Genomic DNA, 72,089 nt, shown 5'->3' with positions numbered 1-72,089 from the left:
CTTAAAACCATAACCGGCTATAACCACTTTGATCAAAACCATAATGCAGATAACCATAACCATAAACAAAATTAACAATAACCATAAGCATAACCAGAAAGAGAAACAATAACTGTCTATACAATGACAATGACAATAATCATAACCATATGGGAAACAATAACTCTCTGAACACTAACTGTTTGTACAAAAAAGAGACACAGAAGTGTGTGTGTGTCTCACGAAGCATATATATGAAATCTGGTCCACTAATGACTAGGCGTCGCAACCTGCACATAGGACAACTCACAAAATTAGTATTGATATTACTTCACATATATTGACTTAATTAAATCAACTTACACATATTAACGTCTCACCTCAAGCGATCAGCGAGGCTGTAAGGTCTCCCAGTCTACAGGCTCTCCTGAAGCTTCAAGATCATTCAGTACTTCATAGATACCTCTGTGATATCCATCTGACTCCTCCTCGCGTGTCGGAGCTCGATGCATCACAAGATTCTGCGTTTATACAAAAATCAAAGTAATAAGAATACATGACTCATCACATTTTAAAAAACGCCATAGTTAAGATTGGATTAGAAACTCACAAACTCATAGCGAAAGGTGTCGAAGCCTCCGCTGCCATGATGAGATGTCCCCCTAGTCATCTGTCGTACCTACGCGGCCTCACGTTGCTGTCTGAACCGCGCCGCTGTTCGCTCATCCTCCCTGACCTGCAGCCACGTCTCATGTGGGATGCCCGAAGGCTTCGGCGAGCCGGTCCTGAAAGCCTTCCGAGCTGCATCTCGTCGATGTTTCAAGGTGTCCTGTGCAACACCCTTTGTTAAGGCGGTTACGTCGCTAGCGGAAGCTAAATAGCGAGAACTCAACCAACAACAGAATTTGTCAGACGAGGACGGAGCTTGACCCGCAGGTGCATGGAAACAACTAGGTGGGTGTCAAATCACCTACTCGACCTTCTAATGACAATCACTACTAAGGAAATCAAATCTAAGTTCTAGAATACGCAAGTGATTGAAATCCATACTACGAACGAATGCTATACGAAACAGGATCTAGAATCATTGAATCGATCTCAAACTCAAGGGGAAGTCTAGACACTAGGTAAGAACAACACCCTAAAGACTTGAACTGCAAAATCAACCTATAACCACTCCGTGCGGCAAACGCGTATGAAGACAGGCCGAAAAATACAGGTGACCGAAACTTGACCCCGATGGTACTAATGTGTAGCTCTACTCGTTGTGGTTCTATAGATATGCTGAACGCTCTATTCCGACACACGAGTTGGAAGAAAACTCACACCGAAGCTCGTAGGAACTTACCACACGTAGAAGCCGATAGTGCGCACTCTTGGTATCTGTGCGTAGCTCTCACCGTTGCTAACACAATGGTGGTGTCGCTTCTCCAATGGCGGCCCCGTAGCTCGCGTAGCAAGAAGATAAGACTCTCTCTCTCTCTCTCTCTCTCTCTCTCTCTCTCTCTCTCTCTCTCTCTCTCTCTCTCTCTCTCTCTCTCAGACACAGTCACGGCGCTCAAAACTCACTTTGATTAATAATTGAATCTCCCTTAGGTTACAAAACTTTGGCTTATATACCTCAGCCTTGGAGGTGAGAACATCTCTAATTATTTACATCAACAGGTGAAATTACTTCGGGATTACAAGCTGGAAACTCAATTGAGTCCCGTTACTTAATGAATGGCTCAAATCAAAATTAATGTCGGAAAGACATTTATTACAATCAATGGTTACAAAATGATGGGTGTGAGCAAAAATGCGGGTGTGATCCCCTGCTGGCTCAACACTCCCCCCCCTCCGCGTTCATGTCGTCCCTGACATGACTTTTAGGTTTGATCAATAGAGTCCTGTCGTCTTGAGCATCTGCAAATGTGATTCGTAGCGTAGGTTGCCCATGGTCAAGGTTGGGCCGAATATTTTTCTTTCGTGAGTGAAAAAGCCGGTGTAGAAAGCTTCTTCGAATGTTTGCATGTGGAAGCTAGGCAAAAACATAATTCTTTGGTGCAAGAGATGTAACACCTTTGGTGATGGCTGCAATGAAAGATCATACATCATATCCGTCACTGTGTCGGCCGTCGATAGTAGACTCGAGGTAGTGGCTTTATCTGGCGCGAACACTTCAATGCATGCTAAGAGAGTCCTGCAGATTTTCTTTAGCATCTGACACGAAAGGTCAGGAGAGCCAGTAAAGAGTTTGATGGTGCCCGTTAGGGTTTTCACCATGTAGGCTTTACCTATTCTCTCTCCTTCCTTTGGTCCTGGCATCCTGGGATAATTAAGCCAATTTGGCTTCTTTTCTGCAATCCTGCCATGCTCTTTCCAGTTGCTGACTCTTGGCGCCGGGCAGAAGGTTGCATCCTCCCGAATCTCCTTTGGAGCCTCTACCAAGTAGATGAGGTAGGCTGGGTATTTGTTCAACCAACCTTTCCTCCATCTAGGTTGAGAATCTACAATCTTCTTTGATTGTTCATCCTTTGTGATGTCGCCTTCGTAAAGAGCGACATACTGCTCCTCCTCTATTCTCGTTTTCGTCTTTATTACTTCAAATTTCATCAGAGGGAAAGGCAGGCTGGGTTGCATCCACTCTTCATGGAGCACTTTTGTGTCTAAACCTTGAAGTCTAATGGAGATGAGGAGTCTCCTTTCCCATTCCATTTCCGCCTTGGCACTTTCCTCTGTTGACTTTTCTATTTGGTCCTGGAGCCTCTGTTCTTCTTCTTCAGAGATTCCTGAAGTCGAGGCCACTTCTTGAACTGGGGCTGGATCTTCAATTGTGGTTGCCTCTCCAGTTTCTGGTAGCTCTATGGCTGCTCCCCCTGCTTCTTCTTGTGGTGGCTCTGTTTCTCTTCTTTGTTGCTCTTGGAGGTCTTGGAGCTGTTTGCGGAGGGTCTCATTTTCTATCCTTAGTGTTTGGTTTTCTGATGTGAGCCTCTCCTCTGCAGCCAATGATCCCTCCGCCATGTGCAATCTTTGCACTTGCTCTAACCTTAGCTCTCTTTGCAAACTTTTGACCTGATCTTCCAGAGCTGGTACGAGGGCTCCCTCTTGTTCTGTTCCTGCTCTGCTAGCTCTAGGGGTGGTCCTGAGTCTCGTGATTGTCCTTTCTTGAAGTTCGACTCTTTCCCTTAGCTCAATGAGCTCATCCTTGGCTGCCTCCAACTCATCTTCTATTCGCTCCTTTGCTTCCTGTGAACTTGCTACCTCTCTTGAAGCTTCGGCTAGTTGGAGTATCAAGCTGTCTCTCTCGTTTTCTGCGTCGTAGAGTGATGCTTTATGACTTTCAGATTCAGTCATAGCATTCTCTAACTTCATCTGCAACTCTGCTTCCTTTTGTTTTGCTGTCTCAATTGCTACTTCCTTTGCTCTGGATCTTTCTTTAATCTTGCTGAGCAGTTCATGCACCATGTGCATGTCTTTTTCATCTTCATCTGTCAACTTGACAGCTCTTTCTGCCACCACCTCCGATGGCTTCGGCTCTTCTAGTATGTTCTGTTCGTCCATTTTCTCTTCACTCTCCATTGTACCTTTTGTCTTTTCCTTCGTCCCTTTCCGATCATCTTGTTTTCGTAGGGATATCCCATAAACTACCTCCAAGGCCTCTTCTTCACTGTATCCGATCGCTACCAGATCCTCATAATCATCTTTCTTTTGCTGAACTGGATCTATCTCCTTTACCTTGGTCCCGGCCTCCGGCTTTTCCATAACTTCTGTTTCTATTTCTATTGTGGTCTCCCCCACAATACTTTCCATCTTCTTCGGGCTTGGTACATCAGTAAAAGAGGGCTGATTGTCCTCAGACATCTTGGCTTTCCCTTTGTTTGCTTGCCCGTCTTTCTCTCGAAGTTCAGTAGACTCATCTACTTCCTTCTTCTCCTTGTCTTCCTTTTTCAGCTCAGCTTTTAAAAGCTGTACTTCCTCTTCAGTATAAGGCTCGACAGGTTGCTGCTCCAGTATGGCCTCCGACTCCTCATAAGCTCTAATATATTGATCATATTGATCAACATGTGGCCTGGCAGAGCTGGTTCCGACTTTAGTGGGGTCTGGCACCCACATTTCTTCAAAGTCCCCCTTTAGAGCTCTTTCCGCTCTAAACTGCTCCACCAGCCTTTCCATTCTTGCGGCTTTTTGACTTTTGGTTTGCTTGGGATCAGCCTTCTTCTTCGCTTTCTTCTTTAGCGGCTCGTCCACAGCCTCGTCAGGTTTTGAAACTATTTCTAGTTTTCGGCGTGCTCTTGTGGACGCCCTCTTGGATACTTCTTGCTGTTCTTTCTCTTCATCGGCTTCTCTAAGCCACTCATTCTGGGAACCCGTGGCCCTTGATCCCTAGCTCCAATAGCTTCATAAGCTATTCTTGTTAGGATTTCTCCTCCTCCTATGTACTTTGGCTTCTGGTTGTGCATGGCGATTACTTGCTTGTGGATGTATTGAGCATAATTCACCTCTTTTGGCACGTTGCTCTTCAGTGCCCATGTGATGGTTGTCGCAATGGCATGGGGTGGTGTAGTATACTTCTGCGGTCTTTTACTGCACACATGGAAAAACTGGTTGTATAATCGGCAAAGGGTTGCCGCTCGTTGATCTTCCATATCTCCGTGGGTTGTATTTTGTTTCTTTGATCCATAGACCTCTATGGCCTCTCTTCTTTCTCTGACAGAACTCCCTTTGTTGTGCAGCTTTAATGCATCTGCAATGAGCTGTGGAGTGATCTGTACTTCAACTGTTTCTCCATCCATGGCTGTCAACTTGGCTTTCCCATCCTTCTGAATGGATGTTGCCAACTCATACACTCTTCTTGTGTCTACACCTGATGGTCTCGAGGTGAAGAACCTGTGTAAGTCAGCCTTTTCCAGGTATCTGCTGATGTTCTCTGATATGCTATAATCCACTAATTCTCGTGGGATCATAGGTACATCGACCGATTGCCCTTGAGGATCTCTGAAAGTCCCCTGGTAGATCTTTATTCCCTCTTTTTCTAGTACTGCTTCCTCCACCCAAGTCTTGGTTGGCTTGAGGGTTTCTGTTGGAATATCAAAAGGTTCTGTTTCTGCAAGAACATCCTTGATGGTTGGTCTTTTTCTCTTAGTTGCCGATGACTTAGCGGAATCCATGGATCCTGTAACTCCAATTTCAGAAGTTAGCGTCTTTTTAGTACTGAAAGCCGAAATGAAGCTTTTAACTATTCAAATGACTTGAAAATTGAAACATGAGCTATTCAGGGCCTAAGGATGCAATGTAGGTGAAAAAATATGCAAACTGGACTCAAAAACATGCTTGAGACATCATACGCGTATGATGTCTTTTGTGTCAGAATGACTTCATATTGGTTGTGCTTGTAACTGATAGTGTATACATGAGTATCATATGCTTGGATTTGAGTTTGGATCCCATTTGGTCAAGTTTTGGTCAGTTTAGTCCGGTTCAGGCTCTTGGCAAAATTTTGAAAGGGAATTGGATTTTATGATCCAAATTGGGTAAAACTTGGTGGATTACTTTCAAGTGGCATGTAGAACACTTCTATTTGGTGGTTGAAGCCCTGAGGTGCCAAAATCACATAGTGAGACATCATACGCGTATGATGTCTTTTAGTGCATTTTTGGACCAATTTTCTCTATAAGCTTGGTTTTGGCTTTAGATAGGCTTATTCAGTGGATTTATCAAGTTTGGATAGAATTTGGACTAAAAATGGCTCTAGAGACATCATACGCATATGATGTCTTTTTCATCAATTTTTCATGGGATTGGTTCTGTGGACTCTCCATGTGCTAGTGAAGGACTGTTTATACTCAAATCTTGGTTTGGACTTGAATATGTTGGATTTGGGACAAAAATAGGCTTTGTATGAAGGATTTTCTCTTAATTGGGCTAATGGGGTGATCCACTTGACCAAATGGTTCCAAACTTCATATGTAGCATGTATTAGATATATATAATGGATGTATGATGACAAATGAGCATTTTTGGCTCTGTAAGTGCAAATAGACATCATACGCGTATGATGTCTTTTGTGTCAAAATGGTGCTTTTTGGTTCCAGATAGCTTGTAGATGTGTTAATCAACAATCCTACAAAGTTTCAATGAGTTTGGAGTTATTTTGACAAACTTAGGACCAAAAATCAATTTTTTGGCCTACTTGCGTCTTTTTGGTTTTCCTTGGGTTTTCTAACTCCAATTCTCATGATACTTGGTTCATAGGATGTGATTAACATGTGGAATGAGGCTATGCACTCAAATGTTGAAATGGATGTGAAAATCATGCTGTGAGACATCATACGCGTATGATGTCTTTTCTTGAAATGTTGGTCTTTTTGTGCAAAGAATGCTTTGTGCTAGTGCCCTAAGCCCTGCTAACTAGTTTTCAACTTAAAAAGTCATCAGTTTAGCTAAAAAGCCCCCTTATAGGCATTTTAGTCTCCGAAGTCGTCTTTTTGCCTTGGAGTTGAATTTCTTCAACTTTTCTTCTCGAGAGTTGCATTTCCAGCTCATTGGATATGTTGTGAAGCCACCTATTTGGTTGAACTTGACTTTGGCTCCCCGTTCTCCATCTTTCTCGATTTGGTTGCCCGAAAGCGTCTTTTTCACCATCGGTAAGTGAATCAGCTTTCTTTTGGGTTTTGCTTGCAAATATAAGTCATCCATGTATAGTGGAAACTGCTCGTGAAGTTTCATCTCATTCGGTCGTCAATTTCAGCCGTTATGCCAAAATGACGCTTTGTGTGTCCGCAGCCGAATCGGTTGTTCCGACCTACTTTTGGTGATCCAAACCCGGAGATACTCCAAGGTTGCATTGCCCTCGATGTTGTTAAGCTTCCTGAGAAGTTTTGTGTCGTTCCGACAATTTTTTTCTGTTTGCCTCTTGCAGGCCCTGTTGACCTAGGGTTTTTCCAGTCGTTCTTTCTCGAGCTTTCTCGAGCTTTGAGTGCTAGAAACTCATCTCCTATACTAGGGTAACCCACCTCTAAGTTCTTGCAAGGTTTGGTTAGGCGGTTGTGCCCCTACCTAGCGTTCTTCCCCATTCCCTGTCTGCTCTTGTTTCTTGGTTTTGGTGAGTTTTCGCGACAAAAGTTAACGATAAGCATCAAAAGCTTATGGCAACGAGTCTACCTCTCATGTCTGGTGTCCTCTGAGCTCTCGTAGCAGTCGTAGAAGGCGGTAGAAGGTCGGATGCTCCTGTGTGCTCTTTGCTCTCTCCAAGAAGGTAATAGTGGAAATGAGCTTGATAGTGAAGTGAAAAATACTTAACTTCGGGCTTCCCGGATCACTTGTTACCAAATTTGACATGTGCTCCTATATCGTCGTGAAATGCACTTTAGGATTTGAAATTTCTCAATTTGGACTCCGTTTGACCTGTTTCTGAGAAATTTGTCCACTTTGCCAAAATTCTGTCATTTCGGGCTTTCCGCAACTGTTTCAGAATTGTACCCCATATTTACCATGGGTTTCCCTTGTCATTAGGATCATCACCGTCTATTCTTTTCTTTTTTTCAATCTCATTTCACCTGATTTTTTATTTTTCTTTTATTCTTATTAAGAAAATCATAAAAATAAAGGAAAAATAGCAAATTGAAGCCAAAAAATTCCAAACATACACGATAAATAGCTGGTAACCCTGTGTATATGAATATACACTTCTTTGTGATTTCTGGACTTGGATTACCACTTTTTTCCACTTTTTAGCTCCAAAAACACGGGGATCACTCCGTTGTCTGGTATTGAAGACTCTGTTTGTGTTTTCTGGCATCACCTTTTTTGGTCTCCATACCAACGTTGACTCCATTTTATCCCAAGGTTGAGCTGTTATATTATTGCTTGTCTTCCTTATCCACTGTTGAGAATTCCTCGTCGAAGAGTAATCCGGTTGTATAGAAACTTTTGGTTGCCATTGCTTCTTCTTTTTCTCTGGTTGTTGTTTATCTTTGTCTTTGGATTCGTCCTTTGGAGTTGGCTCTTCTCCTTTGGTGAACTTAACTGATTGAATTTCACCTTCGTATTTGATAAGCACTGAATTAGAACTCCAGTCAATCATTGCATTATATTGCTTCTGCCATGGTTGTCCTAGCAATAATGGATGTTGTGTAGCTTGGTCTTCAACCACGTAAAACATATGAGGATACACATATTGGTTAATCTGTATATGTAAAACTGTGCATCCGACAGTTTTGATTGAATTCTCAGAGTAACTCTTTAACTCTTGCTTGGCAGTTTGTAGTTTAGTGTCATTTGTCAATTGTCTATACAAACTGAGTGAAAGTAGGTTAGCTTGAGCTCTTGAATCCAATAGTGCTCTGGCTTTGATTTGGTTGGTTCCTACTTTGCATTCAACGATGGGTTCTTCTTTGTCATTATCCATTTCTGTTATACTGATTGCGTTTATTCGTATTGCTCCTTCATTGCGCTATTTCTGACGCAGTAGTCTTCTTTTCTCCATTCTTTCCTTCGCCTCGGCTTGCGCTTCCTCCTCAATCTTTTTCTTTTTCTGGACACGCAGCTTTTCTTGATGTATTTTGAGAAGCATGTCTTGTGTTAGCGGCAACAGATACTTTTTCACTCTGCATCCACTAATCCAATTGGGAATTTCATCTCCGTCTAATGTAGCAAGCTTGACGGCTCCACTTGGTGATAGATCTTTAATCACCAGAGGTCCCATCCCTCGCTTTTTAAGCTTCTTAGCATGCTGTTTCAGAGTGTAAACTAGGACATAGTCCCCAACTTTAAACTCTTTAGTCCGCACATGCTTATCAAAAAATTCCTTTTGTCGCCTTTTTTGAGCGTAGATGGAAGCTACTGCTTTTAGGCGAAGCTCATCTAGCTTTTCCAGGTCATCTATTCTATCAGAGAGCTCGTGCCCTGTCCACTCTAGATCCTTAGCCACCCTTAAGGTTGAAATCAAGAATTCTATTGGTAAGATAGCATTTAGCCCAAAAACCATGTTATATGGGGTTGTTCCTATTGATGTTTTATATGCTACCCTATATGCCCATAATGTTGAATGCAACTTCTGGTCCCAGTCAGTTCTCGACTCAGATACAATCTTCGTAAGGACCATGCATATGGTTTTGTTTGTTGCTTCAGCTTGTCCGTTTGCTTGTGGATGATACGGGGCTGATTTCCTATGGATTACCATGAATTCATCTAGAAGGATCTTTATCACTTCATTTATAAAATGTGTGCCTCGATCGCTCACAATTTCTATTGGCAATCCATATCGTACAAAGACGTATTCATATAGAAATTGTGCCGTGGTCCTGGCATTTGCTTTTTGAGTTGCCTTTGCTTCGATCCACTTTGTTAGATAGTCTGTAACCACAATGATGTATTGTGCATGAGTCTTATATGCAGGAGGTGAAATGGGTCCGACATAATCAATCCCCCATTTTGCAAAAGCTCTTGCCCCCATCATTGGTCTAAGCGGCATATCATCTCTTTTAAGTGGTACTTTGGTCCGTTGACAGTCATCACACCGTTTAACGTATTCCTCAGCGTCCATATGTAATGTTGGCCACCATATTCCTGCGGCTAAGACAAGTTTTGTTGTCTTATCACCTGAGAAATGGCCTCCACCTACTCCTCCATGAGCTTGCTCCAGGATTATCACATACTCAGACTCTGATGCGCAAATCGTAAGCTGGTTGTCTTTACCTCTCTTATAGAGGTGATCTCCTATTAAAGCGTACTCTCGAGCTTCTGTCTCTACAGATTTCTGACAAGCTTTTGACGTTCCTTCTGGGAAAGTTCTATTTGTGAGATATTCAACAATATACTGACTCCATTCTGGAGCGATCATTATCTGATATAATGTCGAATACTCGGCTGGCGGTTTTGATGAACATACAATACATACAATGACATATTCATGTACGCTTTCTTTCATTCCTGGCCAATAGACTCCCAATTGTAACAAATTCCTATATGTGTTCCTTCTTGAACAATGAAATGCACATTCCTGAACATGTGCTTCGCGCAGATATATACTATATTCCTCAGGATTGATGCATAGTCGTAAAACATGATCATTTCCCAATTGATACAACCTTCCTGCAACCAATTGAAGATTCTTGGATTGCTGAATAGCAATATGTTTCAGGTTGTATTCTCTTCTATCGAACTCTCCTCCATAGGTTAATAGGTTAACGACATTTTGAGACCACCTCGGTATCATTTCTATGTTGAACAAGTACGCGTCTGGCATGTCGTCATCTACTCCTATAGGGTCTTCTCCATTCGTCAATCGCGAAAGATGATCAGCTCTAAGATGTGTTTTTCCTTTCTTTACTACTACTGTGAAGTCGAATTCCAGTAAGATAATGAACCATCTCACTATTCTCCCGGTATTACATGGTTTATTCACTAGGTAGAGCAAGGCTTGGTGATCCGTAAAAAACACAAACTTGTTGGCTAGAAGATAATGCCGAAATTTCTTCACAGCATAGATCATTCCTAATCCTTCTCGCTCTGTTGTGGTGTAATTCTTCTCTGCATTGTTGAGCTGTCGACTGGCGTAACAGATAGGAAAATCCATGTTTCCTTCTTCTGGCTGAGCTAGAATACATTCTATTGCATATGCCGAAGCATCTATATGCACATGGAATATCTTCTCCCAATTTGGTGATTTCAAGACTGGAGCAGTAATGAGTGCCTCTTTCAATTTCTTGAACGATTCCTCACACTCCTCTGTCTATTCAAAGTTCACTATTAGCCTGTAAAGTGGTTGGCCTATTATAGCGTACATGTAAATGAATCGTCTATAATATCCGCAGTGTCCCATAAAGCTCTGTACTTGTTTCGCATTGGTTGGTCTAGGCATATCTACTATAACCTTTATCTTCTCTAAATCCATGGATATTCCGTTTTGTGAGACAATATGTCCCAGAATTCTGCCCTGTCGGACCATAAACACACATTTCTCAGGATTGAGACAAATGCGATATGTCCTACATTTCTCAAATACTTTTCTTAGGTGTTCTAGATGCTCATCTCTCAGTAGAGAATGTACACATAAGTCATCCATGTAGATTTCTAGAAACAACCTTAAGTATTCTTTGAAAGCATGCGTCATCAGCCTCTGGAAGGTTGCGGGAGCATTGGTTAGACCAAAAGGCATAACCCGATAAGCATAAATTCCCCACTCCGTTGCAAAAGCTGTTTTATGTTGATCTTCTGGTGCTATGGCTAGCTGGTTATATCCTGAAAAACCATCAAGAAAGGAGTATGCTGTTTTCCCTTATACACGCTCTAGAACATGATCAGTTATCGGCAGGGGATAATTGTCCCTGATTGTTGCAGCATTCACTTTCTTTAAGTTGACACACACTCGGAGTTTTCCGTTCTTCTTAGGTACTACCACAATCGAAGATACCCAATCGGTGTGTTCAATCTCGTATATGAATTCAGCTTCCATTAGCTTATCTATCTCTTCCTTGATTCGCTTAGCAAAAGTATCATTATATGTATATGGTCTTTGTCTGCTAGGCTTTGCGTCTTGTTTCAGTGGGATTGAGTGTTGGCATATCGATGGGTCAACTCCCTTTAAGTCCTTATAAGACCATGCAAACACATCCCTATACTCTCTGAGAAGACTCAAAAGTCTCTCTTCCTCGCCTGGAGACAAATCTGTGGCTATGTAGACCGGTCTAGGTGGCTCACCTAGAGCTGCTAAATCAACTTTTTTTGCATCCTCCGGTCCGTCATAAGATTCATTCTCCTTCCTCTCTCGAATAGGTGGGGTTAATATCACCTTCCTATCCTCTATTGTGAATTTCCTATAGTGAGAGGGAACATCCATGTTTTCCTTGATTTTGACGTTTTCGTCCTCTCCACTCTCAATTTCTGTCGTCCAGACTTCCTTCAGAGTTTTCTTGAGCTCTCTGTACTTGTTTCTACGTTCTAACTTGGACTCCGTGTATTCTCTGTTGCGCTTGTTCTTTTCTGATTTTTCTGTTTTAGTTTTCGTTCCATTCTTTTGAACTTGATTTCTTGAGCCTCTTTTGTCTTTTCGTAAGCTCTTTTGATCACTGCCTCTCATTCTTCCAGAAATCTTATCCTTAACACAATCTTCAGCCTTTACTAGCATTAGGAATTGATTTTTTTCTCTTATTCTAGGCATCGGATTGGTTCTAACCCCTTTTGTTTTTTTCTTTGCTCTATAGTGTTTCTGGCGTTGTTTAGTTTGGTTCGGAAAATCATAAAATCGGACATCCATTATAGTTTCTTCATTTCCACTTGAATTGTCCGTTGACTCGTTGTCTGCTTCATTTCCCCATTCTGGATGATTGGGAATGTCGTGAAACACCTCTTCTTCATCTTCCTTTTCCAGTGTATCGTTCTTTTCAGTTTCTTTTTCGAGTACAGTTCTCAACATGAAATACGGAACCACGTCGTACCCGTCCTTGTCGCAAAATTTCGTTGTGGGACCATCCGGAATTGCACAAACATCTAGGGTTGCTAGAATGTGTGTCCACTCTAATGGTTCAAATGTGTCCTCTGGAAAGGGTTCTCCTACATAAGTTTCGTCTTCGATAGCCCTTTCTAAAACACAATCTTCTCGTTTCAGACTTCCACATTTCAAAGCTCCACACATCCATAACTCCTTGGGTTTACCTAACCAAGCTGGAAACTCGGATCCCGCCAAAGTAGCTGAATCAAACTCCTCCACCGGTGTGCGGTTCACATCTTTGTAGCTATGGTCTTTCAGGTTCACACGTGTAGTGGTTTCCATATTTCTCAGGTATATATGATAGTAGCCCCAATCTTGGACCATTTTCAACTGTCTCATGAATGGTCTTCCCAATATGATATCATAGTTATTCTCCTTGCCAAAATCGACAATAGCAAAAGTATGTTCGTATTCAATGCCGCAAGAAGTCACTACGACTTTCTCTAATAACCCCATAGGTTTCTCCATGTGTCCATCTACTAATTGGAGTTTCAACCTAGTCTTCCTTATTGCTGGTTTCCCCCATTTTTTCCAGATTTCTTTTGTAGCAATGGCTACCCCTGCTCCGCTGTCTAGTATTGCCATCGTCTTCACTCCTTGGAATTCAACTGGTAAGGTTGTATTCCCCTCTTCACCTTCGCAATACTCTCCGACCTTGTTTAAGGGTACAGGCTTAGCGTTCTTTTGTGGCTTGCTCAGCTCCTCTATGCTCTCTTGCAATCTCGATGTTGGATCTTTTATCCCGAATTTCTCCAAGCATTTTCCTACAGTGGTCCACATATGTGGTCTTAGCCTCAAAAGCTCAGCTAGAGTGATAGTGCATGTCACTGGTGTTGACAAAATCTCTATCAATCCTTGCGAGTCCATGACTTTTTCTGATGAGATTTTTCGTGAGGGAAGTGCTCTAATCTCGGATTTTGCTTCATACTCTCCTAAGTATGAAGGTAAGGTTTTCAGTGAATGAGGTTTGCTCTCCATTGTTCTAACAGAGCCCCCATCTCCCCAGTAAGATTGCAGATGCAAGTCCACTTGAGATCCTGCCTCAAATTCCACTATGGGAGGATTCCTGATGTCCTTTTCCCAATTTGTCTGATTAGCTTGGCAACTTAGCTCGTTTGCAAAGTTTGCCTCTCTCACTTGTTTTCAAAATTCATTGTAATCCTCATCTCTTCCGTAAGACCTCTGTATGACTGGATGAAAACTCTCTATCTCCTGATCGGTTGTGTTCAACACTATGCGGTCATCCTTTTGTGTATTTTCAGGCTTTTGTGCACTGGGAGTCTTTTCAGCTACCCGTGAAACGATAGTCTCTTGCTGAATTGGGTTTTCCTTTCCACAATTCATTGTTTCTTTTGGTGGTTCTAATAAGGCTTGTGCAGTCTCGATCATTCTCTGGCACATTTCAAGTCTCTGCTTTTCCAATTCCGCGTTTGGGTATGTCATCCACCTCTGTTCTTGTGTTTGGTTGTTCTTTAACCTAGCTTCGTAAGCTCTCATCAGTGCGTCCAATGGTTCGTGTACTTTGTCGACTAGCACTGATCCCCCTGAGCTTAAGCTCGTTGTTTCTTTGATACTCTTTTGTTTCGTTCTTTCCGGGCTCATCTCTCGTTTCCCGTTTTGACTCTCAAGTTTTTCTAATCTAGATTTAGTTTGCTTTAGTTCCTCAGCTAGAATAGCGTCTTCACGTTCTTTTCTCAACTTCATGCGTGCTTTTCTAGATTTCCATGTGTTTTTCTGACTCCGCGGTCCTTGACTAACCACGTCAGTCGCCAACTTTCCATTCTCAGGTTCTCTAGTGGTTTTCTTAGCTTGAGCTCTAGTAACAACTTGCGTTGGTATCAGAGTTTCATTTTCAGACCCACTGCTGGTAGGAATAGTTTCTAGCATATTCAATGTCGTCTTTTGCACTTTGTTTGGATTCTTTGAACAATCCTCAATGAAGTGAGTAACCCCACACTCAGTGCAATAAGCGTTAATTCTAATGATTTCCGTATGTGGGCAAACATTCATCAGATGGTCACCCCCACACTTGTAACAGGGTCCTAGTGCTGGTCTTGGTCCCATTTGATTCGTCCTTTGTGGATAGGATGGTCTTTGTCCTGTTAACCCTCCATGAGCTATGAACATCAATGTTCTTGCATCCATATTGTATCTCTCTTCATCAGAAGCACTTGTAACTGTTGGTGTTCCAACATTCCCCATCATGCCCCATGGTTCTGGTTGTTTTGGTTCTTCTGGTGGGTAATACACTGTCGGAGACATGTGTGCACCCGATTCTTTGTAATAGGCTTGAACAGGCACTAAGGCTTGTTCTTCATGATTCTCTAAGGTTGGTGCATATCTAATGCCCACTGGTCTTGCTCCTGGTAAAGGTGGTTGTTGTCCCAATACCGGTTGCGGTCTTTCTATCCCCATAGGTCCTGGTACACTTCCCGTTGGGTATCGAGGTACTGGATGTATCTGAGGTGGTGCTAATTGAGCAGGAGGTGCATACTGGCGCTCCCTTACATACCCTTTGTTGTAATAACACTCCTCTATTGGATGATTTGTCCATTTTTGTTCAATAGCACACCATTTCAGTGTTTTTGGCAATGGTTTTTGGTATGGTGCCATCCTTTTTAGAGCATCTTCTATCATTTGCTCTACATTTGGCATGGTTGTTGTTTGAACATTCTTTTTAGTGGTAGTCTCGCTCGCTACGGAGGAGGAGCTACTGGATGCAAAATCTGTATTCGATAGAGTCAGGTACCGGGCTTGTCGGACCAATAGGGAAAGGTAGAGTGATCGCCGATGGGAGGCGCACTTTAACTTGGACATTCAAGGGATTAGTTGGTTAAGCATGGGCGCCCAAGTGTGAATGGGGTGAGCTCCTATAAAAGCCAACTAAACCTAATTTTTACTCATTCTCTCATTTGTGCAATTGAAGAGTGCTCTTGCTCCATCTCCTTCTTCTTCTTCTTCACCTCCTTGTGTGTGTGTGTGAGAGAGAGAGAGAGAGGGAGAGTGTGTGTGCGATCGAGCATTACGAAGGCACGACGGCGGCGAAGCGGTTGAGCGCGGCACGACTGCAGCTTCTTCTTCATCGTGGCGAGGAATCCACCACGAAGGCGAGCGTAGAGCGGTGAGTGACACACCCTTTGTTTTCTTGAGCTTGCTAGTTTAGGCTTGTTGTGTGCTTGGAGCCGTTTGTGGCTCGCATACGGTGTATTGGCAAGTCCCTTGCTTCGACAGTGCGGCAAGGAGCGCACATTTTTGGCGCCGCTGCCGGGGATATGCCCTACACTAAGCTCGGTTAGCACTTTACGCTTCCTTGTGGTGCAATTTCTATCATAGGAAAGGCAGGGAAGGAGTGTGTGGAGATTTCTGTTTTTTGCGTTTTCTGCAATTGCTGTCAAGTTTCAATTTCTGCTATTGTCTGCGTTTTTTCAATTTCCGCAGTTTCTGCATTTTCAAGTTCGGCGTTTTCAATTTCTGCAATTTTCTGCATTTCTGCGTTTTTTCAATTTTCTGCAGTTTCTGCGTTTTTTCTGCATTTTCTGCAATTTCTGCGTTTTTTCTGTATTTTCCGCAATTTCTGCATTTCTGTGTTTTTCTGCATTTTTTTCAATTTCTGTATTTTCTGCATCAACAAAAAAAAAAAAATTAAAAAAAATTTGAAAAAAAAAGTTTTTTGAGGAAATAAAAAAACGCGAGTGAGCGGGCGGCGAAATTTTTCGAAAATAAAAAACGTGACTCTTAAAACGGACGGGTTGGTTTGTATAAAAGATAGATCGGGATCGGGATCATTTGCCCAAGCCCAAGCCCAAGCCCAAGCCCAAGCCCAAGCCCAGGCCTCAGTCCTCAGTCCTATGATATATACTAGACTCACTCTTATATATATACCCTACTCCCTCAAGAGAGAATGAGAGCATGTGGGACAAGTCCTCCACTCTCCTCCTTTCTCTTCCCACTTGCACCCTTAGACTTTTTAGTTTGGGCCTAGTTCCCTACTGGAAATTGACAGTTTTAGGGATTCCGAGGGCATAGAGTGACCAAACGGAGGGCTGTAAAGCACGGCACGACCCTCTGACCGATACGCTCGTTTCGAGCTATCACACGGTCCATTCCACGACACGCTCTAAAAAATCTAGCAAAAAAACAAACAAAAAACACGCTAAAAACTAGTCACAAGGCCTCCTAGAGCAGCTTTTTGACACCTTAGGGTATCAAAAGCACATGCACTTACGCTCTGGGCGGGTGCTAGAACACGAGCATATTGAGGGTGCCTCTGTTCATACGGACACCCATTACCCATCCACGATAGGATCTAGACCCTCAGCGGGGACACAAGGTAGCACCACCCAAGACCCTAAAATAGCCGCTAGTGATTCCTCCTCCGACTCAGAAATCATGGATGCATACCCTACCCAAAACACTGAGAGAGAAGGCCATGCACCTCCCGAAGCTCCACAGCCTAGTACTAGTATGTTTAGCCGTTTCATGGAAACATTAGGTAGAGCTACTCGCTCGGAACCTGATGCAAATGAAGCACACGAAGGGGGTGGGGAAGTGGACTCTCCTTTCACATCGCACGTGGACCCCACACCCCCAAAGAGTGTCTTTGTGGATATCCTACCAACTTCTTACCAAGAAGGCCCTGTTGAGCTGCCTCCTTCAGAAGTTCCCTCTAGAGTACCGTTGGTGACAAGTAAAACCACGGGGAGCAACATTGCTTCTACCTCACAAGAAACCGTTAACACGTTGACTCTAGAAGGATTGTTCATTAATGATCATTGGACATACGACCTCCACACTGAGGTGTTGACGGATCTACACTCTGGCCACGCCTACCATGTAGGATGGATAGAGATTGTACAATCCACCTCTAGTGCCACGAGCATCGAAGATCAACAGAAAATGATCTGTAATGTTATCCATGGCATTATTCAATCCGAAAGGCAAAACCGAGGGGTAAATATACTCTCAACTGGCCCCATGAGATTTCTGGATACGAGCAAGGCTCAACAGCCTACTCTATCACAAATGGAGACTCCTCTAATGAGCCCCATGGACCCATCTTACGTCATTTCACCTGGGGTCTCTATGCAATCTGAGCCTCCGAGCGAAAACTTTAGCTTCCCTAACTTGGCTCAACCCTCTATCAAGGAAAACACAGTGCTCACTCCAGGGATAAGCCTGACAGAGAATGTACCGATGACATCTACGGTTAGCGCAGTGCCACTACCTAGTGTTGTAGTACCTAATATGGGGCCTCGACCATATGTGCCTCTAGCCCCTTATGCACACATGGCCCCCACACCTCCAATTGTACCACTTGCTTATGCTCCTCGAGTGCCGCTCCCTAGCTCTTATCCGAGTGGACCTATGCCCGGTTATGTTCCATATCCTGCATCATCTACACATATGCCAAGACCGGTACCCGTTCCTCTCCCACATATGATTCCAAGAGTACCTCCACCGGCCCTACCTCCTCACATAGGTGACTTGGCAGCGTTTGCTCAAACCATAGGTCGATCTATCGCGGAAAATATGCGTCACGCATCTGATAGAGAGCCTAGAAGTAAGGCAGTACAAATTGCCAAACTCACACAAAAATTCAATGGGGACGAAGATGCTAGGAAACACATTGAAGTGTTTGAACAAGTATGTGATTCCTTAGGGGAACGCAACGAACTACATAAGTGCAATGCCTTAAGCTTGACATTAAGTGGGAAGGCTGGAGATTGGTATAGAACCCTAAGGGTGGACGAGAAAACAATCTACCCTACCCTTCGAAGGTTGTTTCTAAAGGAGTACATACGAGAAGGTGTGCTTTGGGGTGTAGCATCTCAGCTACAGAAGGCCGAACGTAAGGAAGGAGAGTCAGTAAGGGACTTCATTAGTCGTCTAAAGCACTTAAACTCTCGCTGCCCTGTAAATGAGCGCTTCAACAATAACCAACTGCTTGATCGATTCATTCGAGGGTTGAGGAATGAAGGAATCTATAATGGACTAGTGATTAGAGGTATCACAACCTGGGAAGATGTCACTGCCAATGCAATCCAACTAGAGGACAACTTGATGATAGCAGGCATGAGGGTGTCTACTGACACGAGATCCACTAGCTCACAAGCCATTGAGTATGAACCCATGACTGCAAAGCCCATTGCCAATGAGCCAAAGGTATTTGAGACATTCTTGACAGACCTCACCAAGGCAATCCAAGAGTCTCTTAAGGATAATCGACCCCCTCAAAATAGTCACATGTATCCAAGAAGGGAGCAACAATGGTGTTCCATTTGCTTAGGTCCACATAGCACTAGTGAGTGCCCTACGTTTAGAGTAAAATTTAATGGAACTTGCAACGCATGTGGTAGGTATGGTCACCAAGCTAAGGATTGTTTAATGATCAAACGTATGATGGCAAATAGACCACATGTAGCCTGGACGGATGTGCCTCGAGCTCCTGTATTGATGCCTACTCCACCTGTTGAGCAACTACCGCAACACATGGTCCCTAGATCCCAAAAAGTTGTACAAGCTACACCGTTACCACCTCCTGTGCTGGGACCGCAGCCCCCGCATCCAAGAGTCGCCCCTATGAACCAAGTGGGTTGCGAGCCATCTAATGCTTATGCAGATGGTTGTGAGGAGGAAATAGACACTAGTATTGCCTACGGACTTGATACATTGGAAGAATGTCCTATATACTACATGGAAGATTGTTGGGGACAAGTCAAGCCGGTTTATCAAGCTGCTGCTCTCGCATCCAGAGGTCAAAATATCAACACCCAGGCTAGGAGGCCACCTCTTCAATGCTACGAGTGTGGTGGACCACATCGAGTAGCGGAGTGCCCTATTAGGCTGCAAAAGAATGCTGCACAGATGCAAGTGAATCAAGGGAGCACGTCTGCAATGCCAATACTCACATGTAATCGTTGTGGCATAGATCACTTGATTGCCCAATGCCCCTATAACCCAAATGCGCCTAAAATCACACCCCTGAATTTGGTCGAAATTGCTAGTGTGACATCGCCAATACCACCCGTTGCACCCGCTTATGCGATTACACGGTCCATGCTTCAAGGGCCAGGACATATCCTCGAAGAGAGAGATACCGCGTCAGTTATCCAAGCAAAGAAAAAGAAGACACGAAGGAAGAAGTCGCAGAATACGGAAAATTCAAAGCCAAGTTCCAAAACAAACATAGGAACAGGAGATGACCCCGTGTATATGAATGACCTCGAGGGTGATTCAGATTCAGTCGAGACAATGGAGACTAGAACCAATACCACAAAGGGAAAGACCGACAAGGAAAACCGTAACATGGAACCAAATGAAAACCGAATAAGAGAAAACCATAAAGAGCCTCTGAAAACACCACAAGTGTTTCCAAATCCAATCCAAGACCCCCAAGATAAACCGCAGGGGCAAAAAGGGAAGAATCGTAAAAAGAAGATTGGGACGTACCCAAACCTAGTAGACGAGATTAAGCAGGTGAAACATCTAAGAGGTTTAGTGGAGGAGACTCAAAGGAAACTAGAGCCAGAACCCATGCAGGTCAAAATTCATGACCCAGTGTTTCCCACGCAAGTTCATCCACCCCACATGAACCATAGACCGTTAGCCATATCTAGTATCATCCAAGAAGGGAGTGAGGACAGGACATCAGAAAGTGAGCATACACCCTTCTTGTTGGGAAGGATGTTTAACGAAGGAATACCTGATCCCATTGAGGAATATGAGATTCCATCCTCACCGGTTCGTAGTCAAGGACCTACACCCTGCAAAACGCCAATGAATGTTGCCAAACTAGTGGACTTCATGTCTTCTGAGGTCCGAACCACGATCATAGCAAAGCTGTATGGAGATCCTGAGTTATTCCTTGCACTTCGAGCATTCCTTAACGGAGAGCTACGAACGGGATTACCGCAGTTTGCGCAACCAAATAGGCCTGACTCGATTATGATTGATGAGGAAAATCATGTGCAATCACTTGACTTAGATGGACACGAGTCTGTGATCGAGGTACCCATTAACGAATTAGGGCAGTATTTTGAAGGCGACGAGTCTAATGCGACCCTACCCATCACTACCAAGGGATTAACTATAAAGGGAATTCTTGATGGTGGTGCGGGAGTTAGCATCATTACAAAAGATCGTTGGGAATCCATGGGAAAACCCCGCCTCAGTGTTACTAACATTGTGGTAAAGATGGCAAATGGTACCATAGCCAAACCTATGGGGATGCTCAAGGATCTTAAGATCAAAGTTCTAGGACACAAGGTACGACATACGTTCATTGTAATGGATTTCTCTAAACACCTTATGTCATATGAAATGATTTTAGGACGACCATTCATGAGGGAAGCACAAATGGTTCACGATTGGTCTAAAAATCATGTCTATTTGCAATTCCAAGACTCTGTCCTTAGAGTGGATTTGGTGACTGGTAAGGTACACCCCTTAGGGAGTAAAACCATTATTGATCATTGCTCTGACACCACAGTTCACTCGGCCCCACTACAATATTGTTACACTTGTAAGAAGGATACAGACATTGGCCAAGATTCTCCTTATATGGATATCCTACCTGGGATGACGGAATCAGACAACGTAGACTGGGTACACCTAGCTGCAACCATAGATACCTGGGGAAATAGAGGAACCACTTGGGTCACACCTGAGGGGGATGAAATGCATATACCCTTAAATATGCTACAAGCAATGCATATCGCTTCCGACAAGACTCATCCTAATGTAACGAAGAAAACATACAAGTGGGTTCCTAAAGCTTCTTTAGTGACCATAGCTAGTGCTAAAAAACAGAAGCCTTGTAAGAAACGTACCACTCGCTCCAAGAAAAGTAAGAAAATGTTGCGATGGATCCCTAAACGACTATTGGAAGCCCAAGGCTACTATCAAGGAAATGATCAAATCTGGGTGCCAAAACGTAGATTGTGCTCTTACCTATCACCTGACCCAAGTGAGCCCAATCCCGTAGCTCCAAAACGAATCAATGATCGTGGAAAGGAAAAAATCACAGAATGCTACACACCCGCTCCCGAGCTAGTTTGGGTACCAAAGAAAGAACGATTTGTTCCACCTAGCTCAGGAAGGGGGGAGTCCCATGAAGATTCTAGCTCCTCATGTAATACATCCATAGAGGTAAAAGCTTCTACACAACCTCCATCTATAGTAGTGGACCTCCATGAAGCTACAAAAGAATCCACACCTCCCAGTGTTCAGGAATCACCTGATGAACCACTTCAAGTTCAATCCTGGGAGAGTACCTTACCACCGTTGCAACTTGACGAGGCACCTAGGGTAATAACAAACTACTGGCAAAAATCCTCACCTATTACCAACTGGAACAATTGGTTTCAAAGGGTGACAAGCTCATTTCAAACGGTATGATCTACCCAAGGAAGGGGGGAGTGTTTGCTGACAGTCATCATTCACTTGCTTCCCTCTCAACCTTTTTCCCTGACCTCTCAATTCCAATCTTAGGGAATGTACATATAAAGCTTTATACTCACAAAAAAAAAAAAAAGAGCAAGAGCAATTAGCAAACGAGTATGCACAATAAAAGTCAAAACATTGACTCAGACCTACACATGTCACATTTGGTACAGTGAAACAGAAACCTATGCCATAAAACACCTTTGATCCTCATCACTTGAGTGATGGAGGGTAGGTAAGATTAGTACGATAGGAGTGTTTCTGTTTTAGAGTTGAGTGATTAGCAAAGTTCTCTTTTCCCACTGATGTGCCTCCTGGAGGTATTCCTTTTGTTTCCTAGTGTGTACAGGAACGTGTTGCTATTGATAGGATTGGACCTTCATGGAACCTTTCTCTCGTTCACACTTCAAATCAAGCGCGACCATCGACACAAACAGGTGTTTCTTGTCCATTAGCATTGCCTTTATCTTTTTGCATCCATGTTTGTCTGCTTTGATTGTGATTGGTAGCATAATATTCAGCGCATTGGCTTAGTATCAAACATTTAATTCAATGTAATGTTTTGTCATAATCACTTGTTTAGGTGTAAAAATCAAGCAGTCCGACTAAGCTAGTTTGACCAAGCTAGGTATTAGAGATCTTCTCTTAATACCATGGGGAATGCCTTCCTAATAAGCAATGGTTACTTAGGTTCTTAATCCGATTTAGGCAGCATTGTATGAAATGTACTAGGGCTTTCTAGTGGGCTTAACCCTATTGACCTTTAGCTTAAGTATTATAAAGGGAGTTTACTAATGTGATGAGCCTGGGGAGTGTAACAATGTTATATGACCCCCCAAAGTTACAAAATTTAAATGCTGAAAATGAACAAGCAAAAAATTAAAGTGCCACAATGTAAAATTTTAAGCTGGAAGAGAAATCTCGGCTTGATTTGGTACTTCACTCACATGTATCGCCTATGGTACTAGAGCCCTAGAGGTTCCCAGCGTGGGCGCTTTTTCTTGAAAAGCAAAAAACCCAAGGCATACAAAATAAGCACACACATCATAATTGAATCAATGTGAAAAGACTTTGGGGGGTCAAAGAAAAAGTAATCAGTCAGGCGATGATTTCATGAGAAATTCCTTTTATGGTAGCTTAACTACAAAGTCTTCTAGGTATAGCCTCTAGTCAGCCCTCGAACATGAATACTTGGCTCTCGCGATTAAACAACTTAATTGACCACAGAAAATTAAGAAGCTTACCCATGGTATTAATACTTGATCTCTAGTGCCTTTCGACCGTCAAATTAGCGACCCCAGACTTGTTTAATTTTTTAACTTTACATCTGTTTATGCATTTGATTACATTGAAATTTAATGTTCATTGCTACCAAATTGTTTGAAATTCTTTTACCAATCAATTTTTCTACCTAAAACTGCATATGCTTTTTAAGAGAATGCAATTACTGTGCCAATGTTGTTTGATTTTGCAGTGACTGAAGAAGGCTAAGGACATTCATTTCAAATGCTCTTCCACCTCGACGAACCAGCTTCAACTCAATAGCTTCCGAGGACGGAATCTACATCAGGAAGGGGGGCATGTTAACCCTCACGGCACACGGACACCCCATCACCTACGACGGACGTGTATTATGTATTCGATAGAGTCAGGTACCGGGCTTGTCGGACCAATAGGGAAAGGTAGAGTGATCGCCGATGAGAGGCGCACTTTAACTTGGACATTCAAGGGATTAGTTGGTTAAGCATGGGCGCCCAAGTGTGAATGGGGTGAGCTCCTATAAAAGCCAACTAAACCTAATTTTTACTCATTCTCTCATTTGTGCAATTGAAGAGTGCTCTTGCTCCATCTCCATCTTCTTCTTCTTCACCTCCTTGTGTGTGTGAGAGAGAGAGAGAGAGAGAGAGAGGGAGAGTGTGTGTGCGATCGAGCATTACGAAGGCACGACGGCGGCGAAGCGGTTGAGCGCGGCACGACTGCAGCTTCTTCTTCATCGCGGCGAGGAATCCACCACGAAGGCGAGCGTAGAGCGGTGAGTGACACACCCTTTGTTTTCTTGAGCTTGCTAGTTTAGGCTTGTTGTGTGCTTGGAGCCGTTTGTGGCTCGCATACGGTGTATTGGCAAGTCCCTTGCTTCGACAGTGCGGCAAGGAGCGCACAAACACCTCTCCATAAACCGTACAGTTATCCACTAAGTACAATGCCTCTCTCGTTACTTGCTCGAAACTTGTACAAGCTTTCAAGTGCAAGTCCTTCTTGAGAGTGTCGTTCCTCAGTCCCTCAATAAAGAGAACAGATAGTCTGTCATCTTGTGGTCGTTCACGTACTGGACATCTCTCAATGTATTGTTTGAAGCGAAGTGAAGCTTCCTTCACTTTTTCGTGTTCTCTCTGTTTAAAAGCATATATTTGTGAGACCGTATTGTGCTTAATCCCTCGTTTTGAAAATTCCTCAGCAAACTCTCTTAGCAAATGGTCAATGTCATGGAATCCCCCTATGTTCATTGGTTGAAACCATGTCAATGCAGTACCTTCTAGAGTAAGACCAAATCCCTCGTATTGTGTATGGAAATCTGTTATCTGCTCAGCTCTTAAGACTTGCTTAAAGAGTGACACATGTGCATACGGATCTCCTGAACCACCATACTTCTTTGGCATACACTTGGCTACTTGAGATGGTCTCATACGTCTATGATCTGCTACCAATCTCATTGCTCCTGTGTCTCGGCTAAAGCTTTCTCTAGCATCATGGACTTCATGGGTTACCCTTGTCGGTTCCTCTGCCCTGAATCTACTACTGGGAGGTAAATGTGATGGTTCCGCTTCAAACCTTGGACCTGGAGTGGTATAGATGGGAACTGGAACTGCACTACCTCGATTCGTCTCCATTGACTCTCTGGAATGTAATGATCCCATTGGTCCGAGCTTCGAGTTCCAAGGTTGGCTGAAAGAGTCAGCAACCTGAGTTCTTTGTCCTCCTGTTGTCATTGAGTTTTGCACTCCAGTTGTTGGTGCTGGTCTATGTGAGCTAGAAGTAACATAATACTGATGTAGTGGTCCCCCAAAGTATGTAGTGGTCCCAAAATTACTTAAGGAGTCTAAAGTTAAATTAGCATTCAAATAAAAAATGAAGGGTTGAACTAGCAAATGAGACAGAGGTTCTCGATAGTAAAAAAAGAATTTGAATCTTGAGAATGAGATAGTTATCAAGAAACCAACTCACATTCTTTGTGCACACGATATCCTTCCTTGGAAAATGACCTAGATATGAAAGTATTAAGGTACGAGACTAATAGGAAGCCGAAAAAAACTTTTGGTATGATACTTCTTAAAACCCTTTACATATTGTTGGTCAACCAGGTTAGAGCACAGAGGGGGTACCTCTAGTGCAATAGTGGAAGCGTATGCCAAATGCAGATTGCTCAAGATGGCAAGAACACGCCGAGCGCATTTAGATTGGCAAAGCTCCAATACATGATACTTGTCGGAACATTGATTTCTCTGAATGGTCAGTTAGGCCGAGCACGTTCACATCGACAAGGTGGATATATGGATCTTTTATGGAATTGATTTAACCTGTTTTTGAGATGATACAAATGGTTTTTAAAGGTTTTTGAGACGGGCTCAACACTGAGAGTTTCTTAGGATAAAATTGAGTAGCAAGTAATCAGTAAGGAAGTGTAGAAACTCTCACCAGAGTGTATCCTTGAAAAACTAGAAAGAACTCTTAGAGTAATCAGTAACATTTGGTAAAGTGGAAAGATTATCCCACCAAAGATGCCACTTGGGAGGATGAATTTCTCTTCTCAAAGCTCTTCTCAAAGCTTTCCCCAAATTCGATTGAGATGAGGACATCTCAAGTTCTTAAGTTGGGGTGATTGTAAGGTTTCTAGTTTTTGAAACCTTAGAAATTGCACAAAGCCGATCAAATTAACTTGGCTGTTGAGAAAACACTGTAGAATGATCCAATTATAGAAAATATTGGTATTTTTGGAACCGTAACCAGAGCTTTACTAGGGTTAGAATATTTCAGAACCGAATTTTGATAAAATCTGGAAATGTTACAGGCTCTGAAAGATTACACTATGAATTTAATTAGTTAAGTGAAATTGAATGGTTTCAGTAATTATTACTGCTAAAGACTTTTTATCCTAAGGTTCTAGAAATTGCAGATATTTCCAAGTTTAATCATTAAAAGTCAGGAAAAATAGCAAAAATGGATTCTGGAAGCTAGGGGGGCTCTGTGGGACAATAACGAACCTGCCCAAGACAGAATTAGTAGCAGGGGGTGCCATCTTGAGCCTGGGGGCTGCTTGAGCTGCAAGCAATTGCTTTTTTCAGCCTATGAGAGCTTGTGAGTGCCAGAAACCTATAAATAGGACCCCTTGCTTCACAATTAAAACAGACTCGGAGCCTTGGTACATTCTCTCTCATCTAGAGGGACCTCTACATAGAAATCACTAGAGAGCAAAGCTCTAGTTGGTTAATCAACGGTAATTAACACAAACTTTTTTAAATTAGTAAAACTAGGTTAACCGATTTACAATTTTCTTAATTAATTGAAGATCAAACCTATGTATACTCTAAAATTCTCTCCTAATTCCAAATTCTTTGCTGATTATTGAGATTAAGGTTAGGGACACTAAGCTAATTAATTATTATAGTATACACTACAACAAAAACACGTATTATTGACGCATATATCGATGCTGCGCGTCGCTGTGAAACCAGTCGCTATTAGCAACGTGTATAGCAACGCAGATTGCCACGCACATAGCGACGGCCATAACAGAAATTTTCTTTCTTGGGCAGAGGGCAGGTAGCCTGGCCTGTGCCCAGTTAAAAGATGGACACAGCCACAGCCAGACTTCCTGCCCTCTGCCCAAGAAAGCGAGCAGCACCAAAATATCAACCATGCTCCCGCGCGCAGAAATTTCAACAGAGTTCCCTTTGTTTTTACATCAACTTTTCAAAAAAACCCATATCATGTATACGCCTCCTACATGCTATCCATGTAGGATCTCACATGAGATTTAAGGCCAATGAAAGACAACCGTACCAACTGAACAGCATAACCATAACTTAAAAGCATAACCATAACGAACCATAACCATAACTTAAAAGCATAACCATAACTTAAAACCATAACCGGCTATAACCACTTTGATCAAAACCATAATGCAGATAACCATAACCATAAACAAAATTAACAATAACCATAAGCATAACCAGAAAGAGAAACAATAACTGTCTATACAATGACAATGACAATAATCATAACCATATGGGAAACAATAACTCTCTGAACACTAACTGTTTGTACAAAAAAGAGACACAGAAGCGTGTGTGTGTCTCACGAAGCATATATATGAAATCTGGTCCACTAATGACTAGGCGTCGCAACCTACACATAGGACAACTCACAAAATTAGTATTGATATTACTTCACATATACTGACTTAATTAAATCAACTTACACATATTAACGTCTCACCTCAAGCGATCAGCGAGGCTGTAAGGTCTCCCAGTCTACAGGCTCTCTTGAAGCTTCAAGATCATTCAGTACTTCATAGATACCTCTGTGATATCCATCTGACTCCTCCTCGCGTGTCGGAGCTCGATGCATCACAAGATTCTGCGTTTATACAAAAATCAAAGTAATAAGAATACATGACTCATCGCATTTTAAAAAACGCCATAGTTAAGATTGGATTAGAAACTCACAAACTCATAGCGAAAGGTGTCGAAGCCTCCGCTGCCATGATGAGATGTCCCCCTAGTCATCTGTCGTACCTACGCGGCCTCACGTTGCTGTCTGAACCGCGCCGCTGTCCGCTCATCCTCCCTGACCTGCAGCCACGTCTCATGTGGGATGCCCGAAGGCTTCGGCGAGCCGGTCCTGAAAGCCTTCCGAGCTGCATCTCGTCGATGTTTCAAGGTGTCCTGTGCAACACCCTTTGTTAAGGCGGTTACGCCGCTAGCGGAAGCTAAATAGCGAGAACTCAACCAACAACAGAATTTGTCAGACGAGGACGGAGCTTGACCCGCAGGCGCATGGAAACAACTAGGTGGGTGTCAAATCACCTACTCGACCTTCTAATGACAATCACTACTAAGGGAATCAAATCTAAGTTCTAGAATACGCAAGTGATTGAAATCCATACTACGAACGAATGCTATACGAAACAGGATCTAGAATCATTGAATCGATCTCAAACTCAAGGGGAAGTCTAGACACTAGGTAAGAACAACACCCTAAAGACTTGAACTGCAAAATCAACCTATAACCACTCCGTGCGGCAAACGCGTATGAAGATAGGCCGAAAAATACAGGTGACCGAAACTTGACCCCGATGGTACTAATGTGTAGCTCTACTCGTTGTGGTTCTATAGATATGCTGCATGCTCTATTCCGACACACGAGTTGGAAGAAAACTCACACCGAAGCTCGTAGGAACTTACCACACGTAGAAGCCGATAGTGCGCACTCTTGGTATCTGTGCGTAGCTCTCACCGTTGCTAACACAATGGCGGTGTCGCTTCTCCAATGGCGGCCCCGTAGCTCGCGTAGCAAGAAGATAAGACTCTCTCTCTCTCTCTCTCTCTCTCTCTCTCTCTCTCAGACACAGTCACGGCGCTCAAAACTCACTTTGATTAATAATTGAATCTCCCTTAGGTTACAAAACTTTGGCTTATATACCTCAGCCTTGGAGGTGAGAACATCTCTAATTATTTACATCAACAGGTGAAATTACTTCGGGATTACAAGCTGGAAACTCAATTGAGTCCCGTTACTTAATGAATGGCTCAAATCAAAATTAATGTCGGAAAGACATTTATTACAATCAATGGTTACAAAATGATGGGTGTGAGCAAAAATGCGGGTGTGATCCCATGCTGGCTCAACACCCTTGATCCACCGCACCGGAACAACAGAAGAACCCGGAGCAGGCTGGTACTCTCTCAGGATGGTCTCCACTATGTGAGTGATTTTTTACTTTTCTTGCTGATCCCAAGACGTCAGAATGCTGGTCAAAAACTGCAGCTCCACGAGCTGGCGAATCCGCTGTCGCATCTCAGTCCCGACTCTATCCATGTCAACAGAACCATCTCCCTGTACAGTATAGAGCTTGGAGGCACTAGGATTGTGTGCCCCCCAAGGTGTCCGAGGTGTGCCAAGAGGTGTGTCGAGAGGTGTGCCTGGGTAGGACGGGGGTCGTGAGCGAGGAGGGGTCGAAGCATCTGTGGACCCTCCTCCACAGCAACCACCACCTCCACCTGACGATCGCCGAGATCGACGAGTGCGCCTGTGCTGTGGAGATGAGGACGTACCCGCCTCTGCCCCACCCCTAGGTGTCAAAGTGGCCGTGATGGGAGAAGAAGGCGTCGTACCCATAGGCGTCCTGAACCCCTTAGGCGTCCCCCCCCTAGGCGTCGGACCCTCGGGTGTGAAGCTCGAAAACGTAGTACCCGTGCCTCTGGATACCCAATACTGAGAAGCCTCTGCCATATGAGCAGGCGTCATCCGTGTAACGAAGCCCATGAATGCATCTGCACTCATGGAAGCGGGATCTGGAATCTCGTCTGCCATACTAAAGTCCCACACAAAGAAAGTAAAATAAAGCGTCAGAACACACAGTTGTTTAAATTAACTTTAAGCTTAAGTTTAAATCAAATTCTTCACACAAACACTTACAGGCCTAGGCCTCGACGAGTGAGGCATCATCGATAAGATCTTGCACCGTATCATCGTCTATCTCTAATTGCAAACATAACTCTGCCCCAACTCGTTCTGGCAGATTGTCTTCATCGATTGCATCTTCATCTACAAGTGTCAATTCTGGCTCGTCTGCATCATCCCTCGTATATCTGTCAGCTTCCTCTGCCATACCTTCGTCCATCTCATCTAATGTCACAGTAGTATGGACGTTGTCTGACTGACTTTCCTCGGGGAGATCTTGCCCTTCAAATACTTGTTTATTTCTTGGAGCAACCTCAACCACAAACCACCATTGTCACTCTCGAGGGTCCGATACAAAGACCACTTGCTCGCAATGTTCAGGGAGAGCAAATGTGTCGCTCGCATGTGTCCAAATCTTTGTAGAATCTATTTGCACAAGTTTGTTTCCATCTCTGCGTACCGTTGCATTGTGACCAGAAGTAATCACCTTGAACCACTTCACATCCAACAAAAACATCTCAAACCGCCTGAAGCTTACTTTCAGGATATCTGACACCAGACCACAGTAATCCAGGTTGCTAGTGCTCTCATTCGTGTCTCTAGCACTGGCCCTGCTCTTTTGCATGAAACTAACCATTACCCCACTGTCAAACGTGTTTCTTCTGCTGTTAATTTGTTGTGTTCTGAAATGCTTTCCATGCGACCACAGTGCCATGTATGTATGATACTTCCAGTCATTTCCAATAGCCAGCTCTTCCTCTTCTAGAGATATGGGTTCTCCGATCTGTTGAGCTGCTCTCACTGTCTTGTCCAACCATGCCATTGTAGGGAATTTAGGTAGAGGAGCGAGATAGTCTGGCAAGGGTAAGCCTCTAGTCGTTCGACTTCGCTTGAAATCCTGTCGCTCTAGATTGCGTCTCTCTTTCTCTTCTTCGTACCTTTCAAGCCATTTTTGCATCGGCGCTGAATTTAGTATACAGAACTTCATGATATTTTCTCGCATGGCGAGGTTCATTTTCTTCGGCACCCCTTGCTCTTGCGGCTCCTCTCCCACCAGTCTTGCATCCTCCTCATCGCTCCACAGTCGAGGCATTTCTGGGTCAAAAACGGATAGAAATTCGGTCGTCAATACAAGAGACTCTTGCACCATCCATCCTTCTGCCATGCTCCCCTCTGGACGCGCTTTTTGGCGAACAAAACCCTTAAGTGTTTTCATAAACCACTCTAGAAAGAACATCCAATGGCTGTGGGCTGTACCTGCCACTGCAACCTCATCTACTACATGGACGAGCAAGTGCATTTGGATAGTTAGGCAGCTCGTGGGTAGATACTTCTCAATCATGCAAACTGCCTCAATGGAGTTAGCCCTTGCGACTGCAATAGATTCCTCTTGTATCTCCTTGGAAGAGATCCACCGCACTAGCTCTGAAATCTTGTATATGCAGGTCCGCGCTTCCTCCGTTAAACACCCCTTGATCGCAATTGGAAGAATGAATTGCAAGAACTTATGCCAGTCGTGCGATTTCAACCCAGACAGTTGATCGTCATGGGTGAATGCTGTCTTGAGACATCGCATATATCCTGTTGGCGTCCTGAACTCTAAAATCACCCTTTTCACTTGTCGCTCTTCGTTTTTTAGCAATACCCATGGCGCTCTTGGAAGTTTTGTTTGACCAGTTGCATTGGTGAAAGGCCACAGCTTTGGCATCTTTCCAACCGACTGCAAATCATCTCGTGAAGCTCGATTGTCTTTCATTCCCATGATTGTCTTCCAGAGGAGCTCTCCCACATTCTTGAATATATGCATTGGATCCAACAAATGGTTAATTAGTAGATCACCCCAGTACGGCAACTTATGGAGAATGGACAAACGTTTCATTCCTGGAACAGGTTGCCCCTCATGTTGCTCCCATCGGCGACGCCAGTCTTGTACATGCAAAGGACGACATTCGACGCGACCAAGCTGGCCTTCGCGCAAGTGATGGCCATCTGGAAGATAACAGTGGTGGCCTTGATAAATTGTCTTTCGAAGAGAGGTAGAATAGCGAACATCCAAAGACTGCACGCAAATTGGACATGCATTATATCCCGAAGTTGTTAGTCCTGCATATATCAAAGCATGAATCAAGCCAAGGCAAAGGGCTTGCGAATAGCGAGAATTTTGTAAATCAATAACCATTACCAGAAGCTTCTCCGTATCCTGGCCAATCATGCATAGTCCACATAAGAAGTCCATGGATCCTTGCATGCTGTTGTCCTACTGGTTCAACCGCATCTGCTATGTCGATCCCATGCCATAACTCCTGGAGCTCGTCAACTAGTGGAGCTAGATAAACATCCATGTTTTTTGCCTTGAACTTACCAGGTACAATCAAGCTTAAAATCAAATGACCCTTCTTGATAGCAAGCCACGGCGGGAGGTTGTAATTGATAAGGCGCACAGGCCAAGTGCTCCATGACGAGCTTCTCTAGACAAATGGATTGACTCCATCCATTGCCATGCCCAAACACAAATTGCGTGGTTCACTCTTAAAATGTGGCCAGGTATCTTCAATGTGCCTCCAAGCCTTCGAATCAGTGGGCACCCTAAATGTTGCGTCAGTGGATCTATTCGTAGAATGCCACCGCATCAACTTTGCAATGGAACCACAACGAAACATGATTTTTATCCTAAGAATAATAGGGAAATGCCGCAACACTTTAGCTGGCACAGTCTCGCCAACTGCATCTTGTTTGTAGCGCATTGCTCCGCACTTAGGACACGACAGACAATCTGTGAATTCATTGCGAAAAAGAATGCAATCATTTGGACATGCATGAATCTTGTTGTCGTCCAAGCCAAACGAGGTCAGAAGTTTCTTTGCGTCTGGCCTAGAGGGGGGCATTTCATTGCCAGCCGGGAGAAGTTGCTCCCGCAATAACCTGTTTAAGCCACATTAAATTAAAAAGCTCTCCGAACACATCACCGTTGCAATCGGAAAATCTCTTTTGTAAATTACATACCTAAACAAAGCAGTGATGCTTGCATCTGACCACCCGTACACTGACTGAAGATTCAAAAACACCAGACAAGTACGAAGCAGAGATATTTTGGCGCATTCATAGATTGGTTGACGTGCCAACTTCCTCAACATGTCTTCAGGAGATAGGCGCACGGCTTCTGGTGCTGCTTCGCTCGTGTTCTCCTCGCTTGTCTGGAAGAAGGCATCCAACATCTCCTCCATGCCGTCGTCTTCTCTCTGTAAGACCTTTTCTGCTTCCATCCGTGGCTCTATATTGGTCGGACCTTCACGCATAATCTTTTTTCCTCTCTCTCATATGTAGGTGCTATGTCGCAGAAATCAATGCCCGTTCCGTAGGAGTCATATCGCAGATTCTGTACGGTTTCTCTAGCAAACTCTCCGTACTTGTGCACATGCTCATTACATATCCTACGCTTGCGCAGGATTTGATACTTGCAGAGCGTGCACGAGCATGCAATCTTTTCCTCCATGTTAGTTGATGACGTTGCCATCTACAATGATTATGAATGTTGTTTTAATATATATATATATATATATATATATACTCCTCACAATGTAAACTACCTCGCATTCTCTAGTCTTGCCCAATCTCTGTACACCTCGGTCCAGAGGTGTACGGAGATCAGGACCACCGGGTCAAAATCTCGTCTTTATTGGTCAAATCCTATATGGGTAGACACATACGTGCACTCCCAGGTGTACATGGAAATGCATGTAGCAGACAAAACCTCTTTGCCTCTTTTAGTTCCATAGTTTCTTCTTTGTCTACGAACCCACCTGCCTCCATTCCGAGGTAGCCTGTCAGAGAAAGCTTTCCAATGCCGCACTTGATGAAAGCACAAGCCATGGAAGTTCTCAGCCCAATGAGAGTTTTCTACCTGATTGTAAACCGGACGGGGCCTCCATGTCCAAGCCAGAAGATAATGTGGAGATGGATGAGCAACTTGAGAAAGATTCAGAAGCCTTGCATGGTTCTTGCTCAAAAAAGCGATCTTGATCTCTCGATCTCACTCTCGCTATCTCTCTCTCTCTCTCTCTCTCTCTCTCTCTCTCTCTCTCTCTCTCTCTCTCTGTCTCGCTCTCGCTATCTCTCTTTCTCTCTCTATTTCCTTATTTTCCTATCTCTCTCTGTGTCTCGCTCTTCACTTCCCTACCTATCTCTCTCTCTCTCTCTCTCTCTCTCTCTCTCTCTCTCTATATATATATATATATATATATATATATATATATATATATATATATAACTCTCTTTCTCTATCTCTCTATTTCCTATCTCTCTCTCTCTCTCTCTCTCTCTCTCTCTCTCTCTCTCTCTCTCTCTCTCTCTCTCTCTCTCTCTCGCTCTCTACTTCCCTATCTCTCTACTGATCGAACGAGCGACTGAGCTAGGGAGATCTAGACGCCCACGACTGCGGAGGACTACACAACATCGACAGAGGCTGCATTAGAGGATCTAGCTAGGTGACTTTGGCTCGACATGCATAACGCCCGGTCAGACTACTGACCATGGAGGAGATTGATGAGATCCGCCAGTGACAACTGCTGGATCTCCTATGATCTACCTATCCCAGCTAGCTGGTTTAACCGTTTAGTCCATACCCAGCAGTATAGGATTCCATAATATTTTATTTTGTCATCTTCTTACTCTGACTTTGTATCAGATCCATCACATTGTAACTTTCTTGTCTCATGTCTCATAGGTCACTTTGGCCTTTTGAAGACGTTAATATAACATTTCATTTGATTTCTCTCTTTAGTTATTTTTCTTTAATTTTAATTTCCTAAGCATACATTAATTCTCTATCTCTCTCTCTCTCTCTCTCTCTCTCTTTGATTACCTACACACACACACACACACATTTCTCTCTCTCTCTCTCTCTCTCTCTCTCTCTCTCTCTCTCTCTCTCTCTTCCTACACACACACACACACACACACTTCTCTCTCTCTCTTTCCTACACACACACACACACACACACCTCTCTCTCTCTCTCTCTCTCTCTCTCTCTCTATTTCCTACACACACACACACACCTCTCTCTCTCTCTCTCTCTCTCTCTCTCTCTCTCTCTCTATTTCCTACACACACACACACCTCTCTCTCTCTCTCTCTCTCTCTCTCTCTTTCCTACACACACACACACCGCTCTCTCTCTCTCTCTCTCTCTCTCTCTCTCACTCTCTCTCTTTCCTACACACACACACACTGCGCTCTCTCTCTCTCACTCTCTCTCTTTCCTACACACACACACACGATGTAGAGAGAGAGAGAGAGAGAGAGAGAGAGAGGGGTTGGGGGGGGACATAATACCTGCGCAGTAGGTGGAGGCCAAGATTTGAGCAGAGCGCAGGCGAAAATGGCCCCTACTGCTCGCGGGTTTCGCTTTTTCCCCCCAATTTTTTTTGCATCGCTATACGCGTCGCTATAGGCGTCGATATACGCGTGGGAAGTAAAACCTTCCCACGCATATATCGACGTACATTAAGACACATATATCGATGCGTACAGCGACGCCCGCTAATTTCGTCGATATACGTGCGTCGATATCTCCATGTTGTGTTGTAGTGATATTAGGACTGAAATTACTCATTTTAACCATAAATTAATGATATTTATAATAATTAAATTTAGATTAAGATGAGATAGTTATCAGAGCTGTGTTAAATTATCATTATGCTAGGAAAATTATCTTCTAATGTTTTGAGTAGCTTTTGTAATTATTTAAGCAGAATTACACTGTTTTTAAGAGAAAAGTAAAGGGAGAAATAATCAAATTAATCCAAAATTCTTTGAGATAATAATCAAAGGTAGATCACATCTTATGGAACTAGTGATAATTATCTTAACCTCAAATAATTAGTTTAACTAATTATCTCAATAGAATTACACTATTTTTAGGGAAAAATAAAAGGGAGAAAATAGAAAACTAATCCAAAATGCTTTGAGATAATTATATATATAAAAAAAATCTTATCAAACTCGTGATAATTGTGTTAACCTTAGATAATTAGTTTAACTAATTATCTCAGTAGAATTACACTATTTTCAGGAGAAAATAGAAGGGAGAAAATAGAAAACTAATGCAAAATTCTTTGAAATAATTATCAAATTAAAAACACATCTTATAAAACCCGTGATAATTATCTTAATCTTAGATAATTAGTTCAACTAATTATCTAAGCAAAATTATACTATTTTTAGGAAAAAATAGAAGGGTGAAAATAGTAAACTAATCCAAGATGCTTTGAAATAGTTATTAGAGAAAAAAATCATCTTATGAAACCAGTGATAATTATCTTAACCTCAGGTAATTAGTTTAACTAATTATCTCAGCAGAATTTCACTGTTTTTAGGAGAAAATAAAAGAGTGAAAATAGAAAACTAATCCAAAATGCTTTGAGATGATTATGAGAGAAAAAATATATCTTATGGAAGTCGTGATAATTATCGTAACCTCAGATAGTTAGTTATACTAATTATCTCAGTTAAATTACACTATCTTTAGGAGAAAATAAAATAAGGAAAATAGCAAAATGATCCAAAATGATTTGAGATAATTATTAGAGAAAAAATATATCATATAAAACCTATGATAATTATCTTAACCTCAGATAATTAGTTTAGCTAATTATCTTAGTAGAAAAATAATGTTTTCAAAGAAACATTAATAAGAGAAAATAGTAAATTAAACTAAAAAGATTTGAGATAACTACCAGAGGTAAATCACATCTAAAACAACCTATGATAATTATCTTAATCACAAATAACTAATTTTGCTAATTATCTTAGTAGCAAAACACTATTTTTGAGGGTAAATTAAAGTGGAAAATTAGTAAATCATGTGATATGATTACATTCTATTTATCAGAGTTAAATTACATAATAATGAGGCTATGATAATTATGTCAAGGTTAGAAAAGTAGTATGATATTTACCCAAGTCAAATTATACTACTTCTAGCTGAAAACTAAATGGAGAAATTAATAAATCAGGTGATATGATTACATGCTATTTATTTGAGCTATATTACATAATAAAAAGGCCGTGATAATTATGTCAAGGTTAGAAAAGTAGTATAGATATTTATCTACGTTAAATTATACTAATTTTAGCCAAAAATTAAAGATGGAAATTAGATAATTGAGTTGGAAAATTCAAAGATAATTACCACAGATCAGAAATATCTGTATTTACTTGTGATAATTATACCATAGTTAATTAGTGAGATTATGAAATTATAATTGACCAAAATTCCTATTTTTAGCAAAAGAATAATTAAAATAAATAGACTTTGCGGTCAAATTTTTTGAGGAAAATGTTGGGATCGGAGAGCACACACACAGAGAGCCAGCACGAAGAAGGAGATAGACACAGTGTGTGGCGGGGCGGTACTCACACTACAATGTGTAGTTGTGAGTATAGTTATTATGAATGAGTAAATGAATGGCTGTACATGGGCGGCTGAACAACGGGCAGCCGGGCACACGGGCCTTTAACCCAAAAATCTCCCACTTAAAGGCAGTGTGCCTTTAAAGTGGCCAAAGTACAGCAAAAGAAGTCAAGCCATACCCATCAGCGATCTACAGTGTGCAAACCGCTGTGAGGCTAACGACTTCGTGAGTAGATCAGCAGGGTTATCGTCAGTGTGTACCTTGACAAGCTCTATGCGCTTGTCCTCTAGCACCTCTCGTATGAAGTGATACCTCACCTCAATGTGCTTTGTCTTCGCATGGAAGACAGGATTCCGTGCCAATGCTATGGCACTCTGGCTATCACAATGTAGAATCGGAGCATCACCAGCCATACCAAGATCTCCCACTAGTCGTGAGAGCCATACGGCCTCCTTGGCAGCCTCAGTGGCAGCCATATATTCAGCCTCTGTAGTGCTCAAAGCAACGCATGGCTGTAAACGTGATGCCCACGAAACCGGTCCACCTGCAACTGTGAACACATAGCCGCTAGTAGACTTCCTCGAGTCCACTGACCCTGCATAGTCTGAATCTGTATATCCGCAAACAGACATATCCTTCTCACCATAACATAGGGACAACTCTGAAGTCCCTCTCAAGTATCTGAGAATACCTCTCACTGCATCCCAATGACGCTTGCCCGGGTTAGACATGTACCTGCTAACCACACCAACTGCATGAGCAAGATCTGGACGCGTAGCCACCATGGCATACATCAAGGAACCAACAGCTGACGCATACGGAATATGAGACATCTCTGTAGTCTCCAAATCTGTCTGAGGGCAGTTATCATGGCTGAGTTTTACATATGGAGGCAACGGGGTACTAATGGCCTTCCCCCCTTCCATATGAAAACGCTCAAGCACCCTGTCAATGTACTCTTTCTGACTAAGAAAGAGCATCTTGCGAGAACGATCACGAGTGATCCGCATACCCAAAATATGACTGGCATCCCCAAGATCCTTCATGGAAAAGGTCTCATGTAGCCTATGTTTCAAGGCATCCACATCAGAAATACACTTCCCTGCGATCAGCATGTCATCCACATACAAAACCAAAACAATAAGACTACCATCTGCAGCCTTGCGAGTATAGAGGCATGGGTCCTCATAACTGCGTACATAGCCCAATGAACTCATGAATGCATCAAACTTACGATACCATTCACGAGATGATTGCTTCAGCCCATACAAGGTCTTAAGAAGCCGGCATACCATCTTCTTTGAGCCATGAATAACAAACCCACTTGGTTGCTCCATGTACAAATCCTCGTGCAAGTCCGGATGTAAGAAAGCTGTCTTTACATCCATTTGCTTCAACTCCATGTCTTCTGTAGCTACCAAGGCAAACAACATACGCAAAGTAGACATCTTCACCACTGGGGAGAAGATCTCGTCAAAATCAATGCCCTTCTGTTGCTTGAATCCTTTAGCCACAAGCCTTGCTTTGTACCTAGGCTTTCCATCCATTGAACACAATTTTATCTTGTAAACCCACTTGCATGGTATTGCCTTCTTACCCTTTGGCAAAGGAGTAAGCTCCCACGTTTCATTTTGGATCAACGAATCCATCTCTGACTGCATAGCCTGCTCCCACTTGAGCTTGTCAACACTAGACATGGACTCATCATAACATGATGGCTCCCCGCAATCAGTCAACAATACATAATCCATAGAAGGCACAAAACGCTGAGGCTGTCTTGCACGCCGCTCTGAACGCCTCAAAGACTGTGCAGGAGGTGCATCTGGCTGTCCCACATCTACATGATCTCCCAACAAGGGCTGATCTCCCACTTGAGGGTCAATGGGCTGCCCACGAGCAGCCATGGGACCATCATACCGATGACCATCCTCCTCAAATATCACACGCCGAACCTCAACCGTTCGCGGTGATGCTCTATACATAGAGTCCTCATGAAAAACAACATCATGGCTGCGCACAATCTTCCTGTCAATAGGATCCCACAATCGATAACCCATCTCACCAGAGCTACCATAACCCAAGAAGATACATCTCTTGCTCTTTGGATCCAATTTGCTGCGTTTTGCCTTAGGTACATGTACATAAGCTTCACAGCCAAAAACACGAAGGTGACCATACGAAGGTGGCAAACCTGTCCATACCTCTTCAGGCACTTTGAAGCCCAAAGGAACACTAAGTGAACGATTTATCAAATGCACAGAAGTGGCAACAGCTTCAGCCCAAAATCCATTTGACAAACCAGCCATATAAAGCATACTACGGACTTTTTCCTGTATAGTCCTGTTCATGCGCTCTGCCACACCATTTTGAGGAGGTGTATAGGGAGCACTAAGCTCGCGCCGTATACCCTTCTCAACACATAATGTTGTAAAAGCATGAGACATAAATTCACCCCCATTGTCCGTACGTAAGCACTTCAACTTACAACCTGATTGGTTCTCCACAAGAGCCAACCATTGCTTAAATATATCAAACACCATATCCTTCTTACGAATGGGGTATGCCCATACCTTCCTGCTAGCATCATCAATGAACGTAACAAAGTACATAGCACCTCCAAGAGAAGCATTGGGCATCGGCTCACATACATCGCTATGCACCAAAGCTAGCTTTTCCAAAGATCTGTGTGGAACACTTTTCTTATGAGAAGACCGAGCATGTCGACCATAAAGGCAATGCTCACAAAACTCAAAACCACCAAAATCTGAAACGGGAATGTAATCCGCACGTGCCAACAACTTCATACCTTTTAGTGACATATGCCCCAAACGCTGATGCCATAAAGAAGCAGGAGGTTGCTCAGTGATCCCCACAATGTGATCAGCCACACTAGCTACACAAAGGGAATACAACGTATTCCTCTTAGCACCTTTAACCAAAACAAGGCTGCCCTTAGTGAGCTTCCAACCTCCATCACCAAAAGATACATTGAAACCAAGTGAATCCAACTGACCCACACTAATCAAGATTTTTGCAAGAGCCGGCACATGACGCACACGCTGCAAGACAAACGTAGTAGAGTTTGGCATAGCCAAATGAATATCCCCAATGCCATGAATCTGCATAGAACGCCCATCGGCAATCCTGACAGTACCTGTGCTCGAAGCATCATAGTCATGAAACCACGACCTATGAGGCGTAGCGTGAAAAGAAGCACCACTGTCAATGACCCAATCCATAGGCATACTACGCTCATGAGTGAGAAGAAAAGCGTCATCAAAATAGGATGCAAGCAACACATCACCAAGCTCTTCACTAGTAGCACTAGTCGGCGCACATACATGGTCATCTTGAGAGCTACACTCTCCCTGTGTTGCATGTAACTCCTCAATCTTGACATTGGACTTAGGCTTGTCCTTAGCATCATGGTCTTTCTTCTTACCATCTCCATTTTCCCTTTTCCACTTGTAGCAATCCTTTTTGAAATGGCCTTTTCTACCACAATGAAAACATTCCACATCCTTTTTACTTGTGCCTGCACGGGACCTGCTTCTAGATTTACCCCTGTTGGACTTATACTTGTCCATAGTCCTGCCTCTGACAACCATTGCACTAGAAGACTTACTACCTGCATTATTCTTTCGATTAATCTCTTCCGTGAGAAGACTAGACTCCACATTAGTACTTGTCAACTCATTCGCAGGAACCGAGTTACTTATGGCTGTCCTAAATGTGTCCCATGACTCAGGCAACGTGACAAGTAAAAACATAGCTTTTACATTTTCCTCAAACGTAATTTCCTGCGTAGCAAGTTGGCTGAAAATTGTATTGAACTCATTCAAATGCGCATTCATGGAAGCACCTTCCTCCATTCGCAAATCAATAAGCTTTTTAATCCAATACACCATAGAAGCAGTTGAATGCTTATCATACATATCGCAAATCCGCTGCCATAGCTCATAAGCTCCACCCTGTGCATCTTTCACATTGTAATAAATAGACTTTGAAAGGGAAAGCCTAATGGTAGACCTGCACATCTCATCCAACTCCTCCCAATCATCCCTCTCCATGTTCTCTGGCTTAACTCCCTGCAACTTTAGAGGTCGAATCTGTTTCTTCTGCACCAAGACATCCCAAATCTGATCTTTCCAATATGAGAAATTAGCACCATCCAATTTCTCAATATTGAAAACTGTGTCCTCTTTAGTGCCCATTACAACAAGAATGCAACAATGAGAAACCTGTAACCAACCAACAAACTGCCACAACAAAGTAGTGTTGCAAATCTGACAACACCTGCTGCTCAATCAAAGAGCAAACGCATAGAGTATAAATCAGCCCATAATATGGTCAAAAAATGTACGTAGAAATCCACAAACAAATGCATAAACCCGTGACACCTGTAACTCAACCGGCCTAGGCAAACTGGGCCACAAAATGCATCAACAATGAGCTGTCATAGAGGCATAAACATACTCCATGTCTGAATAACCACAATAGAGACATAAGCTGACCAAGCTTACACAAATCCGTGAGCATAAATGGATCCAAGTGAGCATATAACCAATGCACAAGCTCAACGAAGTCCAATCTCTATTGTCAACCAAGTACCTGTCCGTACTCAAACCGCAACACTGCAAGCAAGAGCAAACCCGCTCTATGTATAAGTGAACCAAATCTCAACAATATCATGCATAAAGAGTGTCTGTCAAAACTGCCATATCCACATCCATCAACATACATAGATGATGTCAACCTGTAGCTCAAGAACACGCATAAACAGACTGCCCAGAAGAGTAGAAGCTCCCACTCAGACCACAACCATATGCATGGCTGTCCCACAGTCAAAATACATGTTTTGTAACCACAGAAGAAACCTGTATCCAAAGCTCCCTGTAACCTGTAACCTGTACCTGTACCTGTAGTCGAAGAAGACAATGTCGCCAAACTCCCACTCTATCTGTGTGTATGAGGCCACTCCAAGAAGAGGCTACACACTCTCAAATGAGCTGTGGGCTCACGTAAGTGGAAGACACTACAACAATGGCACCTGTAATGGCTATGGAAGCTCTGGCAGCAGAAAACTACCAAAGAGAGATGAAAAACGTAGCTCCTAGTCTGTAGCTCGGATGGGATTTCTAATGGCACGAATGGCTCCGAAAGGGGGGTTAAACTCCAGGACGCTTGGTGAAAATACTCGCAGAGTGCTGAACCTTCCAATGCCAAGCTCAGAAAAACCTTCTGCTCTTTGGAAATGCGCGCGTGCGCGAAACCGAAAAACGGCAATGAAACAGCAGCAAGTTTCAACACACTCAACAATGATGATGAAGCTCTCAATGCTCTCACTACCAAGCTCTGATACCACTTGTTGGGATCGGAGAGCACACACACAGAGAGCCAGCACGAAGAAGGAGATAGACACAGTGTGTGGCGGGGCGGTACTCACACTACAATGTGTAGTTGTGAGTATAGTTATTATGAATGAGTAAATGAATGGCTGTACATGGGCGGCTGAACAACAGGCAGCCGGGCACACAGGCCTTTAACCCAACAGAAAATTATAGTAAGTGTAAACCTATGATATAAAGTTGAGGAAATGAAATCTACAAGAATATTTTCAAAAGATTAAGGATGCTATATTCATCTCTCAACAAAGGCAAAAGGCTGCTACTACTGACAAGCATAGAAGGGCCTTAATGTAACATTTTAATGGCCTAGTAACTTATGTGTAGCGGAAAATAACATGAACATAGTGAGCATTTGATTAGAATAGATTCCTAATGAGCATAGCAAGAGTGCTTGGATGGAGAGAGAAACAAAAAGCAAAACACCTAGTTAGATATGCATGAACAATACTCCAAAAGAGAGGGAAATTAAGCTATTGACAACAGTTGAGGACTGGATTTACATGGAGCCGGTCCCCCCTCCAAAAGGCTTTGTATTATAGGTTTCCCCCATCAAGGGAGACATTTTACAATACAATTCTTTGTGTTCCTTCAATAACTAGCTAGTGCAATGAAGATGGAAGCTTCATGCACTAAGCAAACACTTATAAAACACAACATCAATTCCCTCATGCTCTCGAACCCAAGACCTCACACACCTTCGAAGATGGTGAGAGCTAGCGGGGTATAAGAGTAGATTGAGAGGAAGGGGTAGTCTTACAAGAAAGAAGTATATCTCCTCACATAATCACTCATAATAGCTTAGCATAGCTTAGTAATTAGCATGGTAGAGGAGATGAGCATGCCTTGAATCTTGGTTCTTGGTTGGATTTCATCACATAGCTAAGAGTTGTTGGTGTAGGCCTCCCTTCTCACAAGCTTGGAGTAGATGATGAGCTTTCCATTAAAGCTTGAGAGAGAGAGAGAGAGAGAGAGAGAGAGAGAGAGAGAGAGAGTCTTCTTGCTTCACACATGAGATTGTGTGAGTGTGTGTGTGATAATGCCTTGCCAAAATTAGTCCCCCCCTCTCTCTTGGTCGACCCCTCTTGCAAACTACTCTTGTTGGCACCCCATTGGACCCTGCAAAGCTTAGCCAATCATAATTGAGAAGCATAAGTGATAGCCTTGTGACATATGTCCCCCTTTCCCCTTTTGTGAGAGATTTAGGTAATTAAATAATGCAACTAAACTCTCATTGGACCCTTTGTCTTCTGGCCAATAGAAATCAGGCAAGCCATTGGGCTGTTGAATGCTCATTAGACCCCTTGGGAGACTGCCCAATAGTCTTCTAGAGAGATTAATTCTTATTGGTTCTTTTTTCAAGTGTTTTAAAATGAATTAAACTAGATTTACTCTAGCCTAATTCTCATTGGTCCACCTTTATGGCCATCCAATAGGATTTGAGTGCACCTTGTGGGAAAATGGGCTAGGGAGTTGACATGTGTCCCCTATTCCCTTTGTGTAAAGGGAGCATGTAAATTTGTGTGTGATCGATTCATATGCCCCTAGCAACAACGACACCATCATTGCTTAGGGGGAGGGTTTTTTTAAAAGAGGGGAAGCATAAGGGGGAAACGTGTAAGGAGATAAGACAAGAGGAGAGAGGAAGCTCAGGAAAGGGAGCTCGGCAAGGCAAAGGCAGAGCTCGATAAGGGAAGGAAGAAGAAGAGGTAATGTGAGGAAGGTCAGGAGGAGAAGCACGTAATCAAGGGAAGAAGAGGAAGCGGCTCTCTTTCTCTCATCCATAGTGAGCACGGCTTAGGAACTCAAGAAGGGAGGACGGGTCTCTCTTTCTCTCTCTCATCCTCGACCTCAACCTCGACCAAGGTGTGCAAGGATAAGCGGCAAAGGTAACGAGGGAAGGAGAAGGCGGGAAATAGCTTGAGAAGAAGAAGAAGGTCTCGGGATCTCTTGCTCTTGACATTCAAGTAAGAAGAGAAAAGCAAACGAGTGAAAGGTATTGAGCAAAAGAAGGTAAGCAAGAAAGAAAGATTATAGCGGTTTGGCAAAATCAGAGCTCGGAAAGAGTCGAAGCTGAAAAGGAGCAGTAAGGCAAGAATGTGAGAGGATAACCTCTCTCTACTGTATTTGGGAAATGCAAGGGCACCAGGCAGCACATAATTTTTCCAGATGCTTCCTTCCTAACTAGGTTCAAAAGGCTATAATGGCAGGCATAAGTGGAAAATTTGCATTCATGGTCTGATTGGAGAGCATTAAACTCTCTAAAACACTATCAGTGCCATGAACGACAAACATTTGTAATCGAATTCCACTTTGGCTAATTATTAACAGCTTAAAACATTTAGGTTGTCAATTCGAAGAGGTCTCTTATGTGGATACTATGTCAGAGCTAGAAGAGATCATGCAATACAGGTTACAAAGTGGAACTGAAATTGTAAAAGTACCTACACATATAAAGGAGGATTTTGGTTAAGCAGTTGAAGTCCAGGTAGAGACAAAATATAAATTTGTTGCAAAGAAGGTGAGGCATGTGGCTACACCTTTGCCAAAAGGAAGTGATGGAGTAATGGAGAAAGATTCTTGCCAGCCTATACTGAGAGATCCAAAACACATTGGGCATAAGTTTATTGAAGAGACATTGAATCAGATGGAAATTGGAGAGAAGGATTTCCTTAGTGAAGAGGAGATCAAATACTTTTGAGAGATGCTTAGGAATCATGGTAAAGCCTTTTCTTTTGAGCCAGGTGAGATTGAATGTCCAGATCCAAATGTTGTTTCTCTTATGGTTATATTTACTATTCCTCATTTGCCATGGATTTTAAGCCCTATTCCGGTACCCAAAGCTCACTTGCCAAAGCTGATTGATTTGTTAAATGAGAAGATAAGGATGGGTATTTTGGAACCATCATGCACACCATACTCTAATTGGTGGTTTATCATTCCAAATAAGAATGGTATCCTAAGGTTCATTCAGGATATGCAACAAGTCAACAAAGTAACAATCCGCAATGTGGGTACATGTCCAATAGTGGACGAGTTTGCTGAAGCCTTTGGTCTTTACTCAAGATATGATTAGTTTGAGCTTGCTCTGAAGAGCAGGGATCTTACTACAATGTGTACACCTCTTGGTTTGGTGAGGATGTGCACTCTACCACTCACAGGGTGCTACTAACTTTGTAGCTCATATGATGAATGGTATGAATAAGGTGCTAAGGGGTTTTATTCCTCATGTTACTATGCCTTTCATTGATGATTTTCCGATCAAGGCATGTGAAGAAGGGTTCAAAGAAGAGTTAAGAGACCAGAGGGGGTGCCAACATTTTTTTGCCCAGCATATTGCTGATTGTGATGCCATTTTATCTAGGCTTGAAGAAGTTAACTTGACACTTTCAGGGCCAAAATAAATTTTTGGTGCTAAAGAGGTTTTAATTGTGGTGCATATGTGTGGCCTGGACGGAAGATGACGAAGTCCGGCTAAAGTTGAAGCTATACAGAAGATGAAAGAAACATGCACATCGATCATAGAGGTTCGGAGATTTTTAAGAGCATGTGTATTTTATCATTTTTGGTTGCCTCAATTTACTCATGTTGCAAAGGTGCTTTACCAATTGTTAAGGAAGGGTAAAAGGTTTGTATGGAAGAAGCTAATAGAATGGCCATTAGAAAATTAAATCAATGCTTCTTGAGGCTTCTACCTTGAAAAAGGTTGACCATAGGTGTGGAAGGCCAGTGATCTTAACCGTTGACACTAACTCGACAGGTATTGACTGGGATATAGGTCAAGATGATGAGGATGGTCACATGTATGCAGCCCGATTTGGAGCAAATGTACTTAATGCTTGTCAAAGAGGTTACCCACAAGTCAAGACAGAACCTTGGGGTGTTGCTACTGCCTTGAGTTCCGACAAGAAATATTTCATTGGTGCTTCAATTGTGGTAGAGACAGATTGTTTACCATTGATAGGGATGATTGCAAATTGTACTACTCCAGACATTGCAATGCTATGATGGATAGCCCAGATTTTTGTCAATCTGGTGGATCGGAACCCGGCTAGTGAACAGGGTCATAGCACAACGCACAACCCACCGACATAATGTCAATCCGGTGGATCGAAACCCGGTTAGTGCATGGAGGCATGGATGCACCTAATGTGATGGATTAGTAGTAAATTAGTGATCAATTAGTGAAAATGAAGAGAAAACATGAAAATTACACACAACTTTTTAAACAAAATCTCATCACAAATTAACCATTCACTATCACCAATACTTAATCCTAATGAAAATTAGAAACTCAAACCATCACACGGGTGATCCTCTAGCTTAGGCGCTCGATCCCCAGCAATGGCGCCCATGTTGGTGGTCATAGCACAACGCACAACCCACCGACATAATGTCAATCCGGTGGATCCGAACCCGGCTAGTGCATGGAGGCATGGATGCACCTAATGTGACGGAATGAGGACTCTAGGAAGAGGGGCAAAGCAAGAGAGGAGAAGAGGGAAAGCCGATGAAGCAAGATCTATGCACACACACTCTCAATCTACACTCTAACTCTCTAATCATGCAGACAATGGTGTATCCCTTTGCTCTAAATCTCAAGCACACACACTCTAATCACACATTAAGCATACACAAAGAAGCCTAATGAGAGAAATGTATACAGCCCATGTACACACACACTCTAATCTAGCACACATGTGAAGCAAGAATGCTCAAACAAGAGGGAAAACTTGAGAGAGAAGAGAAGATTAGCACTAATCATACACCATTAACACACATAAGCTTGAAAGACAAGAGAAAGTAGAGAGAAATAATCTTCCATTAATCCCAATGACTACTACATATGATGTGGAAGATCCAAGCTCCATAGCCACTCCTCTTCTTCTTCTCCACACTACCTCACACTCTCCTCTCTAAGAATGCCCTTTCACATCTTGTGAATTGACTTATATACAAGAGCTTTTAAAAATGGGCGGCTGACCAAAAAATGTATAACATGCTGCAGGTATCTACGCTCATCTAATCATCAATGTACAACTTGGAACCCACAGTGGAGCCCGTAAATACAAAAAATATATGCATACACATATGTGTACACACCAATGGAAGCATAATGCATGTCGTTGACGCTCGCCCGTCACAACACTCTCCCCTTCCGAAGCTTTGTCGTCCCTGACAAAGCCATGTCATGGTAGATGCTTGAGAAAGAATGGGCCTGCAAAAAGAAAAAGGTGGATAAGGTAGCAAGCTCAAATACATGGTGATAAGGCATAGGAAAAGGCAAAGCCCATGTAGTAATGACTAAATGCAAAGAATTATGAAATGTTACACTGCCATTAAGGAAAAATAAATTGCACTTGCTAAAATTAATTAATCAAGAGTTTTGGGCTTATGAATGAGTCTATCAATTAGTTAGCTATGACTAAGGGTTAAAACATTTACTCTAGTACTAGCTAAGTTAGTAAATTTATCCCAATGCAAGATTCCTTAATTATGCCTGTCATAGAATAGCTAACTAACTCTTACAACTCGAAACAAAAGCTTGAATTTTTTTTACTTTTTGACGTGTGTGCTTATTTGTATACCCGGGGCTTTTTGCTTCTCAAAGAAAAGCACCCACACTAGGAACCTCTAGGGCTTTAGTACCATAGGCAATACATGTGCGTGAAGTACCAAGTCAAGCCAGGATTTCTCTTCCAGCTTAAGCTTTTACACTTGTGGAACTTTTGTTTTTCTTCCATTTCCTTTGTATTTTCACTAGTTTTCTTTGTTGTTTGGGTGAGAAAGCCTCTCTATGCTTAGAACACTCCTAAGGTTTCAAACACTCAAATAATTTTACCAACTAGGACTAGTAGTCAAGTAAATGACTTAACCTAAAGTCACGGCCTTCTAACCTCAAGGCTCATCAATAAAACTAAACTCTAAGTCAATTAACTAAAGAAAGGACAATTTTATACATCTTTAATGGCAGATAACAAAACATAATTGAATGCACTTAATCAAACCAAGAAGAAGCCACAATCAACAAATATAAATGTACAAAACCATATAGCATAGGAAGGAGTACACCTGTGTATGGGCTCGATGAAGAGGTCAATGTCATGTAAGCTCCTCGTGTCTGGAGATACATCATGTCTACATGGTCGTCCAATCTCCATGGGTAAGCTAATGTCTGTCTATGTGCTGCATCAAAAGATCAACAAAAGCACTGTACCTCCAAGAGGTATGTCAACAGCAAGATAAAATAACAAAATTAATAGAATAATAAAATAAAACATCTAAACTAAGGTCTAAAACCTGGATATCTAGAGGGAGAAAACCCAAAAGGGAAAAAAGGGCCTCTGGTATATGCACATAAATCTAGTGCACAAATCTCAAATCTCGTGCAACTAGGAGTCAAGAGAGAGCTCTCACCATGAAGCATGATCTGCAATCTCTTAGCTTGATCTCTAATAGTCAAGGGCTGGCTAACACCTAGCTCCATATGTAAAGTCACTCAACAGCACAAGGAATGGGCATAGGGAGGGCATCGGTCTCTACTCAAATAGTCTATGGAAGGCTCTTCGGTAGCTAAATCTGCAATGCTCGCGCTCTCATAGGGATGTCAGTCTGAGCTCTCCTAGCGTGTCCACGTGTGCATCTAGCTCTAGGATATACTATCTGCTATGAAGGTACCGACCTCTCTAGGGGTAGTCTCATCTCTCGACATTTGGCTCGTGGAGGTCTCGCTCTAGGGTATGATCTTGTATGCGTTGGGTGTGCTACCGCTTGTGGCCTAGGTACCCAAACATGTCTTTGTCCCTCAAAGTAATCATGTGTCTCAAGTGACCGTCTAGATGTGAGCCAACCATGTGAAAGTCCGTCGTCGGTCATATAGATCTTTAGAACTATGATCGTGTCATCACAAGGTAAAAATCTAGCATGTATCTCGTCACGGGGGAAAAATACCTGTTGGGCTGTCCTGGAAGCTCTACGTGGAGAGCTACGTGCCTGATCTATCGTGTGTCGCTCCTCAGTGGCACTACTCATCGTCACATAGCCTCTACCTAGAGAAGGCTCTACACATGACTGAGATGCATGTGTACATGGTCTCCAAACAAGTCTAGCAGGCTCTATCGTATCCCTACATAGGGTGTCAATAGAGGTGACTCTAGTTCGTGTACGTCCATGTATCTATGGTGTAACCTCTATCTCTGTGGTGTCAGTAATGTGGTCTCTAGGAACCTGATCTAGAAAAGTACGGCTTGTGGTGGCTGGTCTCCGCTCAATCGGGTGATCTAATCATGAATCGGCATTCGTAGATGGCACTAGGGCAACATCTATATGTGGTGGCTGCTCTCTCTGTGACTCACTAGCTATGACACCACTATGCAAGCTAAAAGAGTGGGATATCGATGCTGTCGGCTCTGCATCTTCTCTCATAGGGGGATCTACTCTCGTAGATGGCTCTAGCTTGACAGAAGCTATCTCCAAGGGCCTCTGTGAGGTTGGCAGATCTAAACAAGGATGCTCAAGGGCAGCTAGAATCTGTGGAGTGGTCTCATCTATAACAAAGCCATAGAAGTCACTCATTCTATGACTCTGTGAGATCTCTCGCTGTGTGTTGGAAGTGTCGTGGATAAGTGTGGTAGGTGGTGTAGGCTCCCTAGCAATACTCTGACTGGGCTCTAATCTCAGGGGCTCTACTTGTGGTGGGCAGGCTAGGTGCTGGAGCTATCTCTCGTGGCACACTATCATCCTCATCTGGCATCTCCCAAGGTGGTAGAATACGACGTGACAAAAGAAGCCTCGGAGGTGATCTGTCTAGAGGTGTCTCTCGAGGACTCAGAGCTCTCGGTAGCTGTGGAGCTAGCGTGGTTGTCGTGTAAATCATCATGTTTAAGTCAAGGATAGTAGGGTAGACCTATAGTCAAAACATATATTGCATGATCGACATCCCTATAAACTCGCTCACGTGGATCTCCTATCAAATATGCAAGAAGGGCGGGTTGAAGGATCTCTGGATCCACCACTCGTCAGGCGTCTGTACCTGCGACCAAGCTCATCTAGATAGGTCATGGTCTGCTCAACTCTCTGAAGATCCACTAGCCTAGGATGTGTCTGTGTGTCTAGGCTGTCATCTGGGTGTGCTCGCTCAATGTCATCAAAATCAAGGGTCTCAATCAAGAGATACTGCTCTCCGAGCTCATCAATAAAAACTGCTCTATCGGCCTGTGGTGGTTAGGCTCTCACAATCTGCCTAGGTGTAGATATCATGCGCTGCGGGGTGGCTAGCCTCACAAAGGGGTGATCATAAGTGTCAACATAATATGCAACCCCTCGTGGAGATCGTCCTACTATATGCAAGATCTGACCGTCTATATCTCTCATGCTATCCCTAGTCTCTCTGTTCTCGGACAGTGTCTGAAGGGTGGGGGTCAGTGGTCTAGGGGCACTCATATCTACAATGGGTGATCTACCGGGCCCTCTAGTGCTCTCAACTGGGGTGATGTGGTCGTCATAGACTCTCTCGTATGCTCTCTAATCTGTGTCATCAAAGGCTGGCATGGGTCTCTAGATGGTGCAAGGTGCCGAGGTTGAGACTCTCTAAAGTACGTGTCTCGGAGGCTCAGGGTCTCTATCTGTGGCTCACTCTGAGTGGTACGCAAAGTGCTAGCAATCGCCGTGTACATCGCTCTAGACTCGTGATAGCTCAAAATGCTTGGCGAAAAATCAAGTCTAGGTGAGGAGAATCCTAGCAGTGGTTTCCTGAGTGATGTGGGTGGTGGAACTGTGTCTAAAGGAGGTGAGGCACTCCTACTCAAAGTAGGGTGCTGGGTCAGTCGAGGATCGTATGGCAATCCACAAGTCAAAAAGTAAAGCTCAATGCCTGTGGTGCTCATGTAGCATCTGTCTTTAGGCTCACCAACTAGTGTCACAACATCTGTGGATAGGCGTCTACTAGAAGTGCGACACTCTAATCGATATATGCGCTGAGCACTATCTATATAGATCACTCAAGGACCTACCCACTGTAATGTAACCTGCACGGGATGGTTGAAGGCCTCAAGGCAATCATCTGCATGTACTAGCTCTATCTCCTCTAGCCTAATCAAATGGTCGACCACATACGTGGCGCGATAGTCATCTCTAAATGTGCCATCCCACGTGTCGTCGGGAAGGACTCGAACCACCTGGAGAGTCTGTGTAGGGCCAAAGGAGGCGCGGCACTGGACAAAGAAATGTCCATATGTGTCCGTGTAAAAGGGCCAGCCTCTGTGCTCGCCTACAAGTGTGAGCAATGTGTACTCAGAGCACGAAGTGGTCATGGCCATCATATGTGCGCTCTCGGCGTGTGATAGGCCTCTAAACCTCGTCAACTCGTCGAATGTAGACTTAAATCAAAATCTACACTATATCGAGGTTTATGTGTACAATCAGACTCAAATCTGGCAAAACCTAACTCTCGGACGTATCTGCTCTAAATGTGTCTAATTGTGTGCATAAGGAAGCATCAAGGACACTTCAGTCTGAAAAAACCAATAGTAGACATCCTACGCGTAGGATGTCTACAGGGTGATCTGGTGGAAATTTTGAAAATCTGAGGTTACCAGTGTGTTTAGAAGGTAGGTTTTACCCTATTTTCACCTGGAAAGTGAAAATTTGACCAAATTTTGACAGATCAAAGCCAAAAGACGAGAATTGCCAGACATCCTACCTAAATTGTGTCCAAGGCATAATTTTTGAAACCAAGCCATAGGATGACTCCAAAGGCATGTTCTAAATGTTGTATTGAGTGCATGTGATCAATTTCATCTCATTTGGGTCATTGAAAGGAAGATTGAACAGACTTTAACACTTTTGACTGAAAAAGACAAGAATAGCTAAAAATTGGGACTTTTGAAATCCAAACCAAAATCTAAGCATACCACTGGGTTACTGACATCAAGGGGAAGCTGTGGGACAAGTCTGGGGTCAAACAGGCCAAAAAGACATCCTACGCGTAGTATGTCTTCTGTGTGATTTTGGACTTTAAACAAAATTCAGAGCATACCACAGTGATCAGCACCTTAAGGAGAGTCTGTGGTTCAAATTTGGGGCAATTCTGAGCAGCTAGACATCCTACGCGTAGGATGTCTAAGGCATAATTCTGAAACCAAAGTTCTACTGTGACCATACTATGCTGTTGTATAGCCTTAGGCAAGCCTCCTAGTCAAATTTAGTCCAATTTGGAGTTGATTTGACTTGGGAATTCATCAGAACAGACATCAGGCTTCTGGAGAAGATTCTGGATCATTTGACCAACCCATAGGTATCAGAATCAAAAAGTAAAAAGAGCTGTGAGCTTAGCACATCAAGGGGAAGCTACAATGCAAGTTTGAGCTGAAACAGAGCAAAAAGACATCCTACGCGTAGGATGTCTCTAGCTTGATTTAGGACTCCAAACCAACCTTTGAGCACACCACTGTGATCAGCACATCAAGGAGAAGCTGGGGTGAAAATTTCAAGTCATTCTGAGCAAAAAGACATCCTACGTGTAGGATGTCTCAAGGCCATTTTTAGGTCCAAATGAAATTCTAAGCATACCATTGCGTTGCTGGACTTAAGGGGAGTCTCTGGACCAAATTTAATTAAATTCTGAGCATATAGACATACTACGCGTAGGATGTCTCTAGGCCAGTTTTAGGGTCCAACTGTACTTTTGACCATACAGAAGTGTTCACAGTGTCACAGAGATCCCAAATCTTTTTTCAAATTTGAATTTGGACTCATTTTGACCATTCTAAACTGCATTTCACTGTTTTGGCCATAACTTTCACAAACGGTATCGGATCGGAAAAGTTTTTATATCAAAACGTAGCCTGAGAGCGGCTCTAGAGATCTTAGAGCAAAACAGTAACCAATTAGTTCAACTTTGAAAAAAACGTCGTTTGAGGCCTCAAAATTCATCCGGAAGTCGGGGGTGTCTAAAAGCGACAATTTGCAAGAATTGTGACGAAACGGTTGCGGTTTTGGACATAGTTTCGACTTTTCCCTAACCAAATCACTTGAACACAATGGACTAAGTCTACTTGAACCAAGCAAAATCTCTTTTAAGCCCAGAAATCATGTCTACCCTAGATTCAAACGCAGCTTACACAAGCTTTGAGATCTCGACGATAGAGGAATATCCTCCCACAATGGATCTTCTAAACTTGCAATTGATAAAGACCCATCTTGTTGAGAGAGTTTGGATGATTGGTCATGAGAGTGAAGGACTATATAGATACATTGACGACAATGAGGTCAATCTTTATAGGTGCTCAGATCCATACTTAGAAGAGATAACGGATTACAAGCTCTTATATGTCTACACATATGGAGTCGACTGTCAATGGAGATCTATAGTTGTCGACAAGTATGGACGAGAATACAGAGTTGTAGAAAGCACAAATCCACAGACTGTACTAGAAAGAGGTGGATATTTGGTCAATGAAGGACCACAACTGCCTCCACCAAACACGAGAATTCCTATAGGAGTTCCAAGAAGAGAGCCACCGGAATTCCCTTCAAGAGCGATAACGAGAGAAGGATTGGGAGAGTCTCTGGTTAGACTTGTAGACAATCGAGGAGTTAGACCATCCCAAGTCCAGAAATGGGTAAATAGAAAATACTCCGGAGATAAAGATCCGAGAGATCACGTAGCAACTTTTAGAAGAGTGATTAGAGCAGAGGAAGTTTCAAATTTTGCGACACAGTTTGTGGGATTTGGATTGACTCTAGAAGATGATGTAGCTACATGGTTCGACTCGGTGGAAAAATGAGATTTTGAGACCCTAGATGAGCTGTTTGAGGAGTTTATTGAAGAATTCTCGCCAAAAGGCATTGCTCACAACACGGTCTCACAAATCCATAGATTCAAACAGAAAGAGGATGAATCAGTACGCAAAGCATCATTACGTCTCAAGAGATATGTTAACCTCTGTCTGAGAGCAGAATTACCTATGCAAGCACGACTGATGCTGATCTTTATCCAGGGAATGAGAAATGCGGGCCTTCAGAAGGATCTGCATATGCTAAGGAGGATGACGCTAAACGAGTTGATCAAAGAAGCTCTTTATCTAGTGGATAATTGTGAGGCATACAAAGAAAAGGACTTAAAGAGTCAAGGAGATGACACATCCTCTCAGGACAGTGTTTCACAAATAAGCGAGTCCATTGCCAAGCCAACGGCACCTATTGATCAAGAAAAGCTTATCGACGACTTGGTCAAGGGGTTGATTCCTCTTGTAAGGTCTGATTCGGGAGAGCCAAAGTGGTGTGAAAATGAGAGAAAATGGACGAACCATACGGGGGAAGAGTGCTATTATAGCATGGAAAATGCTAGGGAGAGGTATGTACAACATGTTCCAGAAGCACCTACACCACCTAGATACATTACGGGGAATGCGCCAGGACCAGCAGGAGTTTTAAGGCCACAGCTTGTCTTAGGACAACAACCTCCGCTGCCAGGTGCTAGAATGCCGGTAGACATGAGATACATGCCAATGATGGAAGCATCAAATAAACCAATGCTAGTATCAGCTACAATGTGGTATAGCAACCAAAGTGAGTACTACCCTTTGGAGCAACAAAATGTGAGAAAAACACATGGAGTGGTGAGGCCAGTACAACCTCCACCTCCTGGGTTTCAGTCGAAAGAAAGAAGGTATGAAATGGACGAAAGGACATTGCAATTCATTGCAAATAGCGGCTTATCTAGGTCAAAGCTTGCTTATAGCCAAGAGGAAATGCTAAAAGAATCTCCTCAACCAGAGATAGATTGTCACAAAAGTCGTGACAACCACTTGGTCAAACAATGTCCTCATACGGAGATCACTGAAGTAAATGTCTATTGTCTTGAGTGTGGCATCACTCACTTGATCCCCGATTGCCCGAAAAAACCAAACCAAATCAGGAAAATCACGACAAATGAATCAGGGATTGTTCAGCTACCTAGTAGCTCAGAAAATGAAAATGTCATACCAGTTCAAGTGGTTACAAGAGCACAAGCTCAAAAGAAAGCTGATGAGAATCCAGAGACAAAGAACATGGAAAGTGACACGAGTCCAAAGACAGATGATGGACCAAAGACAGACGCACCAAGTCAAAAAACCAAGAGCAAACGAAATAGTTGGAAAGCTAGAAAGACTAGGATGAAAGCACGTAGGGAACGAGAGCAAAAATCCCTAGCTGAGAAGCTTACCGAAGCTGAGGAGAAGATAAAACAACATGAGGAAAAGGAGGCACCTTCTCTTACACAGATGGTTAAACCTCTAGAAGAACCATCCACGAATGAGAAACCGAGAAGTGCTAGTTTGTTGGCAGAGAAGGTTAATGAGACATTAGATGCCCTCTTGAAAGCCTATGATGTGAGGCTCAAAAACAACCAAACCCAAGAACAGAGGTGGATGACATATACCTATGCGGAACTAGAAAAGCAAAGGTTTGAAATGTGCCGGAAAATGATTCAAACAGCCCAAGCTTTACTAGAATCACCAGTTGCAAAACTTGAGGATGTGATTCGTGTCCTGCCTACACAAGTAATCCCACCAAACCAGGAACTAAAAGAGCCAGATTCTAGTCATGAGCTCATACCAAAACTCAAAGACCTAGCATTAGAACCAAGGATAGTACTGAATACCACGGTTAACTCTTCCGAGGGATTTCACCAAGCTATACCTGAGGATTGTAAAGAGATAGATGGTCTTGACGAATTGTGGAAACAAGTCAGAGAGGCCAATGAAGCCGATGACCTAAGAAGACACGTAGACAAGACTGGGTGATGAACGAGGAGTGTTTCTGCCACCAATAGAGGAATTTGAGACTGGATCTCAAATGAATCTAGATGTGCAATCGTGTTGGGGCGACAAAGGATCTTTACAATCTATGGATAGTCAACCCCATTCGCTAAGAACACTACCGTCCTACATGGGAGAGTACGAAACCAAGTCAGATGTGGTTGCAGTCCCATCAGAGAGACTGTCTCCCAACAAGGCCATCGATTCAAAGGGGCTAGTAGATATTCTATCTACCCCAGTCACCTGTACAATAATGTTAGCCGAGTTGCTCAGAATAAGACCAAACATGTGGGCTAATGTGGGTAAATGTCTAGAGAAATTTGGTGTAAAAACCCCAATGACTCAAATCGAGGAAGGCATCAAAGAGCTTGAAATGCCTCAACTAAATACTAGGCCAGTTCCATTAAACAAGGTAGGCGAGTATTACGAGGGAGAAGATGGAAACACCACCCTTCCTGTGGAATTCAATGGTGTAAAAACCATGGCAATCCTTGACAGTGGAGCTGGTGTGGCTATTGCAACCAAAGAGGTTTGGAAAAAATGGGGACAACCTGCCTTGATATCCACACGAATGACCCTGTAACTTGCAGACGGACACAAGGAAAAGCCCCTAGGATTGCTAGAAAAAGTACTTGTTACTTCTTGTGGCATTGAATATGAACACACTTTTGCTGTTGTCGACTTTGGCAAGAAGAACAACTATGAAATCATTCTGGGAAGACCATTCATGCGACAATTGAAAATGGTCCAAGATTGGGGTTATGACCATATATACCTGAGACATATGGAAACCATAACAAAGGTAAACTTGAGGGACCATAGCTATAGGGATGTGACGAGAACACCGGTTGAGGAGTTTGATTCCGCCACAGTAGCAGGATCAGAACTTCCAGCTTGGTTAGGTAAGCCTAAAGAACTGTGGATGTGTGGAGCTTCACAATGTGGTAGCTTGAAACGTGAGGAATGTATCCTAGAATGGGTTATAGAGTATATGGACTATATCCCAGAACCATTTCCTGAAGAAGAGCTAGAGCCTTTTGGATGGGAACACATCTTGGCTACTCTGGACGTGTGCACCGTGGAGGATGCTCCCACAACAAAGTTTTGTGATGAAAATGGCTATGATGTCGTTCCTTATTTTGCAGTGAGTCTAATCTAGGAAAACAAAGAGAACCAGACATCAACAAGCTCTCGACATAAGGAGCAAACAAAGAAATGTGGAGAATCAAAAGATGAAGAAGACGACGAGTTCTATGACTCTGTAGAACACTTCGAACTTCAAGAAGATCAACGACCCGAGAATCAATGTCATCGCTACACGAATAAAGTGCATCAAAAGTGGATTCCAAAGTCCTCGGTGAAGACACAGCCACCACAAGCATCCTCATACATGGCTCCTAATAAGGATGAAAAGACTCAGGCTCCAAAGAAGTTGATTCAAGCACAAAAAAGTCAGGAATTCATTTGGATTCCAAAACAACCACAGTATCAACTTTCAAAGCCTAAATCCCGTCACCAACCCAGCGTACAAGGGCTGAAGCAAAGACCACTGTCGCCTCACACAACCAAAAGGTGGATCCCAAAGAAGTCTCTTCAAACACAAACGAAGCACGGGCAAGTATGGGTTCCCAAACGAGCATCAGCAACAACAAAACAACCAATAAACGCAAAGAAATGGGTCCCGAAGAAGAACAACAAAACTGCTGTCAGTGCATCGCCGCTTGAATTCTTACAATTCTTCCTACGATTACAGTACAGTTAGAAGAGAGCAAGTTGCTTCAATCAAGCAACGATACAAGAGCTTCAAAGACCATTACATTGCTTAGAATAGGAAGCCTCGCCAACAAATGCGAATAAGCAAATTGCTCATACCCACATCTTGCACAACATAAATCTTTTCCATGCATTGACTGTGTATGCATAATAGGGCTACATTACAAGGCCTGCATAGGCACAACTTTTAATTGCCCAAGCACAACACATACCCTTTGCGATACCCTGTCGTAAAGGATGACTCCAAATAGGAAGGGGGGAGGCATTCTGAATGCGGATCTAATATTATGACTATTAGAGGGCAATGTTTTGTGAGATGCATTGAATTTTTGCGTTTTATTGTGATAAATTTTTGACGAAATTTAGAGTATATGCCCTCATAGTAGAGTTACAGAGGAGTATGGGGACAAAATCCATATATGAGCCCCTAGGGACATGTGTATAGTGTACATAGCATTTAGATTTCTATTTGAACGATTTTTCTTTTGTTAAGTTTCTTTAAAGATTTTCTTTGTTTATTATTAAGGAAAAAAAAAATCCATAATCCACATGAAGAAAAGACTGACGAGAGGCCTGAGCACTACAAAGAGAAGAAGGTACAGGGAAACGAGAAAACTTCAAGAAGTATGTCCCAGCAGCCACTACAACAGCCGAAGAACTTGTCACAAAGCAGTGTCAACATGCAATCGACAAGCCATACAAGTCAGATTCGAGTAGCTAAGCCACAAAATGAGTGAGGTGTTAGTCCCAAAGCTTCAAGTAATATTCTTTGTGGTCTCAGCGTCTTAGCTATTCTAGGTACTGCTCAAGCTGGAAGAGTTGAGCATATTTATGTTGTGTCGCTCATGCTGGTATAGGTGAGCAAAAGAGTCGAAGTCTAAGTACTTAAGTCTGGTGAAGTGAAGGAGAAGGTCCAAAAGACACTCACGTACTGAGCACAGTGAGATACGAGTGGAGAAACTTCTACATCGAAAACCCTTCTTGGAAAGGTGGAAGCTATTGAGACATCTTTTGATGTCACATGTGCTACATTTATTCCTCAAAACACCCATCATCTCCTTCTTTCACATTGCATGCTTTTGTTGACAAATTTCTCATATGCATATAGAGTGGCCCATAATTGGCACTTGCATCAGGCACTCTTTCCGTGTTTCACCTAAGCACTCACCTTTCATGAACATGTACTTCAAATTCAACTGCTCAACTCCAATAAGAGCGTATACCAAAGGCATTTTTTTCCCTCCGGGTTTTTTCCCTTTGGTCATCCAGGTTTTAGACCCTAATCTAAAGACACCTATCACCATCCTCTTGTACATATTCCTTCTACATCAACAATAAGGAAATGCTACTCAAATCAATTGACAAATGAATTGGAGCACCAATTTCAGATCATAGCATACTTCTCCTCAATGGCGAGTCGAAGAATGGCCTACAATGACAACACTAACAACACTAACAACATGATTGCACAGGAACAAAGAAGTCTGCAATGAAGAAGACCAGACATAAAAGTCATCAGAGGATCTCAAAAGTTTGTCCTTGATAATGCGCATCGAATGCTCGGCAGGGTTTTGAACCTCAAATTAGAAAAATTAAGTCCTGGATTCGGCCTGACAGACAGACTTTGCATTGGAGTGCAACTTGGCCTAAATAAGTTAAGGGTTTAGCCATACAATTTCTACAAAATCCTTACAAAGTTGTCATTTGCTCACAAGAACAGAAAGCCAATCACTCAATTCTTCAGATTGTAGAAGTTGTTTGTGAGAATCACAAATACTCCGAATTCACAGATTTGCTGGAGCAAGTGATGGATGGAGCTTTCTCTATCCATGATGATAAGAGTCAAGTTCAACGACATTGGGTTCTTTTTGAATTTAGATCTTGCAGTAGACCTATAATGACAGAAATAGATGCTGCAGCTCGGAGCATGGATGTGAAAGACATAAAGTTCGTCATCAATTATGATTTTCCTGAATCATGTGAAGACTATGTACATCGGATTGGACAAACAAGACAAGCTATTGCAAAGGCTATAGTCTATAATTTCTTTCCAACAACAAAACGACAGCAAAGACCACATCGCCATCGACAATCAGGTCATGTCGGGGATGACATGAACGCGGAAGGGGGGAATGTTGACCGCTGGGTCAACAACACAACATAACTCAAGTTTCGTACCAAAGTCTTATCTTTTGCGAGTTATGAAATGCTGCGGATTATGGATATAAACGTCATTTGTAATGAGTAGTTATTCTAGTTTCAGAAGCCCGGGTGCAATGGCACTTCCAGATTGTAAATACAAAGCCATTTGACCCTTTCAACCCCATTTTTGGTTAAACCTAAGGTAGCCTTAGTATATAAGGTACCTAGGTCATTTTGTAAAAAAAAACTTTAATCATAATCAAACTTTAGCGCTGCCATCTACTGTGTGTGAGAGAGAAAGAGAGTGAGCGTGAGCTTCATCCTCTCGCTACGCCCGGCTCGCTCAAAACATTGGATATCCGACTGCACCATTGCGGTAGGCTCGAGGAGAGCTACGCGACAACACCAAGCATTCCACGCGAGACGAAGCGCACACGCCGATGCATCTACGAGCTATTTGTGGCCGTAAGTGTATCAAACGATGTCTGTTTTCTGCGTGCTAGTAGTCTATAGAATCATGGCGATGTAAGCTACGCATAGGTACTCATAAATTTCAGTTTCGGGCACTTTCAAATTTCAGCTTTGTCATCCTACGCGTTTTCCGCAGATGGGTTTAGAGTGAGGATTTTTAGTGTAGAAGCTTAGGGACAGGTGTATCCTAGTGAGGGGATGGTGTTCCTTAAGTTTCGTAGGAATCTGGCATGATTAGGTGAGTTACCTTCCGTATGTGTGTATGTGGCTAGTGTTAGGAAATAAGACGTAGCTAAATAGATAATTGAGTAGATTACTTAATTAAGAAAGACAGATTTATATACACGAGATTATAGAGTAGAGAGAGAGAGAGAGAGTACACACGATATACGTGGTTCACCCAATGTGGGCTACGTCCACGGGAAAGTAGCCACTCAATGGCTTTAGTACTTCAAAACAAGAAGTAATTTACAAAGGGATTATACCCTTAATGGAGCTCCCGCCTTGCTTCACTCTCACCACCTCACACTCACCTTGTTGCATCAACTTCACACTATGAAATGTGTGTAGAAATGACCTCCTTTTATAGGCCAAAAGGGCTGCCCTCTCTTATGAGAGACAGCCATGTGTAGCCGCCCTTGTGGGAATAAGTCCAAATCGGACCCTCCAATCCGCCCATGTGTGGCCGCCCTTGAGAAGACAAGTCCGCTTTTGAATTCGGCCACCGGCCATTGACTTCCGACCACCGGCCACCGGCCATTGACTTCCGACCACCGGCCATCGGCCATTGACTACCGGCCACCGGCCAACCGACCGGTTGTTTTCCGACCACTTTCCGGCCGCCGTCCGGCCATAATATTCCGGCGAAAAAGAATATTCCGGCGGAAAAAAAAGTCTCGGGGGCCTCCGCCCCCGAGGCCTTTAAAGTTGCCCCTGATTCTTGTCCGTGAAAATTTTGGTTTCCGGTGAGTGATTTTCCTTCACGCACGATGGCTTCTCCTCATAATGGGGGCCTTACAAATTTGCGCTTTTACCACTGAAAATTACAAGGGTAAATCGGGCTCCATACTTAACAATCTCCCACTTGGAGACTGATCTCCAAACCAAACCTGTGAGTGCTTTCCATTCTGGCTTCTTATCCTTGAATGCCGATTGAAGATGAGCAAAAGCTCAACTTCTCCTTGTTGACCACCTTTGTAAACATGTCTGCAGGATTTTCACTTGTATGCACCTTTCCTAGCTTTAGTTGTCCCTCTTCCAAAAGAGTGCGTATGAAGTGATATCTCACCTCAATGTGCTTTGTCCTTGAATGAAAGGCTGAGTTCTTCGCAAGATGGATAGCGCTTTGGCTATCACTGTACAAGACGCAATTGTCTTGTTTGAATCCAAGCTCTTCTAAGAATCTGTGAAGCCACAGAATTTCTTTGCTTGCCTCCGTCATTGCTACATACTCTGCTTCCGTGGTAGAAAGTGAAACCACTTTCTGCAGCTTTGAAGCCCAGCTTACTGCTGTGCCTCCAACCGTGAACACATAGCCAGTAGTGCTCCTTCGAGTATCTTTGTCACCTGCCATATCTGCATCAGCATACCCTTCTAGAAAAATATCAGTTCCTCCAAAATACAAAGCATTTGTTGTTGTCCCTTTTAGATACCTAAGTATCCACTTCACAGCTTGCCAATGCTCTTTACCTGGGTTGTCCATGAACCTACTCACAACTCCCACTGCATGTGCAATGTCTGGCCTTGTCCAGACCATAGCATACATTAGAGAACCTACCGCTGCAGCATATGGAACTTTAGACATATAGGCTATCTCCTCTTGTGTCTTTGGACACATATCCTTCGTTAGTTTAAAATGACCAGCCAAAGGTGTAGAAACTGGTTTTGCATTTTGCATTGCAAACCTTTCTAGTACCTTCTTGATGTAATCTTCTTGAGATAGTTTTATTGTTTTCTTCGTCCTGTCCCTTGATATTTTCATACCAAGTATCCTCTTTGCAGCACCTAAATCTTTCATTGAAAAAGATTTGGACAGCTCCTCTTTTAGGTCTTTGATGTCCTGCATGTTAGCACTTGCAATCAACATGTCATCAACATACAACATTAGGATGATGAATTTCCCATCTCCCAAATTCTTCGTGTAGACGCAGTGATCCGAGTTGCATCTTGTGAATCCATGATCCAACATCCATCGATCAAACTTCAAGTACCATTGTCTTGATGCTTGCTTTAAACCATACAAGCTCTTCTTTAATCTGCAAACCATTTTCTGCTTACCTTTTACTTCATACCCCTTTGGTTGAAGCATGTAGATTTCCTCCTCTAAGTCACCGTGAGGGAATGCCGTATTTACATCCATTTGCTCGAGATTTAGATCATGAGCAGCCACAAGGCTTAAGACAAGCCTAATTGAGTTCATTTTTACAACAGGAGAAAATATTTCATTGAAGTCAATACCTTTCTTTTGAGAAAAACCTTTTACCACAAGCCTAGACTTGTACCTTTTCTTCCCACCTTCTTCTTCCTTTATCTTGTACACCCATTTGTTTTGAAGTGCCCGCTTACCTTTAGGCAACTCAACCAACTCCCATGTTTGGTTGTGATGTAGTGAGTCCATCTCCACTTGCATGCTCTTCGTCCATTCTTCTTTGGATTCATGTTGCATAGCTTCTTCATATGATTCCGGCTCTCCAGAATCTGAGATCAAGAGATGGTTGAAGGAAGGAACAAACCTTTCTGGAGGTCTACTTGCTCTTGTAGATCTTCGGGGAATAGGTTGAGGCTCCTCATTTGGTTGACGTTGTTGCACATTGTCACCGTTTGCAGTCCTTGAGTCTTCACTGTCCTCAAGCTCCATGTACTCATCACCTGTTTCTTTTGTTTGTTTTCTTTCCAAGTAATCTTTGTACATATTTTGTTCGTTAAAAATTACATCCCTACTCCTTAAGATTTTACCATCTTCAGGATTCCATAGGCGATACCCAAAGTCTCCTTCTCCATAGCCAATGAAGAAACACTTTTTGGACTTTGCATCTAACTTTGATCTTAGGCTTCTATCTATGTGCATGAAAGCCTCACACCCAAACACTTTGAGAAATGCATAATTCACCGGTTTACCTGTCCATGCCTCTTCTGGAACTCCCCCATCCAATGCCGTTGAGGGTGACCGATTGATTAAGTACACAGACGTACTTACAGCTTCTGCCCAAAGTTCAAGTGGTAGGCCTGCATGTAGCCGCATGCTTCGTGCTCGTTCCATGATTGTCCTGTTCATCCTTTCCGAAATCCCATTTTGTTGAGGTGTCCTTGGGGTTGTCCTTTGCCTCCGAATGCCATTGCTAGCACAAAAGCTTTCAAAAGCTTGGCTGCAATATTCGCCTCCATTGTCGGATCTGAGGCATTTAACCTTGGTACCTGTTTCATTCTCCACAAAGGCTTTCCACCTTTGAAATATGGAAAATACATCGGATTTATTCTTCATGACATAAACCCATGTTTTTCTAGTCGCATCGTCTATGAATGTTACATAGTACAATGAGCCACCAAGTGATGGTGTACTTGCAGGACCCCAAATATCAGAATGAACCAACTCAAGTTTTTTATTCTTTCTTTCATTTCCTGATTTTTGAAATTTTACCCTCTTTTGTTTACCATAAACACAATCTTCACAGAACTCTAAGTCCACTTCTTTCAAACCTGGTAGAAGCTTCTTTGTTTGAAGGATTTGCATTCCTTTGGCACTCATATGCCCAAGTCGGTAGTGCCACACCACACTGTCAACTTCTGTAGTTGCTGCACAAGCTGAAGGTTGCGTGCTAACAGTACACAAGTAAAGTGTACCGACTTTTTCACCCTTGGCAACCACCAAAGATCCCTTTGAGATCTTCCACCGTTTGTTTCCGAATGCAATGTTGTGACCTTCATCGTCCAATTGTCCTGTAGAGATCAAATTTTTGCGAAGAGAAGGAACATGCCTAACATCTTTAAGCTTCCATTCATTTCCGTTAGCAGTTTTGACAGAAACTGTACCCTTGCCGACAATCTCACAAGCTTCATCATCTCCCAAGTATACATACCCAAAATTACCTTTAGTGTAGTCTTGGAAATGTTGCTTGTGTGGTGTCGCATGGAATGAAGCCCCGGAATCTACTATCCAGGAATTAGACACATTGTCTAATGAGAGAATTAGAGCATCTTGCTCTACTTTACCTGCCACATTGGCCTCCGATGTTGGCTTGTTGTCTTGAGACTCTGTCTCCTTCTTCTTCTTGGACCAACAATCCTTCTTGACGTGGCCTTTCTTGCCGCAGTTCCAACATTCAAGAACTGACTTTGTGCGTGACTTGCTCCGCCTTGAGCGATCACGACCCTTTTGGTTTTTGAACCTCTCCTTAGGCCTTCCTCTTGTTTCCACTGATAGTGCAGCACTTGATGATTCTCCTGTGCTTCTCCTTCGCATTTCCTCGCTTAGGAGAACACCCACAACATCATCAAACTTAAGAGTATTTGTGCCAGAGATAGAATTACTTACAGCCATCACAAGGCTGTCCCAACTATCCGGTAGAGATGATAGTATAAGGAGAGCTCGTACTTCGTCATCGAAATTGATTTTCACTGATCGAAGTTGACTTATGTTTGTGTTAAAGTCATTTAGGTGTTCTGCAACTGAACCATTCTCTGACATCTTTAGATTGAACAAGCGCTTCATAAGAAATACCTTATTGGATGCCGATGGTTTCTCGTAGAAGTCGTCAAGTGACTTCATCAAGTCCTCCGTGGTCTTCATCTCCGAAACATTGAAGGCCACCGTTGACGCCAAGCTTAACCGGATTGTTCCCAGTGCCTTTCGATCAAGGACAATCCATGCTTCATCTTCCATTGTTGCGGGCTTCTTCGCAAGACCGCCTAGTGGCAAATAGAGGTCCTTCTGGTAGAGATAGTCTTCAATCTGCATCTTCCAATGTTGGTAGTTTTTGCCATTGAACTTCTCAATCTTGAGCTTCCCTTCCTCCGCCATAACTCCCACTCAATTCAAGGAATCCTTTCCTTGAGATAATTTAGCTACGAGCAAACCTTGCTCTGATACCAGTTGTTAGGAAATAAGACGTAGCTAAATAGATAATTGAGTAGATTACTTAATTAAGAAAGACAGATTTACATACACGAGATTATAGAGTAGAGAGAGAGAGAGAGAGTACACACGATATACGTGGTTCACCCAATGTGGGCTACGTCCACGGGAAAGTAGCCACTCAATGGCTTTAGTACTTCAAAACAAGAAGTAATTTACAAAGGGATTATACCCTTAATGGAGCTCCCACCTTGCTTCACTCTCACCACCTCACACTCACCTTGTTGCATCAACTTCACACTATGAAATGTGTGTAGAAATGACCTCCTTTTATAGGCCAAAAGGGCTGCCCTCTCTTATGAGAGACAGCCATGTGTAGCCGCCCTTGTGGGAATAAGTCCAAATCGGACCCTCCAATCCGCCCATGTGTGGCCGCCCTTGAGAAGACAAGTCCGCTTTTGAATTCGGCCACCGGCCATTGAATTCGGCCACCGGCCACCGGCCATTGACTTCCGACCACCGGCCACCGGCCATTGACTTCCGACCACCGGCCATCGGCCATTGACTACCGGCCACCGGCCAACCGACCGGTTGTTTTCCGACCACTTTCCGGCCGCCGTCCGGCCATAATATTCCGGCGAAAAAGAATATTCCAGCAGAAAAAAAAGTTGCCCCTGATTCTTGTCCGTGAAAATTTTGGTTTCCGGTGAGTGATTTTCCTTCACGCACGATGGCTTCTCCTCATAATGGGGGCCTTACAAATTTGCGCTTTTACCACTGAAAATTACAAGGGTAAATCGGGCTCCATACTTAACAGCTAGGTGGTGTAGTTGAGGGTAGTGAGGTTCTTGATTGTGGTTTAGTTGGCCTTCCTGAGTGTTGTATGTGTAGGATGGTCTCAGCATGACAAGCTAAAGAGATTTCCTTTGTGTGCCTATCGTGTCATCTGTGTCCTCGATTGAAATTATGTTGATCTAGGTAGTGTTTGCATGCACTTCATGGGTGTGTGAGTCTCTCCCGTCCAACATCCTCTCACCTTCTTGCCTTAATGCTCCTTTTCTTCTGGAGCTTCGACTCTTGCTGAGCTCCGATTTTGCCAAACCGCTTTAACCTTTCTTTCTTGCTTACCTTATTCTGCTCAATACCTTTCACTGGTTCGCTTTTCTCTTCTTACTTGAATGTCAAGAGCAAGAGATTGCAAGCCCTTATTCTTCTTCTCAAGCTATTTCCCGCCTTCTCCTTCCCTCGTTACCTTTGCCGCTTATCCTTGCACACCTTGGTCGAGGTTGAGGTCAAGGACGAGAGAGAGAAAGAGAGACCCGTCCACCCTTCTTGCCTTGCTAAGCCGTGCTCACTATGGATGAGAGAGAGAGAGCCGCTCCTCTTCTTCCCTCGATTACGTGCTTCTCCTCCTGACCTTGCTCACATTACCTCTTCTTCTTCCTTCCCTTATCGAGCTCCGCCTTTGCCTTGCCGAGCTCCCTTCCCTGAGCTTCCTCTCTCCTCTTTTCCTTATCTCCTTACATGTTTTCTCCTTATGCTTCCCCTCTTAAAAACAAACCCTCCCCCTAAGCAATGATGGTGCTGTTGTTTCTAGGGGCATATGAATCGATCACACACACATTCACATGCTCCCTTTACACAAAGGGAATAGGGGACACATGTCAACTCCCTAGCCCATTTTCCCACAAGGTGCACTCAAATCCTATTGGATGGCCATAGAGGTGGACCAATGAGAATTAGGCTAGATTAAATCTAGTTTAATTCATTTAAAAACACTTGAAAAAAGAACCAATAAGAATTATGCTCTCTAGAAGACTATTGGACAGTCTCCCAAGGGGTTTAATGAGAATTTAATAGCCCAATGACTTTCCTGATTTGTATTGGCTAGAAGACAAAGGGTCCAATGAGAGTTTAGCTGCATTATTTAATTACCTAAATCTCTCACAAAAGGGGAAAAGGGGACACATGTCACAAGGCTATCACTTATGCTTCTCAATTATGATTGGCTAAGCTTTGCAGCGTCCAATGGGGTGCCAACAAGAGTAATTTGTAAGAGGGGTCGACCAAGAGAGAGAGGGGGATTGATTTTGGCAAGGCATTATCACACACACACTCACACAATCTCATGTGTTAAGCAAGAAGACTCTCTCTCTCTCTCTCTCTCTCTCTCTCTCTCTCTCTCTCTCTCTCTCTCTCCTTCTTAAGCTTTAATGGAAAGCTCATCATCTACTCCAAGCTTGTGGGAAGGGAGGCCTACACCAACAACTCTTAGTTATGTGATGAAATCCAACCAAGAGCCAAGATTTAAGGCATGCTCATCTCCTCTACCATGATAATTACTAAGCTATGCTAAGCTATTATGAGTGATTATATGAGGAGATATACCTCTTTCTTGTAAGACTACTCCTTCCTCTCAATCTAATCTCATACCCCGCTAGCTCTCACCATTTTCAAAGGTGTGTGAGGTCTTGGGTCCGAGACTGTGAGGGAATTGATGTTGTGTTTTATAAGTGTTTGCTTAGTGCATGAAGCTTCCATCTTCATTGCACTAGCTAGTTATTGAAGGAACACAAAGAATTTTAACGTAAAATGTCTCCCTTGATGGGGGAAACCTACAATACAAATCCTTTTGGAGGGGGGACGGGCTCCATGTAGATCCAATCCTCTACTGTTGTCAATAGCTTAATTTCCCTCTCTTTTGAAGTATTGTTCATGCCTATCTAACTAGGTGCTATGCTCATTAGGAATCTATTCTAATCAAATGCTCACTATGTTCATGTTATTTTCCGCTACACACAAGTTACTAGGCCATTAAAATGTTACATTAAGGACCTTCTGTGCTTGTCAGTAGGCAGTCTTTTGCCTTTGTTGAGAGATAAATATAGCCTCCTTAATATTTTGAAAAGATTCTTGTAGGTCACTGCTATACTCATCAACAACAAAGACCTTCCCATGTACTTTAAGTAGCAAGGGACTTTTTGGTCCTCCCTCTATGATCTCAGAAGGTGCTTTTCCCATAGAAGTATGTACAATATTATTTTAGGCATACTCTACAAGAGGTAAGTACTTTTTCCATTGTGAGCATTGATCTACTTCTGTAACATAAGCCTTTAGTAGAACGAGTATCATAAGATTGGCTATCTCACTTTGGCCATCCGTTTGTGGGTGATAGGCCGAAGAGAAATTCAATCTTGTTCCTAGATTTTCAAAGAGACCTTTCCAAAATTACTTGTCATTCTACACAATGGATGTTGGTAATCCATGGTGTTTGATAATATGTGATATGAAGAGAGTTGCCATTTGGTGTGCCTTAATAGTCTTTTTGACAGGAATAAAGTGTGCTTGCTTACTAAACCTGTCGACTATTGTCCATATTCTCGTATTCTCGTATTCCCATGGATAGACTTGGGTAATCCAAAGATAAAATCCATGGATATACTCTCCCATGGTGAATTTGGGATAGGCAATGCCTGGAGTAATCTAGGTTGCTTCCCTCTATCATACTTAGTATTTTGGCATTCTACACATTTTGAAACATACTCTTGTATGTCCACTTTCATGGTAGGCCAATAGAAGTACATTTCTATTTTTTGGAGAGTAGGTTGAATGCCTCTATGCCCCACTGTCGGGGATAATGGGTTTGCGAGGTGATCCGAGGGTCAGCACCGGGCTTCTCCTTGTGGAAAATAAGAGAGACAAGGTGCTCAACACAAAGCAAAAGACACTGACAACACCGTAAATGCCTACAATTGACAACATGAATGTTTTAAGTTGTTAATAATTAGCCAAAGTGGAATTCAACTACAAATGTTTTATGTTAACGGTGCTGATAGGGATTCAGAGAGTTTAATGCTCTCCAATCAGACCAAGACTGCAAATTTCCCTGCCTGGTGCCGTTGCATTTCCCAAATATAGTAGAGAGAGGTTATCCTCTCACCTTTTTGCCTTACTACTCATTTTCTTGTCGAGCTCCAATTTCCGCAAGCTGCTTCAATGTTTCTTTCTTGCTTACCTTCTTCTGCTCAATACCTTTCACTAGTTCTCTTTTCTCTTCTTACTTGAATGTCAAGAGCAAGAGATCCCAAGCCCTTCTTTTTCTTCTCAAGCTATTTCTTGCCTTCTCCTTCCCTCATTACCTTTGCCGCTTATCCTTGCACACCTTGGTCAAGGTTGAGGTCAAGGACGAGAGAGAGAGAAAGAGAGACCCGTCCTCCCTTCTTGCTTTGCTAAGCCTTGCTCACTGTGGACAAAAGAGAGAGAGTTGCTTCCTCTTCTTCCCTCGATTACCTTCTTCTCCTCCTCGCCTTGCTCATGTTACCTCTTCTTCTTCCTTTCCTTATCGAGCTCCACCTTTGCTTTGCCGAGCTCCCTTCCCCGAGCTTCCTCTCTCTTCTTCGCCTTATCTCCTTACACGTTTCCTCCTTATGCTTCCCCTCTTTAAAAAAACCCCTCCCCCTAAGCAATGACAACACCGTCATTGCTAGGGGAATATGAATCAAATTGATGACATGGCAGTCGTTTAGATGAGGCAGCGCGGAAACTGCTGGGAGAAGGATCAAAAGGGGGCACCCTGAGTTGCTCGTCATTTTTTGCTTCTGGAGCACTCTCATCCGAGCTTTGCAGCCCCCACTATATCTCACTCTCCCCCTCCCAGTGCATCTGTTTGCTAGTCCCACTACCCGCCATCCCTTCCCCTTTAATTTTTGCCCCATTCCACACACATTAACCACCCCCTCTTACAATGGGTGGAAATTGCCTCTTGGGCGGGCGGCCGGTTTAATTTTTCCCTTGGTAGCCATTTGACTAAGTGGGCGGGCTTTAGTTTGGGTGGCCTTTTGGACTTTCAACTCATAAGGGGACCGCATTAACCAAGGCATTGCTTCCAACAACTCTTGACTAACAATATCCTCGTGAATTTTTTTGCCCATTTAATCTTGCATATTTCTGCTTGCTTTAAAGATACAAGCATACGTGATTGCATTTCGAGAGTTGTCCTCTCTTTTGCATTTGCCGAAAATAGCCAGCTTCTTGGCCCTGCCTCTATTGGGTATATCCCGTGATCATTGCATTCCAAAAGATGACATTCCGGACACAAAGCTCTTTAAGCACTTTTTGTGCTTTATGAGAAGTACACCACATTTGACGTACATGTAGATTATCGTAGTGCTGATGCTGGCAATATACCCTGCTCCTGCTATCAATGGACTGCAGGAGATAATATTTTGGACAAGATTCTCCTTGAGCACTTACTCTATTGCATTCCAAAACCCGGTCGAGAGCCAAAAAATCCTAGATTCACACCGATTGAGCGGACCAGACCGGTATGGAACCGGCCCCCGATGAATCCTTAACGGCCAATATATTGGCAACCAAAACTTCGATCTTTGATCTGAAAAAACCAACGTGCTCCAAAAATTGATCACTTTAGTCCCATGCATTCATTTCATTTCTGTCCCCTCAGTTGCAGTTACCCAATCCGGTACAGATCTACAAAATTCGGTACGGATCTGCAATAGACTCAAGCTTCAAACTGCCATAACTTCTTACCGTAGCTCCAATCGACAAGCCGTAAAGACAGGTCGATAGAGCACTTCAAGCACCACAGTTCTAGACCATAATCTCCCATCTATGATCACCTCAAGTGTACTCCTTTTTAGCATCGTCAAGGCATTTGTTGGCCCTTTAAAGCCACATCTAACATACATTAACCATAAAACTTGGCTTGTTAACAAGCCTTGATCACTACTCAATAAATGTGTAGGCTTCAAAGAAGCTTAGCTTGCATTTCTTTGCTCTTTTTCACATCATGGAAGTTGAGCTACATGACATCCACCCCCTCTGAACCTGCACATCCTCCGGCATGTGCCAACGGTCTTCCATTTTAATTTACATAATCAAAAGCTTCATCAGACACATTGTCTGATGCATACACATCATCATCATCCCTTGGGTGGTGATCCAAGATTTGATACTCAAAACTAAACTCACCTTCCTGTTTCTTGAACAGTTTGATCCTTTTCCTTGTAAGGCACTCTAAGCTCAGTGCCATCCAGCTCACATAGTTTATATGTTGCATTGTCATAAACATGAAGTACTACATATGGTCCAAACCACCAATTGACCATCTTTCGCATAGCAGAGTATTGGTTTTCCAAGACACTATCATAAACAAGTACCCAATCTCCATCTTTAATAGCATATGGCCGTAGTCTATGCTTCTCATCAACTGCTGCTTTATTCTTCAACCTTGCCTCCTTGAGCTTTTCTTTGGCCTGCTCAATATCTTCTTGACGCCTCTCAAGTTGGCAAATACGTAAAGCAAGAAAATCTTCTGTAGATGTATCTACTTCCCATGGGAATATAGTCCAAGACATAACTACCTCCTCTATAGGCATAATGGGTCTTTGTCCATGCATCAATTAAAATGGCATATAACC

Source organism: Adiantum capillus-veneris, chromosome 11 (genome assembly GCF_014529385.1).
Source record: "Adiantum capillus-veneris isolate H3 chromosome 11, ASM1452938v2, whole genome shotgun sequence".
NCBI classification, from domain to species: domain Eukaryota; kingdom Viridiplantae; phylum Streptophyta; class Polypodiopsida; order Polypodiales; family Pteridaceae; genus Adiantum; species Adiantum capillus-veneris.
This window is presented reverse-complemented; position numbering follows the sequence as displayed.